Consider the following 64,557-nt stretch of genomic DNA (forward strand, 5'->3'; position numbering starts at 1 on the left):
AAAGAAAGTCTATTTGTGTTAATTATCTGCTGTTTTGAGTGCCTGGTGTATCAAGTCTATCCCTCAGCCTGGACCTGGGAGGCCCTGGGCCTTGCCACACACTTCTACCATGTCTCCTTCCTGAGCCCCCACCTGATCCTTGGAGGGCATGTGACTAGAGTTGGTACCATCTAAAGGTGCTTCAGAGACATGAGCACTGGTAATTAGATCTTTTGTCTTCAGGGTCCCAGAAGCTTCTGTGACAACTTCCAGCCTAATGTGACCCCAAAGCCAGCACAGAACCCAGGGGTGTCCCTGGAAGAAGAACTCCCAGAAGCAGGTAAGCTAACAACACAGCCTGTCCAGATCAGGAAAGGCTCTGTGTCCTCTGGTGTGGCTCAGCCAGTGTCTTCCTGGCTTCATCTTATTCCTCCTGTGAGTCTTGGGACCTTAACATAATCTCACAGAAATCAATAGGGCATCTGCTTTGGCAAGGCCAAACTAGTTAACAATGTGATAAAACAAACATGAAATGTAGCCCACATTTCTCCCCCTATTTCCAATGCATGCATGTCAGCCTCAGGAGGGAACATTGCCAGCCTTCATCCAGGTGGACAGGTGCTGTCCTTGTGTCATACACACAGATCACAGAGGCAGTGTACCCATCCCACTGAAGCTCAGAGACGATTGAGGGAATGCTGAGTTATCACTTACCCAAGTGATTAGGGGGACCAGGACACAAACATGAGGCCCAAATGCAGAACTCCTATGGGTAGTGGTTCCTGGAGGCTGTATTACTAGGTGAAGCTAGCACAATCCACAATCTCTTAGGTTTTGTTTTTTAGGCCATAACCAGGACTCAAACTCATTGTTGTCTGACATGTTCATTCATCCGCTAATGCTCTACCACCTCAGCCGTACCTACAACTCCTTAGGTTTTATTTTGTGCTTGGTATTGGGTCTTGAACTTAGGACCTGGGTACTATCCCTTAGCTTTTTCACTCAACGTTAGCACTGTACCACTTGAGCCACAGTTCTACTTGTGGCTTTTTTCCCCCTCCATGGTACTGTGGTTTGAACTCAAGGTTTTACCTTGCTAGACAAATTCTCTGCCACTTGAGTCACACTCCTAGCCCTTATTCTGATTTTCTTGGTGGTTAATTGGTGATTTTTTAGTTATTAATCAGAGATAAGAGTCTCCCAGATTTTCCTATGCAGGCTGCCTTTGAACCAGTGTCCTTAGATCTCAGCCTCCTGAGAGACTGAGGCCTGAGGATTACAAGCATGAGCCACCAGTGCCTGGTTGACTTTCTTTGTTTTTGTTTTTTGTTTTTGTTGGTTTGTTTGTCTCGGTCTTGGGGCTTGAACTCTGAGTCTGGGCACTGTCCCTTAGCTCTTCAGCTCAAGGTGAGTGCTCTATCACTTGAGCCACAGTGCCACTTCTGGTTTTCTGAGTGGTTAATTGGAGATAAGCATCTCATGGACTTCCCTGCCCAGGCTGGCTTTGAACTGTGATCTTCAGATCTCAGCCTCCTGAGTAGCTAGGATTACAGGTGTGAGCCACTGACACAGCTAGCTCTTTGTTTTTTTGATTCCAGAAATTTAACCCCATCTGGCCCCCTAAAGGCTATAGGATTATGGCTGTTTTACACTAACCAAATTGACAGTATACCAATGGATAAACCCAGAAAGCCATTATTTACATCCTATGAAAATATTGGTAGAATGAGGTGCAGGTACTGAATTCGAGTTCTGGTCTCAGACCTAAATAAAGAGAAAATATTGGCCCCTTTCGCTGGAGTCTTACACCTGTCCTTTCAAGTAAGTCTGATGCCAAGGCTAGTCATTATCCTAAGAAGAGGTTGCCGGTGGTCATGGAGCAAATATGAAGACAGTTGACTATAGAAGATGAACACTGCTGGGCGCCGGTGGCTCACACCTATAATCCTAGCTACTCAGGAGGCTGAAGACCGTGGTTCAAAGCCAGCCTGGGCAGACTGATGTCACATCTCCACCATATGGGTAGAGCTGCTGAGCATGCAACCACTAGAAGTGCTAGAGAGGTTGGAGACATGAAATGAAGTCTTGCTCCATTTCTCAGTTTCTCGTGCACCCTCGCTTCTCATTCTTCTCTATTTCCCATGGTGCTACTCTAACCATTATAGGACAACTATAAAAAGTCGTGTAGGACTATAAAAGACGTGGAGGACAACATCTCTTGCTGTAAGCACATTTCAGCACCTCCCCCTTGAGTCCAGTGCTGGTCACCTTAATTAAACTTGGAATGTTCTCCAAACTAACTTCTTTCCTTCCTTCCAGCAGCAGTATATTTATTATAGTGCTTTTTTTCAGCACTAGACTTTCCCTAGGGCCTTCTGACCCCATCCAGAAAGTGGACTTCTCATGTTTTTTTTTTTGCCGGTCGTGGGGCCTGAACCCTTGGCCTGGGCACTGTCCCTCAGCTCTTCAGCTCAAGGCTAGCGCTCTACCACTTAAGCCACAGTGCCACTTCTGGCTTTTTCTGCTTATGTGGTGCTGAGGAATCGAACCCAGGGCCTCATGCATGCAAGGCAAGCACTCTACCACTGAGCCACCTTCCCAGCCCCTAGAAAGTGCACTTTTCTAGTTGGCAGCAGTGAGTCTAGTGTCAGATGGTCTAAGGGCAAGGTTATTTTACTTACTTGACCCCTGTTCTCGGTAAAGTGAAATTTATCACTGAAACCACAATAAACTGCCCTGAGAAGGGTTGGTGAGCACAGAGCAAGCATTCAATGACTATTAGCTGTTATTGTTTACCAAAGAATATCAACAGGGATTCCCAAAGTCAGTTCTGTTCCCAGGCTCTCAGGCATAAGCACTGCATCAGAGACTACAGTCAGAAATGGCTCCTCGCACTCCTCACGTCCTGGGGAAGGGGATGATGCTGTGTGCAACTGTCCTCTGAGAAACAAGAGTATTGAACCATGTGGTTCCGAAAGTGATGACTTATACATCTTTCTCCCACTCAGGGAGCAGAATGCAGTAGGGACCTCAGAAGTCTCTTCCTATTTAGTACTGTGCCTCTGGATGATAGGAGAGGAACTAGTGGGGCTCAAGAGTGGGGCTTGCACTCAAGGCCTGGGCACTGTCCCTGAGCAGTTTCGCTCAAGTACTTTACCACATTGAGCCACAGCACCACTTCTGGCTTTCTGGTGATTAATTGGATATAAGAGTCTCACAGCTGGGCACTGGTGGCTCACACCTGTAATCCTAGCTACTCAGGAGGCTGAGATCTGAGGATTGCGGTTCAAAGCAAGCCCAGGCAGGAAAGTCTGTGAGATTCTTATGTCCAGAAAACTGGAAGTGGTGCTGTGGCTCAAGTGGTAGAGCATTAGCCTTGAGCTAAAGAGCTGAAGGACAGCACCAAGGCCCAGGGTTCAAGTCCCACGACAGACCAAAAGAAAAAAAAAGTAAAAAAAAAAAAAGAAAAAGAAAAAAAGAAAAAAAAAAACTCACAGACTTTCCTCTTTCCTGCCCTGGCTGGCTTTTAACCGAGATTCTCAGATCTCAGCCTCCTGAGTTAGCTAGGATTACAGATGTGAACCACTGGTGCCCAGCTCCCATTTTTCTTTTGTTTGTATTTTTTTGTGGTGCTAGGGATTGAACCCAGGTCCTGTGCGTGCTAGGCAAATGCTCTACCACTTAGCTACATCCCCAGCCCTTTGTTTGTTTGCTTGCTTATTTGAGGCAGAGTCTTTATGTAGCCCATGCTGACTTAGAACTTGACTTCACAGGCTTCCTGTCTCAGCCTCCTAAGTGGTAGGATTATAGATCTGCACCATTATGCCAGCTATACTCTGCTGCATGCATGTGTATGGTGGGGTGGCGGGGGGGAGAGGGGGGGTGTTGAGGAGCAGAGGGAAAAGTGAGGCTAGCCTCATCCCACTAACAAGTCACTACTGCCCAGGGGGATCTACTTCTTCATCTGTACAGACAGCCCAGGTCCTCGTAACGGGTAGCTTTAGACTGTGGTCACATAGAAGCTTAATGTGGTCACTGAAGCTATCCCACCTTGATTCCCTCTGCAGATGACCTGGATGGACTCCTGAGTGAACTCCCTGAGGACTTCTTCAATGTGCCCAGCAGTTGGGACTGCCCCAAAGCAGGGCATCCACCATGAGCAGGCAGTGTCTCCTCTCCCAGGCAAAGATCTGGGTGTATAGGTCATGTCTGAAGTAGAGAGGGCCGCCAAGGGTTTCTGTGGGGCCCCTCCCTGGATGCTTTCCTGGAAAACTCCTTAATTGGCTTGTACGCTGCTGTGGTGTAGGGACTTCCTTTGGCACTGGCATTCCAGAACTGAACAGAATACTGGCTCTCCTGCCTTCCTGTCCTCCAAGTCCTCTTGTCCATTGTTTCTTCTCCTGCCAACAGGAAAGGTATTTCAGACTCCTGCCTCAGCTTTACTTTAGAGGATATTGGGCCTGGTGACCCTTGTCCCTGGTCAGCTGAGGAGCAATATCATATCAATGGTGACTTGAGGCCCAAGGGTGCTGAGGTCAGGGTATGGGATGTGGGACGTGGTTCTGAAATAAAGCAGCCCTGCTTTACCTGCTTCCTCCTCTTTCTCACCCCTGCCCTTCCTTGCCCCGTGCTCAGCCACCAGCACAAACCAGGGCAAAGCCAAGCAACTTGACTTTATTTTTTGTCTTTTCACTCTTTTTTTTTGTCAGTCCTAGGGCTTGAACTCTGGGCCTGCGCGCTGTCCCTGGATTCTTCAGCTCAAGGCGAGCTCTCTACCCTCTACTGCTTGCGCCACAGTGCCACTTCCCGTTTTCTAGTGGTTTATTGTAAATAAGAGTCTCACAGACTTTCCTGCCCGGGCTGGCTTTGAACCGAGATCCTCAGATCTCAGCCTCCTGAGTAGGTAGGATTACAGGTGTGAGCCACCGGTGCCCGGCTAAAATGTTTGTTTTTTTTTATGTTGTTTTAGGACAGAATCTCACTGCAGTGCTGGTGAGCCTAGAACTTGCTAGGTAACCCAAGTGGGAGGGAAGGGCCTCCTGCCTCAGCCTCCAGAGTGCCGGGATTGCAGGTATACACACATCTGGCTCAGTTTATCACAGTTAATGAACCAAGGATCACTGACTCTAGACTTCTTTCAGGTTTTTTTGGTTTTTCCTCACATCTTTCTATTTCTGAGTCCCATTCAAGATCCCATGTTACGTCTTTTTAGGTCCCGTTGTCCCATCCTATTGGATGTCTCTCTGTTAGGGTGTTTTTCTCATGATGAGACTGGGACAACCCCAACAGGTTGGTTTTTTCTTTTTCCTTTTTCTTTTGGCTGGTCGTGGGGCCTGAACTCTGGGCCTGGGCGCTTTCCCTCATCTCTTCAGCTCAAGGCTAGCACTCTACCACTTGAGCCACAGCGCCACTTTTGGCTTTTTCTGCTTATGTGGTGCTGAGGAATTGAACCCAGGGCCTCATGCATTCAAGGCAAGCACTCTTACCACTGAGCCACCTTCCTAGCCCCCAACAGGTTTTGAGGTGAGGGGAAGACCTGCAGTAGAGTGCTATTCTCTTCACATTCTCTCAAGGTTCATGCTGAACTTGAGCACTTGACTGAGGTCAGGTCCATCAGGTTTCTCCGCTGTTAAGTTAATCATTTCTCCCTTTCTGAACTGTGTTCTGGGAAGGAAGTCTGTGCAGCCAGAACTTCAGAAGTAGGGAGTTCTATCTCTTCCTTTAAGACAGGAGCTCTTCATAAGTTAATATGAATTCTAAAGGGGAGATTTCTCTTGTCATCTGCATTTATTTTATGCAGGAAAGGGCTAAATTCCCAGCCCCTCCCTCCATTTTTGTTGGTGGTGGTGGTGGTTGTCGTGGGGCTTGAACTCTAGGCTGGGCACTGTCGCTCAGCTCTTCAGCTCAAGGTGAATGAACACTCTACCTCTTGAGTCACAGTGCCACTTCTGGTTTTCTAGTGGTTTATTGGAGATCAGAGTCTCATGGACTTTTCTGCCTGGGCTGGCTTTGAACCATGATCCTCTGATCTCAGCCTCCTGGGTAGCTAGGATTATAGATGTGAGCCACCAGTGCCTGGCCCCTCCCTCCATTTTTTTGCTTCACCCCTTTGCTTTTGTACCTCAGCCTACCAGGTTCTTTTGCTTTTTCTTTCCTTTTTTTTTTTTTTTTGGCCGGTCGTGGGGCCTGAACTCTGGGCCTGGGCACTGTCCCTCAGCTCTTCAGCTCAAGGCAAATACTCTACCACTTGAGCCACAGCACCACTTCTGGCTTTTTCCAGTGGTGCAGAGGAATCGAACCCAGGGCCTCATGCATGCAAGGCAAGCACTCTACCACTGAGCCACCTTCACAGCCCCAGGTTCTTTTTCTAACTACCTTTAATGCCCAGCTCTCCCTCTGTAGCTTAGGTCTGGGCCAGGGCCCATTAATTAGTGTGGTAGGCCTGTGTCCCAGGCACAAAGTTTTCTTCCCCATTTCTGGACACCCCTGAGTCCTGGCCTTCACTGCGTTGTCTTGACCAATCCTGAACTGCTTCATATCCTGTTTTCTCATGTGCTTCATTGCCCCACAGGCTTTGAGCTCCCAGAAGGCAGGCTGGGCATTACCTCCCCTGACTCTATTCTCTCCAGTACAACTTGTGCACTCAAGTAAAGGTTGCCCTCCTTGCCCTCAGGGAGCTAATGTGAAAAACAAGGAAACCTACATGCCTGTCTTTGGGAGACAGAGCTGTAGTCAGCATCTTCAGGCTTGTATGGCAAGAAGGCAGGGAGAGGTTAGGTTGTAACTATTGGGTGCCTAAGGGAGAAGGGGGACACCCACCACCTTGGCCCCTCTTGGCCACACCCAGCCTCACCAGACTCCCAGCCCTGGGAACCCAGCTGTGGGTGTTCAGCCAGGCCGTTGGCGGGGCAATTAAAAACAGTGGGTTCCAGTATGGTTAATCACAACAGCATCCACAGAAGCATCTTTCTCTGAGGATCTCCAAACCCTGGCCGAACATGATCTCATTCCTCCTCTGGGGTCTCCCCACCCCTGGAATGCCACCAAGAAACTGGGGCCAGATGGAGAGTAAGGGCAGTGCCAGAAAAGCCCAGGCTACTGCCGCCCACTTGGGCAAGCAGATGAGTGTTCATTCTGGCAAAGAATAGGGACCTTCATTCAATGCACTACACAGGCCAGACTGCAGTGAGTCAAGCTGCACACTCGGTCAGTGAAGGGGCGAGGGCCTGGGCCTGGGCTCTGGCTCCCTCACCCAGCACGACAGGTCCACAAGTATAACCCAGCTGATAGCCTTTAGCATCCTGGATGGGGAAATATCTGGAACTGTAAGGTGGGGGACCTGAGCTTGCTGTGGAGATGTCTCCCTAGAGCAGGTGCCTTTGAGGTGGACTTGGAAGAGTGAGAAGGAAATCCTAAGCCCTTGGAACAGCATGAAAGGAGATGCCAGGAAAAGTTGAGGAGCATGCTCCCAGATGTAGGGCCTTCATTGGTGAGGGCAGTTTTCAGTTTAGAAGACCAGTCTGGCAGGGGAGCAGAGGGGGTGGAGCCAGAAGGAACACTATATCAGAGCCTGCACAGACCCAGGTTGAAGGCACTGAAGTCTTAAGACAGAAGAAAGGAAAATTCAGCCGGGCGCCCGTGGCTCATGCCTGTAATCCTAGCTACTCAGGAGGCTGAGATCTGAGGATCTCAGTTCAAAGCCAGCCCTAGCAGTAAAGTTCGTGAGACTCTTATCTCCAATAAACGGCTAGAAAACCGGAAGTGGCGCTGTGGCTCAAGCGGTAGAGCGCTCGCCTTGAGCTTAAGAGCACAAGGACAGCGCCCAAGCCCAGATTTCAAGCCCCACGACAAAAAAAAGAAAAGAAAGGAAAATTCAAGAATGGGAATAAAAGACCTGAGAGGGAGTGAGGAGGCGCAGGAGTCCACAGTGCACTGCAGGGGAGACACTAGCCATGGCCTGTAGCCTGCCTGCTCTAGAGGTAGGAGTGAAGCTGGTGTCCCATTTCCCTCCCCTTCCCAGCGTGGCGGTCACACATTTCACGGCCTCATTCCTCCCCCTAGAGGCTCCTGAAAGCAGAGCAGTTTCTTCCTAAGTGGCTGAATCATCTCTTGGTCCAGCCCCCAGTTTCAAGACCAAACTGGGCCCATCTCTGACAGCCAGGGAGAAATAGCCATCTCCAGAAGGTGGAGACCATGTTTTGCTTGAGTGCGTGGGGAATCTCACAACTACCTATACTCATGTAGCCAGGGCAGCGGGAATCAAAGTGCACCCTCCATAGTCAGGCCTGCCTGGGTCCTGTTCCCTTCTGGAGTTGTGATCCTGAGCTAGTTTACATTGATAAGCTTCAAGTTCATCTGTAAAATAAAGCAAGGCATCTCAGGCATTCAATCAGTCATGTCATTTGCTATCCAAATCTATTTTGTCTGTGTTGTTTACCTAGTCACACAAGTGAAGATCAACATAAAAGTGATTTAACTACCGTATAGTTCCATACCTATGTGCAATGATTCTATTTCTGTAAATGCTAGGAAACCATTCACCTTCTCAGTATCTCACGTGACCTCCTTTACTTCGGGTACTGAGGAATTCTCTGCTCTACGAGGACCAACCTAGGTTCCCACCCAGGTCACAAAGGGTAGAGGTCCCTCCTTCCTCCTGGCTCTTCATCCCATGGCTGGCTTGCCTCCAGCCTTGCCAACCCAGGGGGCTCAGTCAGGAGGACTGGGAAATATGGACTCTGGGGTCCAGCTGAGGGCGTCCTGTGCAGATAAAGGGTACCAGCAGGAGAAGCTGGCCTGGCACCATCTCTGCACCAGGATCATGACTCTGGGAAAACTGTTTACCAGAGCAGTAGAAGACTTATTTATTTATAGCCTCAGCTGCTCCTTTCCTGCTCAGAAGAGGGGGCAGGGCGGCTCCTAGAGCAAGGGTGCTAGTCAGGTGGAGAAACAAGGTTCTGCCCAGGTGCCACTTGTCCAGACCCCTGGGCCCCTCCTCATGGCAGGGGAGACCTTCCCCTTCACCTCCTCCACACTGCGTGCCCTCCGCCTGCAGCGTGAGTGGCTGGAGTGGGAGGACCGGCGCAGGGCTGCTGCCCAGCAGTGCCGGAGCCACCGGAGCCTCTCCAGTCCCAGGACTCGACTCATGAGGCCTCGCCAGTCCTGCCGAGACCCTGCAGTCCACAATGCCCTGTTCTCGGGTGACCTGCAGCAGGTCCAAGCCCTGTTCCAAGATGAAGAGGCTGCCAACATGATTGTGGAGACTGTGAACAACCAGCTGGCCTGGTCAGCGGAACAGGGTAGGGAGCACCACTGTGGGCAAGGAGTGGAAGGGGGGAGAGTCCAAGCCCCATCCCCTCCCTAAAGACCCTAGACTAAGGCTATCCCTTGCTGCCTCCATCCTAGCTCTCTTGTAAACAGAAGAGAAGGCAGAGTTAGTGGTTTGTATGTCTTCAAAATTACCATTATATTCTTTCAACATGCATACATAACTTGTAAATTTTAATTGACAATTATATACATATATTAATTTCATAGAAAGTTATAGTCTGATATGAATTTTGCTTTTGCTGTATACATTTCTACATGAGCGGGCTGGGAAGGTGGCTCAGTGGTAGAGCGCTTGCCTTGCCTGCATGAGGCCCTGGGTTTGATTCCTCAGCACCACATAAGCAAAAAGAAAAAAGCCAGAAGTGGTGCTGTGGCTCAAGTGGTAGAGCACCAGCCTTGAGCTGAAGAGCTGAGGGGCAGCGCCCAGGCCCAGAGTTCAGGCCCCATGACCGGACCCAAAAAAATAAAACATATCCACATGAGCTTTTCTTTTCCTGAAATTAAATTCTACTAACTCCACATGCAATTTTTAATTTATTTGGTGCTAGGGACTGATCAGTACACCTTCTTCCACTGGACTCCACCCCCAGTGCATAGTTTTTCTCCTTTCATTTTTGTTTTGAGACAGGGTCTTGCTATATAGCCCAGGGTGGTCTTGAACTCAAGGTCTTCCTGCCTTAGTCTCCTGAGTGCTGGGATTTCAGATGTGTACATCAGCCACATGCAATTGTAATAACTTGATTTTTTCCCCCGTATCTTGCATCCTCTGTTTTCCCAGTTTCTAATGGCACCATGTTGCCCCAGGACTGTCCTAGGACTTAGTTCTGTTCTTCAGTTCCAGGCCCACCCATGCAGGACTACCTTCCCACATCCAAGGCCAAGAAGAGCAGAAACCATGTTGGATTCACTCAAAGACCCTGAGTATTCCTTAACTGGATGCACTGCCTTTATTTAGTGGGTCCTTGTGGTTTTATAGAGCCATTTTTATTTTCTTCTATGACACATACTATAGATGGTTTTGTTTTACGCAGTTCTGGGGAACATGCCTTGTTTTATTACAGGTTGATGAACTGTTCTAAAAGGCTGTTTCACTTCACGCTCCCAATTTGGGGCTCGAGTGAACTCTCTCCACAGGTACAGCCTGGCAGTATTTGTGCTTACCAAGCCATGCATGCAGTGGAAAGGCCAGTGGCAGTTGGCAGCTGTAAAACCAGCTGCCACCCCTGCCCTGCCTGCCCTCCAGTCCCACACATCATCCCCAGTGTTGCCTGTTCTCCTCAGGGTTCTGGGTGCTGACACCCAAGACCAAGCAGACGGTACCCCTCACCATCGCTGCAGCCAGAGGCTACAAAGACTGCGCCCGCCACCTGATCATGCAGGGAGCTCAGCTGGACTCCAGGGTTGGGGGCCGCACTGCCTTGCACGAGGCCTGCGCCCAAGCCCAACTTGACTGTGTGAGGCTGCTGCTCACCTTCGGTGCCAAGGCTAATGTGCTGTCAGAGGAGGGCATGACACCCCTGCATCTCTGTACAACTCCGGAGTCCCTGCAGTAGGTGCTCATGGTCTGGGATGCTTTGAGGAGAGCATGCACATGTGTGTGTGTCTGTGTGTGTTTGTGTGTGTTCGTCCAGCTCACACACTCAGAAGGGAGAACTTCATACATTTTTGTGGTTCCTGAAGCACTGTGTTTTTATATGGAGACAAAATTCACTCCATAGATGAGGCTCAGAAAAGTTTGATGAGTCAGAAGTCCTGTGTTATTTGTGTTTGTGGTACTGGGGATGGAACCCAGGTCTTCATACTTGCTAAGCAAGGGCTCTACCACTGAGCTTCTGTGTATCTAATTGCTGTCTCAGATTCCCTGTGAAATCTCTTAGCCAAATTCGTTTGCTTTGAGGTGGATGGGCATCAGAAAGATCTGCCCATGAGTTTTCCAGCCTCAGCATGAGCCTCTATTGTGTCTTCTCTCCCTCCCCCCACTTTTTTATGTTTTTAGTTTTTGTTGTTGGTCTGTGGTGTGTTCCCACTAGTCTGGGAGCTTAAACCCTGTGCATTGTCTGTAAGCTTTTTTGCTCAAAGTTAACACTCTTATCACTTGAGCCACAAATCTACTTCCAACTTTTTTTGTGTGTAGTTAATTGGAGATTAGACATGTGGACTTTCCAGACTGGGCTGGCTTTGAACTGCAATCCTCTCAGCCCCCTGAGTAGCTAGGATTGTATGAGTGAGCCACCCAAACCCAGCTTATTTTATTTTTTTAAGATATTGGGGGGCTGGGAAGGTGGCTCAGTGGTAGAGCGCTAGCCTTGAGCTGAAGAGCTGAGGGACAGCGCCCAGGCCCAGAGTTCAGGCCCCATGACGGGACACCCCCTTAAAAAAAAAAAAAAAAAGATATTGGGTTAGGGCTTGGCACCAGTGGCTCACACCTGTAATCCTAGCTACTCAGGAGGCTGAGATTTGTGATAAAAGTCTATGAGACTCTTATCTCCAATTAACCACCCGAAGATCAGCAGTGGCACTGTGGCTCAAGTGGTAGAGTGCTAGCCTTGATCAGAAGAGCTGAGGGACGTGCCAAGGCCCAGCGGTCAAGCCCTATCAACAAAAAGATTTTGAGCTAGGGTCTCATTATGTAGCCAGGATGACCTAGAACTCACTATCTTCATGTTTCAGCTCCTAAATGCTGAAGTGGCCTGGCGCTCTTGCCTTTTTTTGTGTGTGTGTGTGTGTGTGTGTTGGGGTCTGAACTCTGGGCCTGAGCACTGTCCTTCAGCTCAAGGCTAGCCATCTACCACTTGAGTCGCAGCACCACTTCCCATTTTCTGAGTGGTTTATTGGAGATAAGAATCTCACAGACTTTCCTGCCTAGGCTGGCTTTGATCTTCAATCCTCACATCTCAGCCTCTTGAGTAGCTAAGATTACAGGTGAGTGCCACCAATACCCAGCTGTCATTTTTTTAAAAAAATCATCAATAGTTTCTTGGACTCAGCATAACAGGGTTTCATTTTGGCAAGTGAATAGACGTGGCTGGAAGGTAATGATTCAAGATACTCCATAGCCTATATGCTGGAGACCCCCCCCCCCCAAACCCCCACTAGATCTAGTTTACTGATGGACCCCAAAGTGATCCTTATTTTCCCCTTTCCTCTCCCACTCTGGAGTGATCCAAACTATCAGCTATTTCATGGCGGAGCTCTACTATTTTAATCAGGCATCCAGACCAATTTCTTAAGACTTTTCTGCCAAGATCAGGTCTTGGCCTCATGGATTGCTAGGATTATAGGTGAGCCACCAGCACCCACCCTGCTCATGTTGTTTTTAATTAAGAAGGTCAGTTTCATCATCATTAATCTGGTTCACTGAATGTTTTCTTTACCCCCCCCCCATCCCCCAAGGCAATGCTGCATATTTGCAGCACTAGTATATGCCCTATAATTCTTCCAGGATCTCTGAGACTGAAACATGATCTCTAAAACACTTTTTGGTTTGCTTGGTTTGTGTTCTCACAGGAAAAGTGGAGAAGTCTCTTCCTTTCCCTGAATGATCATGGCTATTCTAAAAGAATGGTCTTCAGGTTTGGGGACAGGAAGACAATAATAGAACTTTTGTTTCTTCTTAGCTCATCGGTTTTAATTTCCTGTGCCTCAGAAGGTACATTCTGTAATTCATAGGGCACAGTGGAGACCACAGACTAAGGAGGGTTTGGAGTGTAGCTCAGAGAAGTGCTCCACCCCCAGCATCATCAAAATAAACCACATTAAATTTATTAAAAACAACAACAAGGGGCTGGGAAGGTGGCTCAGTGGTAGAAGCGCTTGCCTTGCATGCATGAGGCCCTGGGTTCGATTCCTCAGCACCACATAAGCAAAAAAGAAGCCGGAAAGTGGCGCTGTGGCTCAAGTGGTAGAGTGCTAGCCTTGAGCTGAAGAGCTGAGGGACAGCGCCCAGACCCAGAGTTCAGGCCCCATGACTGGACCCCCCCCCCCCCAAAAAAAAAAAATCAATGAGGATTCAGGGCTGACCCTTGGAAGGAGTGAGTCTGATGCAGCTATTTGAACAGCTGTATTTCTGATTGTTGCCTGAGATGTTTCTGGGCGAAGAATGTTTTTCTATCTGCAAATTGAAGCTTTGGGTAGCCCTCCAACTCTGGTGTCTTTGTGATCTGCACAACACCAGGCTGGACCTCAAGGGAGGCAGAGGGGTGGGAAGGAAAGAGGTGGTGGCCACAGGCTGAGGGCCTCTCAGCCCCAGTCTTGGGCCCTCAGGCTCTCCCTGGGGTCTTGCGCCTGTCCCCAGGTGTGCCAAGCTGCTCTTGGAGGCTGGAGTGATGGTGAACTTGGCCGCGAAGGAGAGTGACGTAACGCCCCTGCACGTGGCGGCAGCGCGCGGCCTGGAGCACCACGTGGCCCTCTACCTGGAGCACGGTGCCAACGTGGCCCTGCGCACCAGCCAGGGCGAGACGGCGCTGAACGCGGCGTGTGCGGGGGCTGAGGGCCCGGGTCCCGGCCGGCAGCACGAGGCCACAGCTCGCCGGCTTTTGGAGGCTGGGGCTGATCCTAGGGCAGCCGGGCGCAAGCAGCACACGCCGCTGCACAACGCGTGTGCCAATGGCTGCGGGGGCCTGGCCACGCTGCTGCTGAGCCACGGGGCCCACGCTGGAGCCCGCAACGGGGCAGGCCACACACCCATGGACTGCGCGCTGCAGGCAGTCCAGGACGCCCCAAACTGGGAGCCCGAAGTCCTCTTCGCTGCTCTGCTGGACTATGGGGCCCAGCCTGTGCGCCCTGAGGTACGTCGGAAAGGCCTAAGAAAGGAGATACCTATTGGGTGGGAGAGCCTGGGGAAGGGAAAGGACCAAGGGAACCGAGAGCCCACCATCAGTGGCTAGAGGTGTATCAAGGCCTTGGGGAGAAGGGTACCCAAGGGGGAAGAGCTCCCACATAAACTCTGGAGCCAAGAGGCTTGGGGCGCTCTGGAGATGGGGCCCAACAGTTTGAGACAGAATGACTCAGACTTTTCTTAGTCCCCAGAATGGATGGAGTGAGGGGGCTGAGCTGATTGGGATTGCGGCGCCCCTTAGTTGGCGCTCCTGAGACGCTCTTGATTCTCAGATGCTGAAACACTGTGCCAACTTCCCTCGGGCCCTGGAAGTCCTGCTTAATGCTTATCCTTGCGTCCCATCCTGTGACTCGTGGGTGGAGGCAGTGCTCCCTGAGCTGTGGCAGGTATGTGCACCCTGGGACAGAGAGTTTCCTAAGGGGGAATGAGGAGGAAGGTGGATTAACAGACTTCTCCCTCCAGAGGAGCTTCAGGGAGGAGGCAGAGGAGGCTGGGCGTGGGAGCGGAGGGAACAGGTAGCTTGAAACCCCTGGGGTCCTGGCCTCCGCTCCCAGCAGCACAGGGTGACCTGTAATCCCATACCTGTCCAGTCTCCCTCACCTGCTGCAGCCCATTTAGCAGGCAGCTCTGACTTGGTAGGCACTGTACCAGTACACCTGCTGTGTGAACATAGCTGAGGCCCTTCCCTGAGGTTTGCCTGAGGTTTAGGCCCAATCCAATTACCATGGCAGGGCCTCTAGCTTCGAAGTGGAGTCCCTTCAGAAGGACCAAATACCAGGTGGCTGCATCTTATAAAACCTAAGGATCCCAGCATTGGGTTTGCCCCCAGATGTGGAAGGCAGAGTCAACGGTTTGGGGCTTGACTGACCCTCTTTCCCTCTTGCCCCAGGAACACGAGGCCTTCTACAGCTCAGCTCTGAGCATGATGAACCAGCCTAGACGACTACAGCACCTGGCCCGCCTAGCTGTGCGTGCTCAGTTGGGTAGCCGCTGCCGGCAGGTGGTCACTTGCCTCCCACTGCCCTCAGTCCTCAAGGAGTACCTGCTGCTGCGCGTGGAGGGGCGCATCCAGTGAGCCTTGTGGCAGGCCAGGACAAGTTTTCTCCATTTTCCCCACCACCCCTCTCATGCTAGATTGGATGGCCTTCCTATCCACCCAAGCCACTGGCTTGATGACCTTTGTTGCCTCTCTCCTCTGCTGCCCGTGTAACTTGTTCCACCCATCTACCTGTAGTGGTGCATACCTGCAATACCAGCAACTGTGAGGCAGAGGCAAGAGAATCTTGGGTTCAAGGCCAGCTTGGGCTACATTAAAACAACAAAACAAGCTTCTAGACACTGCCTTCTCCCTTCCAAGGTGCTGTAATCGGCTTTAGCAGGCTGGCCACCAGCTGCTGCCTGTGATGACCTGCTCTCCTTTGCTTCCGTGTTCAAAGGCATAGTTCCCTTGTTGGGTAAGCCCACCTTTTCTTGATCGGGTCAAGTGTGATTTGAACTCAAGACTCAGCACAATCTCTTCCTTTGACAACCATCCTGCAATAGCCTGCCTTTGGCATGGTGCTAATTGAAGTGCCTGTGTCTGCCTGTATGAGGCTAGAGACTGGGGCTGTATTCCTTCAACAAACATCTCTGTAAATCCATGAGTGCTGGGACATTTAGGATGAGTTCTGCTCACCCCTGGGTGCCCATGGTGTCTCAAGTAGAATACTGTACAGTGGTCTTTGAGAACCCATGGCTGTAGGACCAGAACCAACTGCCTCCCCGCATCTTACTTCTTGTTTCCGTCCCAGAGTCTGAAGTACCACCATTCATCTTTAGGAGAAAGCATTTCAGGGCAAGCAAGCTTTATGAATGCAAATAAAGGACTTGTGCACAGAATGGAAGTGTGGCTCATGTTCAGTTTCCCTTTGTGCTCTTCTATAGCTTCCAACTTTTTTTTTTTTTTTTTTTGTTCAGTGGGGCTCAAACTCTGGACCTGGGCACTGCTCATGAGCATTTCAGCTCAAGGCTAGTGCTGTACCACTTTGAGCTACAGCACCACTTCTGGTGGTTTATTGGAGATAAGAGTCTCATGGACTTTCCTGCCAGGGCTGGCTTTGAACTGTGATCCTCAGATCTCAGCCTCCTGAGTAGCTAGGACTACAGGCCTGAGTCACCAGTGCCTGGCTAGCTTCCAACTTTTATGCCCTCAGCAAGTGTTTCTATTACAGGAAAGAAAGTTACAGAATACAAGCCTCCCTGCCCAGCCCCCAGAAACTACTGTAGCAACTGCAGGAGGGAAGAGAAGGGACCAGGCAGCCTGCTGGCCTGTTCTTTTGCTAGGGAATCCTGGACTCTCTACTGTTACCAGCTGGAGTCACCCAGCAGACACAGCAGAGACAGAGATCTGAAGCCTGCTTTACAGCTTCTACACCAGTCTCTCCTCTAGGGACTCCTGTTGGCACAGATCCCCTTTCACCAGCACAAGACAGTCTTTGACCTGGTTCAGCAGAATACCAGCCTCTCCTCACTGAATAAAGTTTGGCTTTAGTTTCACAGAACCAACAGCCTGAGAGAAAAGGAAATCCTCCCTAGTCCCCGGCCAGGTAGGAGCCTCACTCCAGGGGAAAACACAGGACACTTCTACCCCTTCACAGGCAAACTCCAGTCAACCAGCCTTTCTGTTTCAAGATACCTATTTAAATACACAAAAAAAGATACACATGATTAGAATGATTATTTTATGATAGAAACCAATTTTCCAAGGGAGGAAAGTAGGGACAGTGGCTCACGCTGTAATCATAGTGACTTTTGAGGCTGAGATTTGAGAATTGTAATTCTAAGCTCTGGGCAGGAAAGTCCATGAGACTCTTTATCTTCAATTTAAGCACTAAAAAAGCCAGAAGTGCTAGTATTGGGGCTTGAATTCAGGGCCTTGTACTCACTACTTTTTTACTCATAAGCAGGCGCTCCACTGCTTGAACCACAGCTCCACTTCCAGCTCTTTTCTGGTTAATTGGAGATAAAGAGTGAGGATTTTTCTGCTTGGGCTGGCTTCAAACTGTGATCCTCACATCTTACCCTCCTAAGAGCTAAAATTACAGACATGAACTACTGGCACCTGTCTATACAGATTTAGTTAAGGTAGTATCTAGGATTTAGATAATCACCATTATACAGCCATCATATTGCACATAATCATATAAAAATACAAGTTCAATAACTTACAGAAAAGCAAACATTGTATAAACATCATAAAAATAAGTAAGGGAAGACCCATTAAAATACTATGTTGCAGTGGTAGAGTGCTTACCTTGCATGCATGAAGCCCTGGGTTTGATTCCTCAGCACCACATAAGCAGAAAAAGCCAGAAGTGGCACTGTGGCTCAAGTGGTAGAGCACTAGCCTTGAGATGAAGAGCAGAGGGACAGCACTCAGGCCCAGAGTTCAAGCCCCATGAATGACAAAAAAAACAAACAATGTTGCACTGGGTGCCAATGGCTCATGCCTATATCCTAGCTACTCAGAAGGCTGAGATCTGAGGATCATAGTTCAAAGCCAGCCCAGGAAGGAAACTCTTAACTCAGTGAGACTTTTTGTTGTTGTTGTTGTTGGTGGTGGTGGTGGTGGTTGTGGGGCTTGAACTCAGGGCCTGGGCGCTGTCGCTGAGTTCTTTCCCTAGGCTAGCATTCTACCACTTTGAGCCACAGCTCCACTTCTGATTTGCTGGGGGTTAATTGGAGATAAAGCTTTCTGCCTGGGCTGGCTTTGAACTATGATCCTCAGATCTCAGCCTCCTCTGGAGCAGTTAAGATTACAGATGTGAGCCACCAGTGCCTGGTCATTGAAATTCTTATCTATATTTAACCAGAGTCAGAGCTGTGGCTCAAGTGGTAGAGTGTTAGCTTTGAGCAACAAAACAAAAAACAACTTAGTGATAGTGCCTGGGCACTAAATTCAAGCCCCAGGAATGGCACAAAAAAAATACTGTGTTGTACAGCTTAGTGGTATACACTATACCAGAAGCTGAGATGGGAAGATCATTTGAGCTTAGAAGTTAGAAACCAACCTGGGTAATGAAGAAAGATCATCTAAAACCAAATAAAATCATGCTGGGATGCAGCTTAGTGCTAGAGTGTTTCTTGGGCATGTAGACACCATAAACATTTTTTTTTTAAGTACAAAAACAGGTTAAATTAATCTATATTAATTACTCAAATAAATCAGCTGCTCTGGAGGTCACTAGCTAGAAAAGAAGTTGAAGGGAAGAGGCCATAGGATAATTTACTATTTCTTGATCTCAGTGCTAAATACTGTTCACTTGGTGCTAATTACTCCCAAGGTCTTTGCTTCTGTTTTTCCCTTCTGCATCACTTATACTTTAATCAGTAGTTCAACGAAACTCCAAACTCCTACATGTTGTTTTAGAAAAATAATTGCAAAAATATGGATAAGTTCTTGTAGGTTTTTTTTTTCTTTTTTGGTGTTTGTTTGTATCCTAAAACTGCACTGCTTGCTAGGTGTAGCAGAGCACACCTGTAATCCTAGTTGCTCAAGAAGAGGATAGCAGGGCTGGGAAGGTAGCTCAGTGGTAGAGCACTAGCCTTGAATGCTTGAGGCCCTGGGTTTGATTCCTCAGCACCACATAAGCAAAAAGAAAAAAGCCGGAAGTGGTGCTCTAGCTCACGTGGTAGAGTGCTAGCCTTGAGCTGAAGAGCTGAGGGACAGCGCCCAGACCCAGAGTTCAGGCCCCATGACCGGTCCCCCCCCCCCCCCCCCCCCCCCCCCCCCCCCGCCCAAAAAAAAGCCGGAAGTGGCGCAGTGGCTCAAGTGATAGAGGGCTAGCCTTGAGCTGAAAAGCCGAGGGACAGCACCCAGGCCCAGAGTTCAGGCCCCACGACAGGACCCCCTCCCACCCCCCCCCCCAAAAAAAAAAAAAAAAAAAAAAGAAGAGGATAGCGAGTGTGAAGATAGCCCAGGCATTTAGGGAGATCTTGTTTCAAAATAATTTTCTTAGCCAGGCGCCGGTGGCTCACGCCTGTAAGTAAGTAATCCTAGATACTCAGGAGGCTGAGATCTGAGGATTGTGGTTCAAAGCCAGCCGAGGCAGGAAAGTCCGTGAGATTCTTATCTCCAATAAACCACTCAAAAAACGGGAGGTGGCACTGTGGCTCTAGTGGTAGGGCGCTAGCCTTGAGTTGAAGAGCTGAGGGACAGCGCCCAAGTCCAGAGTTCTTGCCCCACGACTGATAACAACAACAACAAAAAGGACTGGGGATGAAGCTCACTGGTAGAGCGCCCTGTGCACCTGACAGAAGTCTCAGGTTCAGTCTCAGTATCAAAGAAAAAGCGCTGAATCTTGAAATGCTTACCCATCCTAATTACCAAGCTTCCACACTACCAGAGCACTGATCTCTGAGCACTGAATAACTTGACTCATCCTTTCTCCCTAACTCATAACCCCTGACTTTTTAGAAGTTAAAAAAAAAAAAAAGCCGGTGGCTCACGCCTGTAATCCTAGCTACTCAGGAGGCTGAGATCTGAGGATCAAAGCCAGGTTCAAAGCCACCTGGGGCAGGAAAGTCCGTGAGACTCATATCTCCAATAAACCACTAGAAAACCAGAAGTGGCGCCGTGGCTCAAGTGGTAGAGTGCTAGCCTTGAGCTGAAGAACTGAGGGACAGTGCCCAGGCCCAGAGTTCAAGCCCCATGACCGACAAAAAAACAAACAAACCAGACTTTACTGATAACACTAACCTGGAGGTCAATCAGTATGCATTGCAGTGCAGCAAGGAATCCCTCAAGCCTAGGAGAAGGGGAGCAAGACGAGAAGACCCAGACTGGAAAATATAAGCTTTACCCTGCACAGTTTGGGCGTCTACAGCCCGGAAAGCCTTCCCTACACCACGCCACGCCCTTCTTCCAAGTAACTCCTCCTCTCTGGATCCTCCTCTAGCCTCCAGTTGCCCAATGGCCACGCCTTCAGCACCAGGAAAGCCAGGATCCCGCCAACAAAACCCGGCCCTTCCTCCTGCTGAGAAACCTGTCCCTTTTATTTAAAGACTACGTTGACGTCATTCCGCTTTACGTAGCTTTGCGTAATCAGTGTACGGCGCTGAGGCGGGACTTCCTGTCTCTGGTTCAACAGCTTCCGGGAGAAGCCGGAAGAGACCGGACCCTGGATAGAATCGGGGACTGCCATCCCCTTTCCCGGACCCTACAGAAAGACGAATCTAGGAGCCGCCCTGGCGACGTCAAAACATTTATCCTGGCCTTGTCAGGTGAGGAATTCCTTCCCTATCCAGGCACAGTACCAGTTTAATCTCCCTTGAATTTCCCATGAGTCCCCGCGTCCTCAGGCCCCGCCCCCAGACCACCAGCCCCGCCCCAAAGTTTGAGGGGTGTAAATGGTTTGTGACCACCCTCTCTCGCCTCTACCCATCCTGGGCGTGGGGAGCTGGGCTTTGGGGGCACGGCAGCTGGGGCTCAGCAGCCCTTCAGCTCGCTGTGTGTGTGGGGTCTCCGTTTCTATTACCGGGGGTATAAGGACCGCCTAGACGTGGAGCCTCCGCGTCATCAAAAGCGGGGCTAGGGACCCCCTCCTTACCGCAGTCAGGGTCCCTCACTGCCTGAGTGGGAAGAAAGCCAGGGCCTCGGGAGACCGGAGCCCTTAGGCCCTGTCCTCCTCTCCCCATGCACAATTCCCAGTGTCTGAACCAGTGGTTTTCGTCTCTTTCCCACAGTTTCCTTTTCTTGTAAATCACGGTTCATGACATTAACCTTACCATCGAGGTTAATTGTGGAGCGATACATAATTGCTCCCATTGTTTATCCAACAATTGCTATGTGCCCAGGCACTGTGCTAATATTTTTGCTCCGATGATTTCACGTCATCTTCAAAACAACCTTTGAGGTAGGTACTATTTTTAATCCCACTTTACTGAAGAGAGCTGAGGCTCTAAGAAAGTCATTGGAGTTGAAGTCACTACTAAGAAGTAAGCCGGGATTATAACATTTTCCTCACTTCAAGGCCAGTCTGTTAAGTAAGGAGGTGGAAACTTCAGTTGTTGATGATACATTCCACAAATCCTCTTTGAGCAACTATTATGGCATTTACTGGGCACCTCAGTACAAAGAGAAATACATGAGTCTTGTGTTCCAGGCTTCTAGTAGAGAGATGGGGACAGGTAGATAAGTATAATGACCATTTTATAGTGCCATGAGAATAGTTTGATGACTATAATCATAGATGGATTTGCCCAGGGACATCTGGGAAAGAAGTAGACTCTCCAAGGGAAAAAGTAAGGTACTATACAAGCAGTAAGCAGTGATCCTTTCTGTCTAATACAGCAAGAGGGGCTGGGAATGTGGCTTAGTGGTAGAGTACTTGCCTAGCATGCGTGACGCCCTGGATTCAATTCCTCAGTACCACATAAACAGAAAAGGCCAGAAGTGACTCTGTGGCTCGAGTGGTAGAACACTAGCCTTGAGCACAGAGTGGCTTAGGGACAGAGCCCAGGCCCTGAGTTCAAGCCCCAAGACTGGGGGGATGGGAGGAGAAAATACAGTGGGGAAAACCATACAGTACCAGGAAAGAAATTGGGTTGAGGACTGGGAGAGCCGATGTAGAATTGTTTCCAAATAGGCTTTACTTGGACAGTGGTTTCTGGCAGTTGTAAGACCTGGGGAACCCAAGAGGGTAAAATGTTTCTAATGTTTGTCTCATGTGGCTCCCCAGGACTTGCCAGAAGGGTTTCAAAGCAGGCAGATATAGTGTCTGCTGGTGACCTGTGTAGAGAGTTGTATGTTTGGGTGATCTGACTCTGCTGTGAATGATAGTTTTGTTTGATTCTTGACACCTAAATTTAGATGTCCCATGAAAGAAAATGAAATGACTCAATCTGGCAGAGGTGGCTGCACAGTGACTCCAAAGGAGGCTTAAGCCAGGTGTGGTTGCTCACCCCTGTAATCCCAGCTAGGAAGGAAGGTTCACGGGACTCATCTCCAGTTAATCACAACACTCTGGAAATGGAGCTGTGCCTCAAGTTGTAGAACATTAGCTTTGAGCACTAAAGCTCAGAGAGAGCACCCAGACCTCCTTCACATTTTTTTTTTTTAAATCGGTCATGGATCTTGAACTCTGGGCCTGGGCACTGTCCCTCAGCTCGTCAGCTCAAGGCTAGCGCTCTACCACTTGAGCCATAACACCACTTCCGGTTTCTGGTGGTTAATTGCAGATGAGTCTCATAGACTTTCTTGCCCTGGCTGGCTTTGAACCGTGATCCTCAGATTTCAGCCTCCTGAGTAGCTAGAATTACAGGCATGAGCCACTGGCACCCAGCTTTTGAGTTATTTTTGAAGCTTTTTTTTTTTTTTCTTTCCATGGCTGAGGACTAAACCCAGGGCCTTGCAAGCGCCAGGTGGGCGCCCTTCCGCTGAGCTAAACCCCCAGCCCCATGACAGTTATTTTTGAAATTAAGAATGCATGTGTCAGTGGGTACCAGTGACTCACACCTGTAATCCTAGCTACTCAGGAGACTGCGATTTGAGGATTGCAGTTGAAGCGAACCCACACAGAAAACTATGAGACTCTCCAAATAACCACCAAAAAGCCAGAAGTGGAGCTGTTGCTTAAGTGGTAGAATGCTAGCCTTGAGCAAAAAAGTCAGGGACAGTTCCCAGGCACTGAATTCAAACCCTAGAACACACACACACAGACACCCCTAAAATAACTATTCAGCCTTTTTGGTCTTTCTGAAACTGCTGTGGAGGCGATTCAAGGGTCATATATGCTTGACCAGGATCAGAAATCCCAAAGAAAGTCTGGAGACAAAGTAGCGTATGTTTTCCTTATCAGCCAAAACACAGCAGTTCCAAGACTATGAGACTTTCCTAATCATCTGTGCTCCTCTATGCACATTTTAGACATGGAACTGGAAAGGTTTGCTGTCCCTTCCCCCAATCAGAGTTTGAACTCAGGGACTCGCACTTGCTCTGTTGCCATTCTACCACTTGAGCCAGGCTTCCAGCCCAGCTTTTTTTCTGGTAATTTTAGATAGGGTCTCAGCATTTTTCTGCCTAGACTGGCCCCTCTGTATCTATCTCCACCTCCTGAGTAGTTACAATTACAGGTGTGAGTCCCTGCTGTCTGCCAAACTTCAGTTTTAAGACAGATGGTAAGGGCAAGTCCTTACCTTAAGGTTGGGGTCTTTAGTTAGGGACATTGATGTCCCTGCAGTAGGACTTGGAACTCCATTTTTTTTTTTTTTTCTAAGCAGGCTCAATTAGAATCTTAAGTAATCTAGAAACCGGTTGTAGCCCCTCAGGTCTGCTGATGCTTGTCCCCTTTGTTCCTGCAGTGTGGACCCAGTCAGCAGCCAGGCTATGGAGCTCTCTGATGTCACCCTCATTGAAGGTGTGGGTAATGAGGTGATGGTGGTTGTAGGCGTGGTCGTGCTGATTCTATCCTTGGTCCTTGCGTGGCTCTCTACCTACGTAGCAGACAGCAATAGCAGCCAGTTCCTGGGCACTATTGTGTCAGCAGGTGACACATCTGTCCTCCACTTGGGGCACGTGGACCAGCTGGTGACAGGCCAAGGCACCCCAGAGCCAAGTGAACTCCCCCATGCATCAGAGGGTAATGATGAGAAGGCTGAAGAGTCTGGAGAAGGCGGGGGAGACTCCACTGCGGAACCAGGAGCTGGAGATGGTATGGAGCCCAGCCTTGAGCATTTCCTTGACATCCAAGGCCTGCCCAAACGACAAGGAATCCTGGAGTGCAGCAGTCCAGATGCCCCACTAAGAGCAGAGGATAGCACCTGCCTCCCCCCCAGCTCCAGCCTCATTAACGTGAGACTCAAATTCCTCAATGACACTGAGGAGGTTGCTGTGGCCAGGCCAGAGGATACTGTGGGCACCCTGAAGAGGTAAGTGGGTTGCAGAGTAGAACACTTGTGCCCTAAGCCTGTAGGCCTTAGTTCTGCAGGCTGGTGCAGGCTTGGGGATTGTAAAGGCAGCCCTGACCAAGGGGAGGTGGGAGACTTCTTTAATAATTCCATCCATCACTTTGTGCCCTCTGTCTTGCCTTCTTGGTCCAGGCCTGTTGTCCCTCATTCTTTTTTTTTTTTTTTTTCCCATTTTTGATCTTGCAGCAAATACTTTCCTGGACAAGAGAGCCAGATGAAACTGATCTACCAGGGCCGCCTGCTCCAGGACCCAGCACGCACATTGCGGTCCCTGAACATTACTGACAACTGTGTTATTCACTGTCACCGCTCACCCTCAGGAGCAGCTGTTCCAGGCCCCTCAGCCTCCTTGGCCCCCTCGGCCACTGAGCCATCCAGCCTTGGTGTCAACGTGGGCAGCCTTATGATGCGTGTGTTTGTGGTGCTCCTGGGTGTGGTCTGGTACTTCCGTATCAATTATCGCCAGTTCTTCACAGCACCTGCCACCGTCTCCCTGGTGGGAGTCACCGTCTTCTTCAGCTTCCTAGTATTTAGGATGTATGGACGATAAGGACATAAGGAGAAAATGAAAGGCATGGTCTTCCTCCTTTATGGCCTCTCCCTTTTCCTGGCCAGAGCTGGGCCCAAAGGCCTGGGAGGGAGATGAAAAGGATGTGGTAGATACCCCATCCATAGGACACAGGAGGCAGGTGGGCCTCCTTTAATGTTCACAGGGGTACAGACATCCCCTCTGTGCAAGCACAACTCAGGTAGACACAAGGATGTCATCTTTTAGAGTCCATTTCAGAGCCAATGGCTAAACTCTGGGAAGTCCGGTCTCTGAGGAATCCCTTTCCCAGCATCCTGCATGTCTGCCCCTTAGCACCCAGGGCCACCTGCCGGGGCAGCCAGCATGACCCCAGCATATTTCTGTAATGTCTCTACTCCCCTTAGCCAAATGCCCATCTTTTGAGGCTGAAATCACATAGGCAGGGATGAAGACTGCCAGTTTTTCTTACACCCAGCCATTGCCATTTCCCTTTACCCTGTAGCAGGAATAGGGTGTTCTCTCAAAGCACTTTGCTTTTTTTTTTTTTTTTTTTTTTAAATAGTCCTTTATAGTGCTCAGTCAAGAAAGGGGTTGGGGCACAAGGCCAACCTCCTAGCATGGGGAGAGGCCAGGCCACAGCTGCTACCCTAGGCCTAAGGCTGCAAGAGTGCTGGCCCTCAGCCAGCATCCTGCCCTGCCCAGCTCCAAGGACGAGCTCTGGGTATGGATCACTCAGCTCTAGGCCCTTGCCTCTAGGGCTCATGGATGGTGGGTCAGCATCTGTGACTGAATAAAGTTCCATTTTGTGGCTGTGAAGCCTCCTGTGACATTACAAGAATGGCTTTGCTCTGCCCCCAGCAACATGGCAAGGAGGGTGGGTAGGCCAGGCTACCAACGGGAGATGCAGTTTATTTACACCAGCAGCCATGGGGGCAGAGGGAATACACAGCGTTTACAAAGTTAGCTACCTGTACAGGATGGATTACATATGCAAAAATAAAAATCTCAAGACCACAGGACAGCGTGAGCCCCACCCCCCTCCCCCAATGACCCCAGCATGCGGTAATGCCAGGCGGGTGGCCCCTGGGCATGCGGGGGGGAGTGATGCATGGAAGGAAAAGCCACCGGCCATGGAAATTAGTACAGACCCCCCCACACACACTCAGACACATGATAGGATACAGGGTGGACGACACCTAGCTGGGGTGGGGAGGATGGGAATTGAAACCCACACAGCCTGCTGTTAGAGGGAGTGGGGAGCTCCCAGCCCCTGTTCAACTACACGGTAGGGAGGGGGCACTCTCCCCAGAAGGAAAGGGTCCCTCAGGGTCCCTGCTGGACCAAGCCCATCTCTTACCCAGCCTGGGCAGGGGGCTCTGCCCTGAGGGTGGGTCAAGGGACAATGGGGGAAGTTTATGACAAACCAGTTCCCAAACTACTCCTCTTTTCTCCCTCCACCATACAGAAGGTCAAAAGGGAGAGGCCAGAGAAAGGGTGAGTTAGGGCCTGAGCTGCAGCTGCCTCTCAGAAGGGAGAGTGGCCCCTGGCCTCCCTCCCCTCCCCTTCAGTAGACTCCAAGCATGTGCAGAAGCCCACTGGAGGCTCGCTGATATCCTCCTCTCCCTCTGGCTTCCCCTTTGAGGGAGAAGGCTGTGGAGGGCCAAGAACTGAGGAGCCCAAGCCCCAGGATTTATTCTAACTCTTGCCAAAACTGGTTTGGCTTTTTGAAAAATAATCACAATGCTTGGGTTAAAAACCAATTTGTAACCAGGCATCAACCACAATCCGAATGACCCCAAGGGGAGACTGGGGTTCCAGACAGGGTACTGCGAGCCCTATCTCTGTTGTTCCCTTAACCCTTTAGGGTCCCTAACCCAAATCAGTCCAACCAGTCCTGGGTACTAGCTACCCAAATGTGGGAGTGGCTCCTCCTGAGTGGAGGACAGGGGACATGGCCAGCAAGTGCCAGAGAACTCAGCTCAAGGTCAACTTCAACCCCTGTCAGCTCTGTTTCCAGCCCTGACTGCAACTGCATTCAGCCCTCCAGCTTGGCTGGGGGTGGGGTGCAGTGGGTGGGTGTGGCCTTGCCTGTGTGGAGGTGGCCAGTACATCTCTTCAGGATGTACGCCAGGCAGGTGGGTACCCTGGCATGACAGCCCCTCAGGGCACTGGAACCCCTTCCCCCTCCACTGACAACCCAGGGCACAGAACCCACCCTCTCTTCCCATCCTGGCAAAGGGGGAGAGGCACAAGATTAGGATTTTCCTCAGAGCCCCAAACCACAAGTACAGGAATAAATAACTTAAGAGCGGCGAAGGAGAAGGAAACAGGGCAGGATTTGGAGGTGGGAGCATTGAGAGGAACTGAAGCTGGTCAAGGTGAAGGGGTGGCAAGCAGCAGCTGGGAACTCGGGCTGCCCCAGCAGGGCAGGGCGGTGGGGCAGGGCAGGCAGGAGGAATATGGGGCCACCCCAGGAGGGTGAGGCTGGGCCCCTTCCTGGGGCAGGGAATGAGGTAAGAAAACATTTCAAATAAAGCAGCACCGTTCCCTCTCACCTTGGGGCCCCACTCCTCGCCAGCCCTGGTTCAGGGAGGGGGGAGTCATTTTGATCTGCAGCTCCCTCTTCCTACCCTCCCCATTCCTTGAAGCTGTAGAGGCTGGAGGCCCTTTCCTGGCACCCAACAACAAAAGGACAGCTCCTGCTGCCAAGGAGGTCCCTGGGACTGAGGGGAAAGGGCTGCCCCTCTAAGGGGCAGGGAAGGCGGCGGCAGTTCTGGACGCCTACCTCAGCAGACAGCACTCTGTGTCTGCCAACCCCTGGGACTGGGGGCATGAGGACTGCACACAGACAGGACATGCACAGCCCCGCCCCTCAGCTCCAAGCACCGGACCCATTCACATTGCTGAGGGCAGCCAGGGGAGGCCCCCTCCAGGCTCAGCTTCCAACCCACAGCCTCCAGGGTAGCCACAATGCCCCTCGGCAGGGCTTAGTCCAGTTCCTGGGGTGGGAGGCAGGCAGTGCCCTGGCACAGTGCCCAGGTCAGGCCCCTGGCCTAGCTGGACATCCAGTAACTCACAGAATAAATAGGAAAACTGCCTCCCCACCAAACTTATGTCCAAGGCATAATGTCCAGGTCTGAGTCCTGCATGCCGAGGGGTCGTGCTCCATTGCAGAGGACCCTGCGCCCCCCAGGGGCGCATAACTGGATCCTCTGCCTGCCTGGCTCACCAAGCTTCCCAAGCCCAAACCCCCAGTAGCCGTCCATATGCCAGGCTATGCCACCTGGGTGGGGGTTGGGAGAGGGCTCTGCTCAGCCAAAGGCTATCCCTTGCACCCAAGTCAGTTGATGTCATCATAGATGCTGGGCGTTGGAGGAGCCGGTGGCTTTGGCTTCTTTTTCTTGTTGGAGCCCAAGTTGGAGGCAGTCCCTACCAGGCTCAGATGGGATTTCTTTTTCTTGGTTTTCCGTGACTCGGAGCTGTTGGTACCTACAAAGGAAGAGGTACAAGAGATGGGGTAGGGCGTGGCAAGAGAGTAGGGTAGAGCCCCCCATGCCTTTGGACAGAAAGCCCCTGGGATTCAACTGTACACATACCTAGACCCCATCCCTGATTCTCACTCGTCTTGGAAGAGCCTGAATCAGAGGGTGAGAGATCAGAGGAGCCGTCCCACTGAAGTCGGCTGATCAGGGCTTGGCTATCAGTCATGTCAAAGCTGTCGTTATCCAGAGAGCTTTCGACCTCTGGAAGGACTCTGGAAATGAGAGGGGCAAAGAAGAGCTTTAGGGATTCTATACCATCAGCATTCTAAAACATCAAAATCCACCACATATGGGGTTCTTACGCTGAGGGCCCAAGGAAATAAATCCGCACGGTTCGCCTCTGCTCATCTGTGTGCTGAGGGCAGCGCAGGGACCTGGTGGGGGGACACAATTGTTACACCTGGGGTAAGGAAGGGAAGGACCTGAGCAATTAAGGTAGAGGTCTTCCCCTTCAAAGACTGAAAGGAAGGGCAGAGCCTCAGTGCTCAAATCCAGAGGTACTCCCAACCCGTGTGCAGGAAGGTCCCCAGTGCCCTTTTCTTGGTTCTGTGCTCACCTTGTGCACATCTTCTTGGTGTGTTCAGAAATCACCCCACATTGCTGTAAGAGGAATATAAGCTGAAAAGACTGTCAGAGGGGAACCTATTCTAGACACTAGTCTTCCTTCTATACCAAGGCTAGACTGTACAAGCAGAAATATTCCCCCACCACCCACCCACTGGGAAGGGTACAACAGACAGGCCAGCAAACCGATTTCCAGAGACTAGAACTCTATGGGGCCACCTGCTATGCCACCTAGCCTTCTCTAGAGCCTGTGACTCCAGACCACTCCAAGGGACCCCTGCCCTAGTTCCTCACCGTGGTGAGCAGGCTACGTAGCTCCTCTGGCCCCAGGGTCTCATAGCTGATCCCAGATGAGTTGCTATACTGTGAGAGAACCAGAAGTACAGGTCAGAAAGGAAAAAACAGGCAGACAAAAAAGGGGGTGTGAAGGTGGAAGTGGAAAATTAGTCCCTCATCCCTGCTTCCATGAGAGTTGTTTTCCAAGTGAGTCCTTTCAACCCACCTGCACACCAGTGAGAATGTAGGATCCAGAAAGAATATAAATACACGAGACCCAAAGAGCCCAAGTATTGTTTCTAGCTGTCAGCATTCTGACCTTAGGAGTCCAAATCCCAGCCACCTCCCAGTGAGAATGGACATTAAGAGGGGCGGCATCTAACTCACCTTAAAAGGATCCGAATTGCTAAGTTCCCCTGAAGAAGAAAAAAGAAGGGGAAGGGTGTTTGATGCAGAGGTACAGACAGAGAACCCTGAAAATAACCAGAGAGGAAGTGGGGGTGACAGAAGGATCACAGGCCCTCCCTTACATCCCATCCCAGCTCCTGCTCTACTCCCCACACCCCACCCCCACCCTCCCAAGAGCCCCTGAAGACAAGCTAGCAAGCAGCACCCTTGTTGCTCCAGACTCACTTACCATTTTTATGTTTTAAAGACTTGGATCTTCGAGGGGAATTGGGGTTCTGGAATGGGAGATACCATAGCTTTGGGGAAAGGGCAACGATAAGGGGAAGCCGAGAACCCAGGGAAGGAAAAAAGATTTGACAAAGAAACATCCTCAAATTCCTCCTTTTCCTCCCCAGTAAGAGGCCTGTCTGCCTACGTTTCCTCCCCAACATCCCCCCAAGGCCTCTGAAACTCCCCTTCCCACCACACGCTCTCATCCCCAAACCCACAGAACCCCTACTCCATGACCTCAGACTTGAGTCAAGACACCCGAGGACTCCCTGCCCAAAGGGGAGGGCAATCTGTCCTTCACCCAAACTTCCCGAATGCTCATCCCAGCTCTCACCTTGTCTGATTTTCTCTTCTTGGCTATGGGAGATAAAAGGATAAAGAACAGGGTTACTTTTAAGGCCTCAATCTAAGGACACTCAAAGAAAAGTACAAAACTACATTTTTCCTCCCCTTAGTGCCAGCCAAAAATATTTTTTTTTGGTTGGCTGGTTATGAGGCTTCAACTCAGGACCGAGGCACTATCGCCAAGCTTTTTACTCAGGGCTAGTCCTTTACTACTATGAGCCACAGCTCCACTTTCAGTTTTCTGGTGGTTAACTAGAGATAAAAGTGCCTCCCACTTTCCTGCCCAGGCGGCTTTGACCCTTGATCCTCAGATCTCAGCCTCCTGAGTAGGTAGGATCAGACAAGAGCCTCCAAGCACCCAGCTATTGCGAACAATGTGACCAATGCATACCCAGTTCCTGCCTGTCCACCTCAACCCAGTGTCTTTCCCAAAGTTCCCCAGATCCCAAAACACCTTTCTTCTCTGAGCCATAGGACCAGTCGTTGTCATTGATGTCATCATTGTCCTCTTGGTCACTCTCAGACTTGTTCATATTGTTGCTATTGGCAATCCTGCCAATGGATGGAAAGAGAAAGAATCAACACTACCAGCTCTGTCTGCCTCCAACTTCAGAGGCATAGTGGAATATTTGGGGCCCAGTACAACTCCCCCCTCTGTACCCTACAAGTGCCCCCAGTGGACTACTCCATGGTACAGACTGCAAAATGTGTAGGTTTGGTACTGCCAGGGAAGAGTCCCTCACCGGCGGTTGGCGATTCGGCTGCTGTTCCGACCCATTCCCAGGCACTTCTCCAGATGGGGAGCGAAGCGGGAGGCAGCGATGCTGCGGCTACAATTGGGGCAAACACACTCTTTGCTCTTCCACTGGTTGAACACCTGTCCAAAGATGTCTAATCCGGGCTGGTCCACGATCTCTGGGGACAGGAGAGGCTGGTGATCAGGGCAGGCAAGGAACCCTCACCTCTTCTTCCCACATATGGTCTCATAGCCTTGTCAAACCCCCTGCCTAAGCTCACAGGAGCTCCAGGCTCTGCATCTAGGACGGTTTCCAGAGAGGATCTCTATATAAGTGCTCCCCAGGCAGGGCCAACACTGCTTTCCTTCCACCTGAAGCTCACCAAAATCCTTCATGCTTTCAGGGTCCGTATCATCCAGGAAGAAGTAGCCACACTTGACAGCCCGGTGAACCTCAAAGCAGAATCCCAAACAAGAATCCTCCACCAGGTCTGCGTATATCTCCTGAGCGATGGCCTGGGCCCCAGAGGAGAACATCCACGGTCACGAGAGTTACAGCCCTCTGGACTGACAGCAACTCTCACCAACAGACCTCCTGGCCAAACATCATGCTTTCTTTGCCATTTTCCCCATCTTGTCTTGGAATTCTTTCTTCCTGGATCCTTGGACCTTCAGTGGCTATTCCGTTTAAGGAACAAGGCTGACTACCCAAATTCCTCTTTGGCTCAGTTGCCAGATATAGCGACGTAGAGACGTCAAGAGAAAGAACTCGAGGCACACGTGGGGGAGCCCTCACCTCTAGTTTGCTGTTATCCAGGCCAGACAAAGACATTTCCTCCATTTTCATTTGTAAACTCTTGTGGAGACGGCGCTCTGACTGCTCATAGCACAGCGGGCGGCAACACGGCTGCACATATGGGGGCGGGGGTGTTGGTGTGAGTCCAAGGTACCTCTGAAGACTGCCACCTCCCCTCCCCACCTCGCTGCCCAGAGCCTAATCTTGGCATCAAGCTATCTCCCTCCCCAAGGCCCAGGCTCACTAAGTCTGCATAGTCCTAAGGGGCCTGAAACCCAGAGGTGGCCTAGTCCTTTCCAGGCCTGTGCTCAGGACCTGGACTCTATTGCCAATCAGAGTCTGGGTCTCTAGGAGGCAGCAGCTCACCCCAGGTCCCCAAAACTCAAACCCCTCTCTGATACCCATGGTGCAATGCAGCAGGGGGAGGAGAAGGAACTCCAAGGCCTCAAAGCAAACCCACAGGGTGTGGCAAAGAACTGCACAGACTCCTGAAGACACCCCCCCCTTCCCTAAAGGCTCTCCTCAGTCACCTCTGCTTTCCGCCAGGATGTCCACTTGGGGGGGTACTGCTACCAGAAGTAGGAATGGTCCTAGGACCCTACCACCTTCACCCCACTCGCTCTTCCCTTGAAATCAGCCTCCCACTCCAGAGAGGAAGAGAGCCCACAGAAACCTACAGCCCAAGGGGGCATTTCCAATCACCCCTCGCAGGGGCGGGGGTGAGCCCCGTGGGAAGCACGTGGGGAGTGGGCGCTCCCCATACCTGTTCTCTTCCATAACCCTCTCCCTCCCTCAGGACCGGCCCGGAAGTCTCTCCAAGAGCCCCAAAGTCCCCCAAACCCCCAACACGGAATGCAGAAAGAGCGCCCACAGTCCGGGGCTTCCTCTGAACGGTGGGTACGAGTTTAGGGAGCTGCCGGCCTACAGTGGGGTGGGGACTGACAAACGAGCCAGGGGCACTGGGCAGCGAAGGAGGCCGGGCCGCCGCTCTTCCCCCGTCCCTGCGGCACTGCTGCTGCATCATACCGACTGGGGGGAGGAGAGCCGAGCCGCTCGAGGCCGGCGCCGGGCCGGGACAGCCCGACCCTCAGAGAGTGGAAAGAGTGGGACGTGTCCCGGCCCCTCTCGGTCCTCGCCGGCCGACACTCCCGGCCGGCCGGGGAGAGGAGTCCGGGAGGGTGTCTCTATTGTCCCGGGGGCTGGGGCCTGGCTCCCTAACAAAGGCCCTGCGCCCCCTCCCCGGCCGGCCCTGCCCCGCCCAAGGGGGACCCAGCCAGGGGGAAGAGCAGGGGGCCCGGACCGGGCCGGGCAGCCGGGGGAAGCCGGGCGTTTCCGCGTCGGCCCGGGGGGAGGGGAAGGGGCGCTGACCCAGACCTGGGGGGAGGGGGCCCAAGCCCCGCCTCGGGCCCCGCCCCCCGCCCCCCGCAGGCCCCTCCCCCGTCCCCGTCTCCGTTCCATACTCACCCCGCCCGGGGGGCCGCGCCGGGGCCCGGCGGCCTCTCAGGGCCGCGTCCTCCGGCGGCGGCGGCGGCGGCGGCTGCTCCGGAGCCCCATGTCCGTCGGTCCGTCCTCGCCTCTCCCCGGGGCCCAAGGCCCGGGGCCGGGGGGTCGAGCCGCCCCCCCGCCTCGCCGCCTCACCGGGCGGCCATGGCCCCTTCCCCTCCCTTCTCGTCCCGTCGCCGCCTCCTCCTCCTCCTCCTCACCTCACCCCGCCCGCGCGCAGTCCGCGCGCCGTCCGCGCGCCCCTCCCCCCGCCCCCCACTCCAGCCCGCCTCTCCCGGGCGGGGGGTGCGGCGCGAGCCCGGAGCGCGCGCGCGTGCCGCGACCGGAGGATGGATGGATGGAGCGAGCGAGAACGCGAGCGTGCGCGCGCGCGCCCCTCTCCCCCTCCCTCCGCGCGGGCGCGAAGCCAGGCGCGAGCGCGCTCCAACCTCCTCCTCTTCCTCCTCCCGCCCCTCCCCAACACCCCGCCCTCGCCCTCCCTTCCTCTTCCTTCTTTCGCTTTGGCGCGCCCAGCGATTGCTCGCGCCTGCTAGAGGGGCCCGAGCGCGTGCATCTGCCCCGCGGCCGCAGCTCGGCAGCATTTGCTCCAGGGGGCGGGGACCGGGAAGGGAGGAGGGGCGCCACGCCGCCGTCCAAAGTACCGGCGGACGGGAGCGAGGGCGGGGAGATGGGTGGAGCCTTCGTAGACCAGCCCGGCCAATCGCCGTGTCGCCTCGGCACCGGAGGCCCAATAGGAAGGTGGTGGGTGGGGCAGCGTTCAAGGTGAGGTGCGCGGTGCGCTGGGGGCGGAGACGTTGTGCCGTCCCGGCCGGCTCGGGGGCGGGGGCAGCGGGTGGCGTCGAAAGAGAGCGCCGGCTCCCGGCCGAGCCTGGGACGCCTTCCGGCCCAGGCTCCTCCGCCCTTCCCTCGGGGTTCCCCGCTCTTTCTTTTCCTCCCCCCTCCATTCCTCCGCTCCCCACTTTTTACCCCAAGGTGTGTAGCCACTTCTGTGAAGAGGACGGACTTGAAATGGGGCGCAATTAGGAAAAGCCTTGGAGAGGCTCGTCCGCACTCGCTCTCCGGGTTTCTGGGTGGGTCTCAGCCCATTCCACACCGTAGAACGTGGAAGCAAGCGTCCGTGAGGTGCCGGTCCACCGCCGAGGGCGGAGGCCGAGCTGCTCCCTCTGAGCGAAGCGCCCTCCCCTCCTTCAACCTAATTTAGATCCCACACCTGCTCGCCTTTCCTGCTTCCGGATCCCACGCTGGACGCCCCCCGGTTCTCAGGCAGCCCGCGGGGCTCTGGCCAGAACCTTTCCCGACCCAGCGCTGCCCCAGCCCAGGGGGCCCTGAACCGCACCCTGACTTTCAGTCCCCCTTTACCTCAGCCACTGAAAGGTGTCTAGACATCTCAGCGACTGGTGCCCTGGGACGGTTGTCTGTCAAGCCCGATCCCCTCAGGAGATAGGCTTAGTCTGAAGTCACCTCATCGGCTCTAAAGCCTCCAAACTTTCACTGAGATTTGAAGTAGTTTTAAGGCCCGAGTCAGATCTGAATTGGTGGATTTTAGCAAATGAGCTCCCTAAGCCTCGGTTCCTTCCCATTGCCAGTGGGTGTAATGATAAGATTAATAAATCAATGCATATGAGCACATGGGACTCAGCTCAGTGTAAGTAAATCTTAGCTTGTTTTACTCTTTTTGTTCCAGTACTGGGATTTGAACTCAGGGCCTGGACTCTGTCCTTTAGGTGTTTTTTTTTTTCTTTTCTCAAGTCTGGCACTGTACCACTTGAGCCACTCTTCCAGCTTTTTGGTGGTTCATTGGCGATAAGTCTCATGGATTTTTCTGCTGGGGCTCACTTCAAACTGTAATTCTCAGATCTCAACCTCCTGAGTAGCTAAGATAACAGGTGTGAACCACAGGCCCTCCACTTTTTTGCGACAGGATCTGGCTAGCTATCTCAAGCTGACCTCAAACTTTCTTTGGGCGCAAAATCACAATCTAGCTTCAGTCTCCAAACTGCTAGGATTACAGGTGTGCATCACCACACCACTTAGCTGTTTTTCTTATGGTGCTCCAAGTCTTGGGCTATAAAGATTAAAGAAGGCAGTTGTATTTAAGAAGTTCATAGTCTCAGGTGGTAGGAAGATCTGCAGGGAAAAAACTGAAGCTGGGTGCCAATGGCTCATGCCTGTAATCCTAGCTACTCAGGAGGCTGAGATCTGAGGATTGCAGTTCAAAGCTAGCTCAGGCAGAAAAGTCCATGAGCCCTATGACTGAAAGAAAAAAAACTGAAAAACAATATATACAAATTAATGCTATAGCTACTAAAGTCTGCAATCCTAGCTATTCAGTAGTAGACTGAGACCTGTAAGATTGAGGTTCAAAGCTAGCCTGGACAGAAAATCCAGAAAACTTTGTCCACAATTAACTAGTAAAAATGCCAGACAGGAGATGTAGCTAAATGATTTCTTTTTTCGGTCATGGGCTTGAACTCTGGGCCTGGGCACTGTACTGAGCTCTTCAGCTCAAGGCTAGCACTCTACCACTTGAACCACAGCACCACTTCAGGTTTTCTGAGTGGATTATTGGAGATAAGAGTCTTGTGGACTTTCCTGCCCGGGCTGGCTTTGAATCACAATCCTCAGATCTCAGCCTCCTGAGTAGCTAGGATTACAGGCATGAGCCACAGGTGCCTAGCTAAGGTTAAATGATATTGTGCTGAACTGTGAGCAAGCATGCCCAGGAAGAGAGCCTGGCCTCCAAGGTATGGGCACACATTCACACAGAAAACAAAGGAAAATGAGGGTTCAGAAGTAGGCAGGAAGTGGCACTGATGTAAGAAAAAGGCCAGGAAAGGCTTTTTTTTTTTTTTTTACTTCAGTCATGGGGCTTGAACTCTGGGCCTGGGAGCTGTCCCTCAGCTCTTCAGCTCAAGGCTAACACTCTGCCACTTGAGCCTCAGCCCCACTTCCAGCTTTTTCTGCTTATGTGGTGCTGAGGCATCGAAGCCAGGGCCGCATGCATGAAGGCAAGCACTCTACCACTGAGCCACCTTCCCAGCCCAGGAAAGGCTTTTTATAGAGAAAGATGAACTAGAAGACCAGGATGACATTAGACATGTCAACAATAAGCTTCAGAGGGGCTGGAAAGGTGGCTCAGTGGTAGAGCGCTTGCCTTGCATGCCTGAGGCCCTGGGTTCAATGCCTCAGCACCACATAAGCAAAAAACAAAAAAGCTGGAAGTGGCACTGTGGCTCAAGTGGTAGAGCGCTAGCCTTGAGCTGAAGAGCTGAGGGACAGCGCCCAGGCTCAGAGTTCAGGCCCCACGACCGGAACCCAAAAAAAAGAACCCAATAAGCTTCAGAATCTGAGGCAGGGCTGGTAATGTGGTTTAATGTGGTTTAATGGGTTTGATTCCCCAGTACCACATAAACAGAAAAAGCTGGAAGTGGCCCTGTGGCTCAAGTGGTAGAGCAGCAGCCTTAAGCAAAAGAAGCTCAGGGACAGTGCCCAAGCCCTGAGTTCAAGCCCCAGGACTGGTTTAAAACAACAACAACAACAAAAGCTGGGCACTAGTGGCTCACTCCTATAGTCCTGGCTACTTAGGAGGTTGAGATCTAAGGATCATGGTTCAAAGCCAGCCTGGGCAGGAAAGTCAAGGAGACTCTTATCTCCAGTTAACCACTAGAAAACTGGAAATGGTGCTGTGGCTCAAGTGGTAGAGCCCTTGCTTTGAGGTAAACTCAGGGACAGTGCCCAGGCCCACAGCTCAAGCCCCATTACCAGCCAAAAAATAAAAATAAAGTAAATCTGAGGCAGGTCAGATGTGGTGATGCCAGCACTATCATTAGAGCACTGTTTTTTTTTTTTTTTTGTCGGTAGTGGGGCTTGAACTCTGGGCCTGGGCGCTGTCCCTCAGCTCTTCAGCTCAAGGTGAACGCTCTACCACTTGAGCTACAGCGCCACTTCCGGTTTTCTGGTGGTTTATTGGAGATAGGAGTCTCACGGTCTCTCCTGCCCGGGCTGGGTTTGAACCGCGATCCTCAGATCTCAGCCTCCTGAGTAGCTAGGATTATAGGCGTGAGCCACCAGCGCCCGGCTAGAGCACTGGTTTGAATGCCAGCTGAGGCAGGAGGATTTCAAGATTGAGGCCAGCCAAACTATGTAACTAATCATGTTTCAAAACAGGCTGGAGCTGGGTACTGGTGGCTCACGCCTATAATCTTAGCTACTCAGGAGGCTGAGATCTGAGGATCGCACTTCAAAGCCAGCCAGGGTAGGAAGTCTGTAAGTCTTTTATCTCTAATTGACCACCAGAAAAACCAGAAATGGAGCTGTGGCTCAAGTGGTAGAGCACTTGCCTTGAGCTAAAGAGCTCAGGGACAGTGCCCAGGCCCAGAGGTAAAGCCCCATGACCAACCAAAAAACAAGTAAGTCTGGGAAGGTGGCTCAGTGGTAGAATGCTTGCCTTGCATATATGTGGTCCTGGGTTCGATTCCTCAGCACCACATAAGCAGAAAAAGCCAGAAGTGGCACTGTGACTCAAGTGGCAGGGCACTCACCTTGAGCTGAAGAGCTGAGAGACAGTGCCCAGGCCCAGAGTTCAGGCCCCATGACGGACAAAAATAACAGGGGTAGGACTGTGGCTCAAGTGGTAGAGTTCCTTGAGTTTCTTGCTAGCAAGCCCAAGGCCCCAAGTTGAAACAACAACAAAAAAGCAAAATGAAAATGAAAGAAAAAGAATATGGATCTGACTGCAGACTAGCTAAAACAGAAGAATGGGCAAAGAGTGCAGGAGGTAAGTAAGCAGGTGGGATTCTATAGGACTCACCTGTATGATCTGAGGAGTGTTGAAATTGTGAGCTTGATCCTACATGTGGTGGGGAATTCTTTAATGGGAATCATTTGGCCCTATTTGTATTTTTAGTTGACCATTCTGGAGTCTGAAGAGTAAGTGAGGATCAGTAGGTCTCCATTATTGATTGAGCTGTATGGGCAGAAGAAAGAGGGAAGCCCAAATACATCTTTAACCAGGAGGAGCAACTCTGTGGAGCACATGGAAGGATACAGGATGATGACAAGTTCACTTTGAGCTATATTGATGTTGCGGTGGGCTCAGCTGCTTGAGACTCTGAGAAGGTGGTTGAATTTCTTCGATCTAGAGCAAAGAAGCCAATGAGGAACTTTAAGAGCAAAGCCCTGGCCTTTTTTATTTCTCTTACCTTCTTCTCAGGAACCTACAGCATGGTGAGGCTGATTTATTTCTTACCAAAGTCTACCCTTTCCCTAAGGAATTTGCATATGTTCTACAAACTCTCTTTACTCTTCTGTTACCTATACCCTTTCTTATCTCCCCACCTGCAGCCATCCTCATACTAAACTTTACAACTGGACTGTGCTAATTATTCCACATTTGGTCTGGGTTGTGCTGTGGTAGTGACCTTTTTGGGGATGTTCCAAGTCTGTACAGTTAGCACCCATTAATAAATACTAAGGACTTAGCTGGCCCAGGCTCTGGGTGATCCCTACGGTTACAAGTAACAAACAAGGGAGACACACAGACCTTGTCTTGGTGGCATATACAGCTCAGCACCACATAATGTGAAAGGAGCAAGTCTGAGAAAACATCTAGGCTGTTGAAGAAACATATGATACAGGGATCTTTTTTGTTGGGGTCCTCGACCCCATTTCCTCTCCTCCCCCAAGAAAGTGTCCTTCTAAGTAGTGCTGTGAATTAACTATGAAGAGTGGTAAAGAATATTTTAGGCAGAGAGAATAACATATGTACAGGCCCAGGAAGAGAACATGGTATGGTCAAGGCATGGAGGGATAGTGTGGCTGTAGTTGGGGTAGGGAGGCCAGCAGAGACAGCAAATGTCCATCCCAGTTCCCTGGACCTGTGGGCCATACTCCATCACGTATTCATCATATGTTTCTTAGTTGTCAAATATATGCTAGGTGGTTTTGGGTGCTGGGATTGTTGGAATGAGCAAGCAGGTCAAGGGTCTTATGCTTGAGGAGAGCGAAGTAAATACCTAAAGAAATGGGGAAGGGAGGGGCTGGGGAGGTGGCTCAGTGGTAGAGCGCTTGCCTTGCATGCCTGAGGCCCTGGGTTCGATTCCTCAGCACCACATAAGCAAAAAGAAAAAAAGCCGGAAGTGGTGCTGTGGCTCAAGTGGTAGAGCGCTAGCCTTGAGCTGAAGAGCTGAGGGACAGCGCCCAGGCCCAGAGTTCAGGCCCCACGACCGGACCCAAAAAAAAAAAAAAAAGAAATGGGGAAGGGAGACCTCTCTGGAGAGCGTGGTCAGATGAGGCCTCTCTGTGAGGTGACATTTGAGCTGAGGTAAGAAGGTTGAGTAAAGAGTCACAGAGAATGAGAAGTGCAAAGGCCCTGTCATAGGCATGTTTGAAAAATGGAAGAAATATTACTTATATTGTATGTAATTAGAAAGAGTGGAATGAAAGGAGAATGAATTCAGGGACCCGAACTTAAAACATCATGCATGGTAGGAGCTGGGAATGTGCCTTAGTGGTAGAGTGCTTGCCTTGAGTGCATGAATCCCTAGGTTCAATTTCTTTTTTTTTTTTTTCTTTTTTTGTCGGTCATGGGGCTTGAACTCTGGGCCTGGGCACTGTCCTTCAGCTCTTCAGCTCAAGACGAGCGCTCTACCACTTGAGCTACAGCGCCACTTTCGGTTTTCTGGTGGTTTATTGGAGATAGGAGTCTCACTGTCTTTCCTGCCCGGGCTGGCTTTGAACCGTGATCCTCAGATCTCAGCCTCCTGAGTAGCTAGGATTACAGGCGTGAGCCACCAGCGCCTGGCTCCTAGGGTCAATTTCTTAGTACCACATACACAGAAAAAGCTGGAAATGGCACTGTGGCTCAAGTGGTAGGTACCAGCCTTAAGCAAAAGAAGCTCAGGGACAGTGCCCAGGCCCTGAGTTCAAGCCCCAGGGACTGGCAAAACAAATACCTTAAAAAACAAGCAAAAGATCATAGTAGGTTACACATAGTAAATACAGAAGTAATCAGATTTGGATTTTGTTTGTTTTAGACAGGAATTGCTACATAACCCAGTCTGGCCTGAAATTCACTACTGTATATATAGCTCAGTCTGACCTCAAACTTGACATGCTTTTGCCTCAGTGCTGGGATTACAGGTATGTATTAAACTATTCCACCCAGCTTTTTTTTTTTTTTTTTTTTTTTTAGATGGAGACTGGCTTTGTTGCCAAGGCTGACTCAGGGCCTTGTATGACTGATGCCCTACCATTTGAACCATACCTCCACTTCTGGCTTTTTAAAAAAGCTGGTTAATTGGAGAAGAGCATCTTGAGGATCTGTCTGCTGGCTCTGAACTGTGATTCTCAGCTTTAGCCTCCTGAGTAGCTAGGATTATAGGTATGAACCACAAGCATCTGGTTTGAATATCTTTTTAAAGCACAAAGACTGGTTTCAGGAGGTCTTTATAGAAGTTGAGCAATGGTGGTGGTCTTGACTAGGTTGGAAATGAAATCTATGGAGAAGACTAAGAAGCTCAGAGAGAAAACTAGAAATGGACAGATCTAAGTGATAGATTAAACATGGTTTCGGGTTGAATGACTAAAAGCTGAAGTATGACTTCTGGATATCCCAGAGGATACACAGCTGTCTGTCTACACACAGGTCTTAAGAAGAGCCATCTAATGCTGGGCGCTGGTGGCTCCCACCTGTAATCCTAACTACTCAGGAGGCTGAGATCAGAGGATCACAGTTCAAAGCCAGCCCAGGCTGGCTCACGGACTTTACTGCCTGGGCTGGCTTTGAACTGAGCTCCTCAGATCTCAGCCTCCTGAGTAGCTAGGATTACAGGCATGGGCCATGGGCGCTGGGCTTCCATGAGACTCTTATCTCCAATAAACCACTGGAAAACCAGAAGTGGCACTGTGGTTCAAGTGGTAGAGCACTTACCTTGAACTGAAGAGCTTAGGGACAGTGCCCAGGCCCAGAGTTCAAGTCCCATGACCAATCAAAAAAAAAAAAAAAAAGAGCCATCCATGTCTTAGTCCATTTTATCTCTTTTCTATTGGTCCTGGGCCTTGAACTTAGGGCCTGGGCACTGGCCCTGAGCTTTTTTTTTTTTTTTTTTTTTCCTTTTTTTCCTCAAGACTAGTGCTCTGCCACTTGAAACACAGCTCCACTTCTGGCTTTTTGGTGGTAAGGAGATAAAAGGTTCATGGACTTTGCTCCCATGATCCTCAGATCTCAGCCTTCTGAGTAGCTAGGATTAAGGGCATCAGCCACTCAGCTCATTTTCTGTTATTATGACAATACCACAGACTGGGCAAATTAAAAACTATAGAAATTCATTTGACTCATGCTTCTGGAGGCTAGAAGCCCAAGAGTCTGCTGCTAGTATCTGGTGAGGCCTTGTGTGACACTGTAACATGGTGGGAAGACAAGCAAGCCAGAGAGGAATTGTCTGGGACCCTGGACTAGTGAGATTTGCTCCTGTGTAATAGATTAATCTAATCATGAGGACTTAAGCTCCCACCTCTTACTGATGTCCCAGTGGAAATTAAATTTCAACATGAGTTTTGGAGGCATATTCAAGTCAAAGCATCCGGTCTCTGGGGACACTACCTTTTAGAATAGTTGTATGTGGGTAATTAGAGTCATGGACACTCAGGATGGAATGAAGGATAAGTAATGCTGACCCCAGCAGAGTGGACTAAGGAGGTAGGACCCAGATAAGTCTCCTCTGGGAGGCCACCATGTTGGTGATTATAGAAGACTAGTTCCTGGGTAATAGCAGAAACATTTTGTTAGTTTGGCCCAAATAAGAAAGGGCTTGGGGTGGGGTTCTTGCATAGAACCAGGGGCTTCAGCCTTTGGCTATTATAGAAACCTAGTTCAGGCCTGCACAGAAAAGGTAGTCCCTTAATTCAGACAGCAAATCGTCTTGTCCCAGTCACTTTCCATCAGAGGTCAGAAGTAGGAAAATCATGTCCAACCTTGGGTGGAGCTAAAGCTTCAAGTGGGAGGGCTCCCCTAAATCTCCCCGATAAGCTGTACACCAGCCAGGAAGGCCTGCACACCCAGGGTGAACCCTTGACCCTGGTAGCTCCTCACCTTCCATTTCCTAAAACCCAGCCCTCTGGGTAAAAATGTTTTTGTTCTTTAACTCAGCAGTGGTCTCAGTGGCTGTCAAGCCAAGTAAAGAAACTGAAGATGAATTGGCAAAGTACAAGAGTAGTAGCACAGAACAATGTGAAGGTAGGTTGCCTGCTAAACTTTTTTTTTTAAATAAGTTTTTCTATTGTGAAAATACTGTACAGAGGGGTTACAATCATGTGAGCAAGGTAATGAGTACATTTCTTATCAAACATTGTTGCTTCCTCCTTTGTTTTTCTATCTCCACAATTACAATCCCCCCCCCCTAAACTTTTTAAGAAATAGGAAAACAGGAAGATGGTTATAGAAAAGGTTAAACAAGAACCAAGTGTCAGTAGTTCATTCCTGTAACCCTAGCTACTCAGGAGGCTGAGATCTGAGGATCATAATTCAAAGCCAGCTTGCATAGAAAAGTCCAGAAATACCAGAAAACTGGTGCTGTGGCTCAAAGTGGTGTAGCACTAGCCTTGGACAAAAGCCCAGTCCGAGTTCAAGCCCCAAAACTGAACAAAAAAGAAAACAAGCCTGCTTCAAGTTATCCTAGATCAAATTTGTTAGTTATCCCTGCCACTCACTTTCACTTATTCCAATGACCAGGCAGCACACAAACCTTTGTTTTTTTACTTTATTATACAAAAAAAGGGGAAACAAAACTTCCACAGTTGGCCTTAAGCTTAGGCAGACACCTCTAAGCCACTCCCTCCCACCTCCCATGATACAAATTCAAGTGTGGTTGTTGTTGAAACCTACAAAACACTCCTTAAATATTAGAAAAAAGGGGGTGGGGAATGGGGATCTTCCCACCCCAGCCATCCTGTCCCAGTGCCAAAATGCACTCAGAGCAACCTCTTACAGCACCAACGCCCCCACCCCCGTGGCCCTGTTTATACTGTAAGAATTTTTCAGTTTTTAGAACAGGGAGAAAAAAAGCATCCTGTTCATGGTTTTTTTTTTTTTTTTTAATGAAAACACATTCCACTAAAATATAATAGTGCAGGGGCATTCAAATAAGGAAATAGGGTTCTCTGTAGGGGCTCTCAGGAAGAACCAGAACCTGGAACCTCCTGTACCTACTTCCAAGATCAGGATGTGAACAAGAGTGGGGATTGTCCCTCCCTAGGCCTCCCCAGACCAGCACCATAGTCCAAGCCAGGACAAATGTGTGCTTTGAGAGATCCACAGCTGACTGGAGACCCTCATCTTCCTATCCTACCACTCTGGTAAAGGCCCCCCTTCCCCCATTCCTAGCTTTTCTTTAGAGGAAGGTTGAAAAGCACAAAGCCCCAATTAAATATGCTGACATGATTGTAAAAAGAAAAATAATAAGTTTTGACAAGTCTAGTAAAAAATAAAAAAATTTAAAACCCACAGCGCTAAGGTGGCTTGGCTTATTAGGAATCAGGGGATTGGGGTACAAAAAGCTTGGGATGATTGGCAGGGGTCAGAGAACAGTTACAGAATGTACTTTCTGCAGCCCCTCCCCAGCTAGGGAGGGTGGAGGGGATAGGGAAGAGGGGAGCAGACCTGAGAAATCAAAGGAAATGGGAGTGGGTTGAGGATAGAGGGGAAGGTGGTTAAGGACATGTAGGTAAAAAAATCCAAAGATACTTCCTGAAGCCCAGTTCCTGGGCCCAGGGTGGCCAGGTTGCTCCTCTAGTCAACTGGGAGGCCTTTCCCACAAAAGAAAAGCTTTAAGGTTCAAAACATTTACCCCTTCCCACTGGCCAGATGACAGGGACCGTAGCAGCTCAGATGCACATGGTCCTGGCAGAGGCAAACTGGTATAGGAAGCATCAGGTGGCTTTAGTTCCCCTCCCCACAATGGAGCCAGGAACCAGGCAACGCAGAGGATGTGTGGGAAGGGATGGCCTTGGCCTGTTGCTGCCAGGGTCACTATCTCCCTGCCCTCACCAACCCTTTTTCCAGATTCACGAACACTGAGGTGGGCTCCAGGACAGACCCCCTTCTTACTCACACACATACATACACACACACACGTACTCGGATAGACTCACAGATGCACCCATGTTATGTACAAGACATACACACATTCTCTCTCTCTCTCTCACACACACACACACACACCAGGATCATTTTAAAAAAGTCCCAAACCTACCCCCCTAAACCCTCCCTCTCCCAGAAATGACAACAGAGACGGCAGCCGAGATCGGTAGGAAACGTCTCGTTGACAGCTCAGAGCTTAAAAAAAAATATATACACATATATAAAAAACACTCTGCCCCCTTCCCCATGAGCAGGTCCAGGCGGCACCTTCCTGCAGGGCAGGGGAGAGCGCCATCAGGGCAGCGCCCGTTTTTTCAAAGGCACCCACCCTCCTCTCCCTCAGTCCCTGCCTCCAGTTCCAATGTAGAGGTCCAGGCAGCAGGCCCTCTGGGAAGGAAGAATCCTCCCCAATCTTCCATCCCACCTTGGTTTGGACTGCAAGTGTGGAGGGCCTCACTGAACTCTTTGGGAGCCCCCCCCCCTCCAATCCCACTCTGGGTCCATTGTCCATGCCGGAACCGCAAGTGCAGCAGAGGGGGGGGAGGGAGTAGGGTTGGGTGGGTTGGGTCGGTCCAGTGCTGGCTCAGTCTGATGGTTGCTGTCCCTGGAGGATCCCAGGGTTGATGGCTCCAAGGCTGCAGAGTCCTAGCCTGAGTTCCTCCAGTCCCCTACCCCCACCATATTTTGTTTAAAAAAAGAAAAAAAGAAAAAAAAAAAAAAAAAGAAGTGGGGGAGGCCAGGGGCAGGGACAGAACATGGGGGGAGACATAAGTGGTCAGCTGGGGAGGGGGACTCTGGGGCTCTCCCTGGCCACCTGGGGAGCTGAGCCTCAGTTGGAGTCAGAGTCTGAGGAGTCCCCTGAGGAGGAGGAGCTGGAGCTGCTGCCCTCAGACTCGTTGTCTTCATCATCATCCTCGTCCTCATCATCATCCTCATCCTCATCGTCCTCCTCATTCTGGGGGAAGGAAGGGTATGCCGTTATCAGATGGCTCTCTTTGGGGGAGCCCCCCCCAAACATGTTGTGTTTACTCTACCTCATCCCCATCCTCGCTCTCGTCCTCGCTGCTGGACTCTGAAGAGTCCCCACCATCCTCAGAGGAGTCTCCATTCTCATCATCTTCCTCTTCGTCATCATCATCCTCATCATCCTCATCCTCTTCATCATCCTCTTCCGACTCCTGAGAGGTAGAGGTCTATCAGGGATCTGGGGTGCCTGAGGCTCTGCTGTATAGACACCCCAGAGGGGCTTCTTACCGACTTGGATTGCAGGGCAGTCCGGCTAGACTTGGGGTTCGGGCCTCGCAACTTGGTCATGCTCTTTCTTTTCTGCAGTAGAGGATAGGGATAGAGAGAGGGAAAGCTGTGAGTTTCAAACCCTGGAGTTTCAGAACCCCACAGCCTGCTACTGCCCTGTTTCCACACTCACATTGGAGATGTATTCTTTATATGCTGCACGGTCCTGGGGAGATAGACTCTGGAAAAAGAGGAGAGCTGGTGTTAGAATGTTCTCTAGACAGGGCTGGGAAGGTAGCTCAGTGGTAGAGCGCTTGCCTTGCATGCCTGAGGCCCTGGGTTCGATTCCTCAGCACCACATAAGCAAAAAGAAAAAAAGCCAGAAGTGGTGCTGTGGCTCAAGTGATAGGGTGCTAGCCTTGAGCTGAAGAGCTGAGGGACAGCGCCCAGGCCCAGAGTTCAGGCCCCATGACCGGACCCCCCCAAAAAAAGAATGCTTTCTAGACTACTGCTGGCTCTATGTGCTCACTCTCCATAAGCTTGTCACATTTGGGGTCTCAGAATACAGCTCCAATCTCAGCTCCTGCCACAAGAGTTGGTCTCTGAGCCACCCTGTACTAAGATGGTTTTTGTTTCTCCAGTTGCTGGAGGCTCTTCAGTCAGGGGGCCTTCTTCAATTCCCAAGTTCCCCATCATGACTCACTCCTCAACTGGAGCCACTGATGAGGCTGTGGGGGCTAGATAAACTTGTGAACATCTAATCCTCACTGTCTCTCTAGATCTTTGGCCAATCTACTAGGTAGCTGGGGAGGACACTTTATGGATTTGACTACAACTAAGGTACAGAAGGAAGCTCAGAGAAGCCATGACAGAACCTCTGAGAAGTCTCCTGGTACCAACTGGAAGGCAGCTGATTTGAATTCTTTTTTCCTTACTCTGTGACCCAGAGGAAATTTCTTAACCACTCTGAGCCCTGGTGTCTTTTTTCTTTAAAAGTTTGACAGTAACTGTTTCCCATATGACGCTGCAGCACCAAGGAAATTATGCAAGAGTGCTAACCAGCAGGCTTCCCTCTCCCTTCTGGGTCCCTTATCCTCTCACCTTGACCCAGAGGTCCAGGTGCACCTTGTACTGCTTCTGCTGTTCCTCGGCCAACTTTTTGTAGTGCTCCTTCTGGCTCTGGGAGATGCGCTGCCAGCGGCTACCAATCTCCACCATGCGTTCCTTCAGCGGCAGATGGTTCAGTTCTCCATTGGACAGCAGCTCCTGGGAGAACTTCTGATAACCGTTCCTACACAGGGTGACACAGGGAAGGTCAGAAGCTCAGACAATGCGCCCTCAGCCTGGCCCTCCACACCAGGGCAACTCTAGCTCTGGGCTCACATGGGAGGCTTCTTGGGTTCTCCCTGGAACTTCATCTTCTTGGAAGAGTTTGTAGCAGCTGAAGGTGCCCGCATCTCACTCAGCTCTCTCTGTGGGGATACCAGGGAAGATTATATTTACAACTTCTACTGTATTATACCTTATCTGATTTTTTTTTTTTGCCAGTCTTGAGACTTGAACTCAGGGCCTTGAGCATCTGTGCTCAAGATTAGCACTCTACCACTTGAGCCACAGTGCCACTTCCAGCATTTTCTGTTTATGTGGTACTGAGGAATCAAACCCAGGGCTTCATGGATGGTAGGCAAGCACTCTACCACTAAGCTACTTTCCCACCCTTTTTTCTATTCTTGGTCATAGGGTTTGAACTCTGGGCCTGGGCACTGTCCCTCAGCTCTTCAGTTCAAGACAAGCACTCTACTACTTAAGCAACAGGACCACTTCTGGTTTTCCGGTGGTTTATTGGAGATAGTCTCATGAACTTTCCTGCCCAGGCTGGCTTTGAACCGCAATCCTCAGATCTCAGATGCCTGCCCCCCCTTTTTTTTTTGTCGGTTGTGGGGCTTGAACTCTGGGCTTGGGCGCTGTCCCTGCGCTTTTCAGCTCAAGGCAAGCACTCTACCACTTGAGCCACAGCACCTCTTCCAGTTTTCTAGTGGTTTATTGGAGATCAGAGTCTCACGGACTTTCCTGCCTGGGCTGGCTTTGAACTGTGATCCTCAGATCTCAGCTTCCTGAGTAGCTAGGATTACAGGTGTGAGCCATTAGTGCCTGGCTTTTTTTTTTCTTTTTTTTTAAGTGCTGGGGAATTGAACCTATGGTCCAACCATGCCAGGCAAACTATCACTGAGTCACACCTGCAGTAGTTCTTCCTTTTATGTGCCAGAAAGGAAATTTAGATGCACAGCCAAGGAGCAACTACCTAACTTGCAATTGTGTCAAGCAATATCTTTTCAAAGTGTTTCCAGCATTGAACTCACAATCCTCAATAATAACCCTGGAGGCTAGTACAGTCATCCCATTTTAGTAATGACAGACTGAGAATCTGGGCAGGAAGTTAAAAGACTGGATCAGGGTCAGGCTGAGATTTCTGGCTCTGAGCCTAGTTGCTAGTAGGGCAGTTGGCCCAGCCCCTTCCCACCTCATATCGCTTTTGGTCTTCAGCTGCCTTCTTAATCCACATAAGTTTTTCTTTCTTTTCCATATTGTTCCAGGTCATCTCCATGGCTTTCAAGGCTTTCACCCGGTCATTCTGAGGACAGACAAGGTATCAATTATAGGAGGAGTCATTTTGGGCTAGAAGCTACAAAGAATCACTTTCCCATACGCTGCCACCTTAAAGCGCGCCAGGTAGTCGCCAATGACACTCTGTTGCCAAATCTCCTCGGCTCTCTTGGGCGACTCCGGTAGCTTGCCCCGCTCTTCACGCTCACTGCCAGGCTTCCTTTCCGACTGTGCCTTCAGTGCAGCTTCGCGAGCCTTGTACTTGGCCTGCAGAGATGTCACGGGCGTTATGCCTGCAGACCAGCCCTAGGGGGCGCGCCAAGCTCACCCAGCCCAGCAGCTGCTTGCAGGGCTCCGGCTGGGAGGGTGGGGCCAGCAGGGGCGTGGGCGGCGCAGATGTCCCTGTCAGCTCTGCTCTGCCCCGCCCACGGGCTCCCCGGGGAGCCAACAGCCCTAGCTGACAGCTTCCCGCCTTCCGGCTCGCTGGGCTCTGGCCCAGCATCTGTGCCCAGTCACACGTGTGGGGCACACGGGGCAGGGGAGGCCACGCAGCTGCCGGCAGAAAGGAAGGGGCCCCAGTGGCCCCTTGAGGGACACTGGTGCCTGGGGTTGGAGGGAAGAGGGTGGCAAGCCTGACCTTCTTTTTCTCAGATAAGTCGTTCCACATGCGGGCCAGCAGGCGGGTCAGCTCGCTTTCAGAGAGTTCAGGCCGCTCCTCCTGCAGCTGCCTTCGCTTCTCCTCTGAGAAGATGAACATGGCCGACACAGGCCGCTTTGGCTTCTCTGAGCCGCCCTGGGGAGGTGCAGAAAGGTCAGGATTCCTTGCCAAAGCCCTAGGCCCATCCTGCCTGGCTGCTCTGACTCACTCACCTTGCCACCTTCCTGGGAGGGCTTCTTGGAGGCTGGGCTGGTGGTCTGCTTCTTATTGATGTTTAACATCTTCTCCTCCCCTAGGACCCGCTGCTGCTCCTCCTCAGGCAGGCTCTGTTTGGAAAGTGGGTATCATTCTGCACCCTGCTGCTCTCCAGTTTCTCACCTAGTTGGGCTTTGCAGCCAAACCCATCTACTACCCGGCCTGAGCAACACCCACCTCAAGGAAACGGAGGAGTTCCACTTCATAATCCTTCTTTTTCTGGGAAAGTAGGAGAGTCAGGGTCAGTTGTGCACAGCCTCACCAAGGGCTCAGTACTCAGGGACAGTAACCCCAGGGCCTTGGTGTGGACTGCTCTTCCCCAAAGATGGTAGGCAGGAGGCTGGACTGTCTTGACAGGCCAGGATGGTAAACCTAACATGCCACCATGTCAGAAGCAGTTGACAAAGGAACATACAACCTGTGATCAACTGGGGGTCAGACTTCAGGCATTTAACTCTCAAGGCAGGACCCAAAGATGTCTGTAGTACTCCCTGCCATACATACCTGATCACACTTCTTGTGATAGGCGTCCTTCTCCTTCTGGGAGAGCAGCTTCCACTGCTGGCTGCATAGCACCATGCGCTCTGTGCTCGGCACATCCTTCATGTTGGCCATGAGCTCTGCACAGTACAGTGAGTAGCTATTCCTATCAGAATTGGCAGAGGCATACTTGTTAGCAAAAGGGCCTCTTTGCTGTATTCTGCGCCTTGTCCTTTACTAGCCCCACTCCCTAGCTGTCCACTTGCCCACCCACCCACTCGGGGCAGTGCTCACGGAGGTGGCTTGGTGGGTCGCCCATCAAACTTGTCCTTGAGCTGGCGTTCAGCCTTGGTGAGGGTGGACTTGGTGATGCCCTCCTCACTGATGTTCAGCTCAGGGTGCTTCTGGATATAATCACGCATAATCTCCTGCAGTGGGGTGGGGGGGTGGAGGGTAATGGGGTGTGGGGTTAGCTGGGGCAGGGGAAGGGGGAGAGCCGCTGGGGAGGGGAGGCAGGGAGCAAAGCTGGGGGATGGCTGTGTGTCTGCTGTCACATGTGACACGGTGCCCTGCCCTGCCCTGCCCTAGCCTGAGATCTCATGGGGTGGGGGTGGGGGAACAAGGAGAAAGTAGGGGCAGAGGTGAGGGGCCCAGAAGGCCCCCTCCCTCAATGGAGGGCCAGGAGTGACTGCCATCCACAGAGTGCGGTGGCACCGAGTCAGAGGGCAGAGGCTCTTGAAGAGCCGGATGGGGAGGAGCGCAGCGGAAGCCTAACCTCGTACTCCTTCCGCTGCTCCAGGGCCTTATGAATCCATTTCAGCCTCTTTTTGTCCGAGAGCTGAGACCACTGCTTCCCCAGGGAGTCCTTCACCTCCTTCGTAGTGGCCTGCAAACCAAAAGCCGTCAGACACACACAGGCAGCCAGGGGCAGGGAAGGAGTGGGGGGGCACAGAGGCCCCACCCCCTCGGGCCACAGGGGGTCACATGAGTGTCCCCCACAGGCCAGGAGGGGAAGGCAGAGGCAGGGATCCCACCTGGGTGCAAGGGAGAGGCTCACACACGCACACGCACTCACGCCAGCTGGCCCAGGCCCTGTCCATGCAGTCCCCCCCCCTGGGGAGGGGCCTCCTCTCCTGCTCCCCTGGACCATGCCCGGCCACCTGGCGCGGCTCCCCCCTTGCCACCACCATATGCCGCCACCCCTGCCCCTTGGCCAGACACTCACATCTGGCCGTACTTTGAGATACACTTTCTTCTCATGAGTGTACCACAGCTGCTGGGGGGTTTTGGGCTTCTCAGGGATATCCGACTTCTTGGCATTCTGGATAAGGTCAGGGTGATCCTCCCTAGCCAGGGCACAGGAGCAAGGGTCAGCAGGGGACACTGCTGGGGCAGACCCAAGCTGGCCACCCCACCCACCAAACTTTCCTCACTGGGGCTAGTAGATTAGGGAGTGGCTAGCTGCCTGCTCTCCCCTAAGCAAGATACATTATAGTTTACAAAGGACCCATCCATCTTCCGTGCCTCATCAAGGCCAGCTTCAGTCTGCAGCCAGTTGTCAAGCCTTTTCTGCTGTACCCAGCGCCCGGTGCCCTCTGCTGGGCTCCACTGCCTTACCTGAATCGAGCCAGGTTTCTCTCGAACTCCTGTTTCTCCCTCTGGAAGTCCTGAATATACTTCATCTGGGGGGAGGAGGGGATGGGGTCATCCAGGACCCAAGGCCTACCTCACCTAAAGCTACAAAAGCTACCTTCCTGTTTTGTGGACATGTGCCTACCAGTGTTGGTTGGACATACACTAGACCTGGTGGCTGAGAAGTATTACAAGGGCCTCTCAGACACAGAATACTATATTCTATTCTCTCCTAAGAAAGAGTCCAGAGGGGGATAGTGTGTTACATGGCAGTGGCAGGACTGAGACCTCCAAGCCTTTCTGATACCACAGAGCTCTGTTCATGAGGAGTCTGGTGGAGACCTTGCTCATGCTTTCTCTGTAGTGTAGCAACTGATATTGGTCACCCATAAGTGGTGGCTGAGTCCTGCTTTCAAGGAACTGTATTGACAGGACACAACGAATTCACAATGCAAACCCCATCCCATTAGATCTCTCTGGAATTTGGGGTCTCTTCCCCATCCACTGGCTGAGTCTCCAAGTGGCCTAGGTATTCCTTCCCAATTCTATCTCCACCTCTTCCTGTCTCAGCTTCCTCCAGGCTCCTTGAGTACATCACTTGCCTCCCCCCAACACCTCCTGCCTACCACTTGACTCCTACACAACTTGCTCCCCATTTACCTCCTCCCACTTGTACCTCCTTTTCCACTCTTTTCCTTCAAGTAACTTCCTGTCCTGGCTCCCACTTAAAAAATGTGCATTTTCACCTTCCCTCTTTTTTCCAGGGTCACAAGAGTATCACTCTAAGGGGCCAGAGGCTCATAGTAATCAAGCCCAACTCTTGCTTCTAACAACGGCAGCAGGTGCAGAGGCAGAACACTTTCTCCTGTGATGCCCACAGAAAAACACCAAAGCACAGCCTAGCCTCCTCTGCCTCATAACAGCAGTGTTTAGAGCTAGAAGGTACTTTAGATGTGGCTCACTCTGGACAACCCAGAGACCAGGCACAGAGAAGTGATTTACCAAAGTCCCCTCCCTTTCCCCCCAACACACAGGAATTTGGTGACAGCCTGTATGCCCCAGGTTATCCCATCCAGTCTACCAGTTTCTGTCTTCCCGATTCTCAGATCCTTTGCCTTTAGTATCTCCCTCCCATCCTATGAGTGTTTGGTGGATACAGCCACTATCCCGTGTTCTCATTCACTAATGGGGTCACCTGCAGCTATAGCAGTTAATGATCCTGTCTGACTTGAGCCCCAGCCACAGATGGCTGCTTTTACCAAGCTGAGCTGGCTCCATTCTGTGTTTAGCACCAAAGGCTTTTGAGTCCCCAGTCAGAGTGCATGAACCAGGATAAAGGGCAACTTGGTGTGGTGGTTGGTCCCACTTTTTGAGCATTATGTACAACTTTGCCTCCACTCCTAGCCAACGGGTCTTTTGGTCTTTCCTACTGTCCTTTACCAACTTCTCTCCCTGGCTCCATCTCACCACCCAGCAATTCTGTCATGTCCATCTCTTTTCTCAACCGATCTCATGCTCCATCTGCAGGACTGCTCCAGTGTTTTGGTACCTGTCTCCTTAACCTGTGTCCACCTCTGCCTGGGAGGCTTAGAGCAATTTCTCCCCAAGGTTAATCACCTCTGACAATCTGGACGGTATTTTGCTTCTGTAGGGAACTGATACTGAAAAGAACACAGTGTGTCCTTGTGCATGACAAAGCCCACTTAAAATAGGACCCAGCAGTGAGCACTCAACAGAAGAGTCTGGGGTACCAAGGCCTAACTGCTATTCTAGCATCATTAGTTATATGACCATCTCAACCATCTATGCCTCAGTCCCCTCCCCACTAACATTAAAATAACCCTCTTTTGTGGGGCTGCATGTATGAGACTATCATAAGCATTACATGAGAGCATGAGGGGAATGTTGCAGCAGGCACAGAACTGCAGCACAGGCTCACAATGCAGATGCATGTATGGAGAAGAGCGGCTTTGAGTCATGGCAATGGCTGTGTAGTATGTAAAGTTGGTGTGATCACTTGGTTGGGCTGTGCCTTCATGTGTGATGGTACCTTAGTGACCATGTGTAGACCTGGCAGAGTGCTACTGGGGGTGGCTCCCAACATCCTACTCTGCTATGCTGACTTACTAACATCCCTAATACCAAGTCCTTTTGTCTAAGGCTTATCCTCCATACCCATCCAAACCAGTGACTCTCAGCCAAGAGCAGCAGCATCCCTCCTCCCCCCCTATGCCCCCCTCCCCCCACCTTCTTCTTCTCTGGAAGCTCCTTGTATTTCTTGGACAGAATCTTGGTCAAGTCCAGGTTGCTCATCTCAGGGTGGAGTTTCGCATACTTGGCCCGCTTCTCCATGAAGAAACGGAAATAAGGGGTCAGGGGCTTCTTTGGGAAGTCTGGGTGTTTCTGGAAGGTTAGAATAAGGACACGACAGAGGTCAGACATCATCTATTCTTTGGTTTATTCCTCCTCTCGCCCTCTGTGCTCCTCTTCCTGGTAACTCACCTTGAGTTTTTTGCCTTTGTAAGGATTTTTAACATGTTCCTGAGCATCGAGGATCAATTCTGTCAATGTACGGAACTTCCTTACCTGGAAGAAGGGAAGTGAGGGAAAAGCAAAGTTAGGAAATACTATTCTACCAGGCTTCACTATTCACCATGCCTAAACTTACCGAAGCCAACAGCCCACAATGCAGTAAGCCACTGACACGCAGGCATTGACTCAGAGGCCCAGGCAGTCAGGACACACCAAAGGACAGCCATAAGAGATTTCCTGACTTCAGTGTGGTTCCCCTAGTAGCAACTCCACTCAAGTCCCAGAAGAACTTAGACAACAGAAGCCCCCAGATATGAATATTCTAAGGTACCTAGATAGGATGTGACAGAATTTGAGACCCCTGGGCCAGTGCTATCACCTGTGCCATATCCTCACATAAGGCCTATGTTATGAACACCCCTCCCAGGTTCTTTACATCTTGTTCACAGAACTGTCTCATCTCCCCCAGGAAGGCTGAGATAGGGGTATGGGTAGATGTGTATTCATGTGTGTCAAAAGGGAAATGAGGTAGGTGGGGATCATTTACCTCATTAGAAATCTCCACCCATTTCAGCTTGCACATGTCTCCAGAAAAATCCTTAAATGCTACTTTTTCCCAGTCCATATGTGATTCGGTGGTTTTGAACTTGGAGCTGTCATTGGATGGAAGGTTGTTCTTCATGCATTCCAACAGTGTTAGCATGTCTTCCTGGGACCAGCGGTCTGGTGAGGGGTGAGAGTCCATCACACCTACTGCACGTCATCCTCCTCATCTGCTCCCAGTACCTGAATGTTCAAGCTTTCTTTCCCAGAGCCCCTGGCTGCTTCCCATTTGAACCAGGGTTTCTTTCCTTAGGCATGGCTCAGCTCTAAAAAAATCTAGATTAGGGTAGGGACTCTAGACCAGACAGCATCATACCTAGAAAGCCAGGTTCTTAACCCAGGTCTGACTTATTTCAAAGCTATTGTCATTTGAAACATGGCAGTATGCCATGGATCCCTATTTACTGAAGAGGGTAAGGGTAGCAGAGGGGGAAATGAAACTACAGGGATTAGGGGTTCTATAGGAGTTTGGCTTAGAGTAGACGGAGAAAGAAGATAACACATGTAAATGCGTTGCCAAGCTCAAGTCCATGTTCCAGGTAGAAACCCTAAACATGCAAGGACTGAGGATAGGTAGTAAGGAAACTCCACTGTCCACATAAGAACAGGTTGTTTTTTTGTTTTGTTTTTTTTTTTAAATCAGATTCAGAGGAAGAACCACACAGGGTAGCTTTGAGGAGAGGTCCAGCTGGTTAAAGGATCTCAGGAGCCTACTCCAAGAAGACCCCTCCCCCCCAACTCCAAGTTGCTTTCACAGCTCAGTTCTTCAGGGAGGTAAACAGGGGATCTGGACCAGTTATTTTCAGCCACGAATAAGCAGCCCCAAAGAGCTCTGTGCTTGGAGGGTAGCTGCCCTGGAAGGTGAGCTGGAAGAACAGCCATCCACTGCCCAAGTCACTTTCATATGCATCTGATAACCTGGACCAGGGTTTCTGCAGAGTGGATCACATTGACCCATAATCCTCTCTCCTCAATGCTCCCCATGCTTTACCAGATGCTCAGCTTCACTCTGCCTCCACCCCCATATACAGTGGAATTTTGCTGTATGAGGCACGGGTCAAACTACCTATGTAACTCCCACCTTAAACCACCCAAACACTCCTCCTTTTCCACCTGCCTCTCCTAAAACCCTTTCATTAACAACAAAAACATGAAAAGCCCTTCCAGGCCCTCTCCTCACCTTCCTCTCTACTCATCACCCTCGTACACGAGACACAAAATGTACTCAGGCTGCCTGGGAACCCCAGCAGAAAAGCTACCATAGTGTTTGTTCTCTGACCTCAGACACAGAAGAATGTGAAAACAATATATAGACTCGGGGTCAAATCATTTGGATTTGGCCAAAACACGCGTTGAGGGATTTTTGATTTTTGTAATACTCCAGACACCTTCTCCAGTTTCAGAGAAGGCAGACTGGAGGAGCCCTTAAGAAGGTGAGCCTTGCACATAGCCATGTGGGAAGGACTTTAAAGTTATAGAGGGCTGGGCCTGGGGGTGGGGAGCCCTGGGCGGGAGGCCCTACCTTGGCCTTTGGGGGCGGCCATTTCCAGGTCTGTGGGGCAGTCGGCTTCTCCGTTCATCCTCCAGCAGTCCAGCCACCTCCTCGGTCGCGCTGGCCGGGCAACCCGGGGTCAAATGCCACCTCACCCTTTAAAAGAGATACCAGTCTCTACTCAGGCAGGCTGAGAGAGGAACTATCTTGCCCCTCTCCCAAAAGGAGGGGGCGCAGGCCCACGTTCTCAGCAGAGCCAGCCTCAGACTTAAAGGGTCGGAGGTTGGAGGAGTGAGCCCCCCTCTTTCTGCCCATCCCACTTTTTGCAGCTGGGCTCGGCGGCGTGCGCCCTCCCCTGCCCACGCGAGAGACTGCTCCCAGCTCCCGCGTGCAGCTAGCGCCCGCCCTCCTTCCCCCACCCAGGCCAAAAAAAAAAAAAAAAAAAGAACTCCTCCTCCTCGGTGCGCCCGCCCCGGGGAGGCCCCAGGCTGGAGGGCGGGGGAGGAGGAAGGGCGGGTAAAGGGCGCGCGCGGCCATGGAAGCGGGCACGCGCCCCAGTCTCCTCCTCCCGCCTCCCCCCGGCCGGTTCCCCCCGCCTCCGCAACCCGGCGGGGACCCGGACGCAACGCAGCCGCCGCCAGCCCCGGAGCGCTGTGGCCGCACCGCCCCCGGGGACCAGATCCGGATTCCTGCCGCTACCCCCTCCCAAGCTCCCAGCGCCGTCTCCGCCCGCCCCGGCGAGCGAGCAACCGGAGAGAAGCGGCCTAGCCTGCCCCCCCGCCCCCGAGCTACCCACCCGGGCCAGCGGCGCTGCCACCGCCCAGCCACCCGGACGCGCACGGAGAAGCCCGGCGCAGAAGCGCGACCGCGGCGGGAACCGCCGCCTCCTCCCCCGAGCCTGCGGCCCAGCCCCGCCGGCGCCCCCGCCCCGGCCTCCGGGGAGCCGAGCCAAGGAGAGGGCGGGGAGGACGGCGGCCGGGAGGCGGGGGCGCAGCGCTCGCCGGCCCCGCCGCCCCCTCCGGCGGCCGGCGAGAACTGCGCCTGCCGGCTTGGGGAAGCGCGGGCTCCTCAGCCCGCGGCCGGGCCCGGCTCGGGCCTCGCTTCCTGCCCTTCCCTCCCCTCCCCCGGCTCTCGGCGCTCTCCGCAGTGCCCTGGTCAGCTTGCGCCCAGTCCCCTGTCGGGGATCGCCTCGGGTCCCCCGCCAGGCCTCCACAGCACCCACGGCTCTCCCCCTGTCGCCGGGCCCCAGCCCCCTGCCCCGACCCCAGCGCGCGTCCTCAGCCGCCTCGGTTACCCGGCGCAGCGCGGCCTCCGGGCTTCCCGCTCCGGCGGCTCCCTCTCCGGCTCTGAGCCGCGGCGCCCTCCCCCGCTTGGCCGGGCACAGCCGCAGCTCCCTCCCGCGGCGGCAGCGACTCCTCCTCCGGGCGCGGCGGTGGCGGCGCTGGGGCGGCGGCTGCTGCTGTTGCTGCTGTGGCGGCGGCGGCTGTGGCTGCTGCCTGCTGCTCCTCGCGGCGAAAAGCACAAAGCACAGCGCCCTCCGCCTGCAGGCAGCCCGCCCGCCGCCCGCCCGCCGGCCCCGGCCTCAGCTCGCACACCCCCCGCCGCCGCCGCAGCCTCCGCCGCCGGAGCGGGGAGGAGGAGGGAAAAGGGAGGAGGAGGAGCGGGAGGGGGGGCGGGAGAAGCGGGGCAGCGAGCGCGTCCTTCCCCGTAGAGCGCACACCGACCCCCGGGGAGCGAGCGCCAGCCCGCCCGCCTCGCCGGCTCCGCTCCCTCCCACAGCCTGCCCGGGCGGGCTCCGCGGGGGGCAGCTGGGAGGAGGGGCGGGAGCTGGGGGGACCCGGGCGGCCGAGGCGGAGGGAAGGAAGGAGGGGAGGGGGGTGGTGGTGGTGGTGGTGGTAGCGGTGGTGGTGGCGGTGGTGGCGGCTGCTTCTGCCGCCGCCGCCGGGGAAGGGAGGGGGGAGCCCGAGGCAGGGAGACACGCAGCCGCCCGGATGGCGGCGGGGCTCCGAGCCGAGGCGGGCGGGAGCCGAGAGCGACCTCGCCAGACCCGCGGGGGAACTAGCAGGCTTGGCCCGCCCGGGAGGGAGGGCCCCCAGGCGGCCGGGGAGGCTCGGGGGCTGCCGGCAGCCCCGCTCCAGAGCGCCCTTCCAGTCCCTCCCAAAGCTTACGTTGAGGCTTCCAGGCCAGTTCTCACCCACTCCCCACTTCCTGCCTCCTGGAGAGGCAGACCGGTCAGCGTCCACCCTTATCCCGGGAGCGTGGCCACCAGCCTGGGGTGCACGCACGCCGATCGCGGCGCCAGACTTAGGCGCCTACCTCGCGGTTCGTTAGCTGCCAAAAGACACCCAAGAAACTAAAAAAAAAAAAATTAGGCCCCCAAAACAAAAATCCCCTTTACTCCCTCCATCCTGGAAACGGCGCACCGCGCTCAGGGAGCTGGTTCAATCTAGCCCGGCATGGCTCCTCAGGCCTGCCCCGGCGCATGGAGATCGCGCCGCCGCCGCCGCTGCCGCTAGCGACCCCTCTCCCCCGAAATCCGCGGCACTGAAACTCTCTTACCGAGCGTACGGACAGAAGCGCGGGTCAGGGGTGTCTAGGGGTGCGGCGGGCCGAAGAGCCGAGCCGCAGCTCCGCCGCAGCTGACGCCGGGGCAGCAAGTCGCCAGACAAAGCCCGAGATGGCGAAGCGGAGCGACGGCTAATGGCGAGCCCCACGCGCCGCGCTCCGCCCGCCCCGCTCCGCCCGCCCGCCCGCCCGCCTGCCTCGGCGCTGCGCAGCGCCGCTCCGAGCGCTCGCCCGTCAGAGCCGCCTCGGCGCCGCCGCCTCCCGGGCCACCCGGGCCTCGCCTGGCCCCTCCGCCTCCTCGGGGTGGCTCAGCCTCACCCCTTCCCTCCCACAGCTCTGGGGGCTGCACGAAAAAAAATTTAAAAAGAGAAATGCTTTCCTTTTTTTTTTCCCCCCCTCCGAACGACATGTTGATTTTTTTTTTTTTTTTGCCCTCAGGTCGAACTCACCTGCGGAGCCACGGGTAGGGCTGGGGGTGGGGGCGCGCGGGGCTGTAGCCGGCGAGCGCGGGTTGAAAGCTAGCCAAGCTCTGCAGCGCCCGACCCGGGCGTGTACGCCGCCGCCAGTCCCCGCAGAGAAATCGTCCTCCTACCCCCGCCTCCATCGCTCTGCGTTTCTCTTCCAATCAGCCGGTCGCTTGGCGGCTCCTCCATTCTCCGGCCAAGCCCGCTTCCTAGAGCGAGCTCCACTCCTCCATCTGCTTGCCTGGCTCCTCGCTCCCCTGCCGGTGCGGGCGAGGCGGCTTGAGCCGGAGGGGGATTTGCGAGGGAACCTGCCTGCTCCCCGTCCCCATTGCTCCATCCCCGCTGCCTCCTGTCTCCTGCGGCTTTCCAACTCTCCCCTGTCGCCACTGGTGTGTGTCTGTGTGTGTGTGTGCGCGGGTTTTTTTTTTTTTTTCTTTTTTATTGCTCTTTGCTTTTGCAACCCTGAAGCCAGAGCGGGGAGGGGAGAACCAAAGGGAGGGTATTATAAAAAGGGAAAGAAAAAAAAAAAAGGCAAGAAAAAGCGTCTGGATTTGCAACATCGGAAGAACGGGGGAGCACCCCGCCTCGTCCGATCTCTGTGCCCCGCCAGGGCCTTCCGGGTTTTAGGCGAGCCTTTCCGCCGTTGTTCTCTGCCCTCCCACCTTCGTTGGATTTAGGATCCGAGGACTCCGAGCAAAAAGTTCCTCCCCAGCATCGTAGTGAAAGGTGTCAGTGTGGAAGTTGGGATCCCCCCCCCCCCCAAAGAAGCAGCAGCCATCCTACACCGGCTTCCATAACCGTAACTGGGCCGGGGTTGGAGTAAAGAGCCAAATCCCGATGGGTTTGTCTAAAGAAGCTTGGGGACGGAGAGGGGGGTGCGGGGGGGGGGGGAGCGCCACCCGGAGACGGAGCTTGGCGCATCTCCCCCTCGGTCTCTGCCTCCAGTGCCTTGCCAGCTCCCCCTTTTATTTTTACCCCCCTCTCTTTTAATCTAATTTCCTCCAACTCCACCTTTGTTGTTACCGGCGTCACGCCTGGATCAGCCAATCCCCGCCACGCAATTAGCTTGTCAAAAAGGCACGGCCAGCCTAGAGAAAGCAGGCCGCCGGCTCTGCCCCCCGGCGGCGGCGGGGATTCTCGAGGGGAGCCTGGCATCCCGGCCTGACCGCCGGAGCTGCGTTCCCGCAGCCTCCGTGTGGGTCTCCCGTAGTCCAACACCGTTCAGGCGAGAGAAGGAAAGGCCTAGACAGGAACCATCCTCCAGCTTCCCACTGTCATCAGCTGTAGATTGTCTTGGCTTTGCCTGCCCTTCTCAGAGGAAGGCTTTCAGGACAGGATCCGGGAGCCAGAAGTCAATGTGAAGGCCATTTGCTTCCAACAAGCCTAGGCAGCGCCATTGCTTCTGGCTCCCAGGTGCCAGTCTCCCACACCAACACTGTTACATGTTGCTGTCACCATCTTAGCCAGCTGGGTCACACAGACTCTTCGGACTGTCCCCTGGCACAGTGCCCTCTTCATCTTCAACACCACTTCACTGCTGGTGTAATTTCCTCCTATCTCTTGGGAGAAATGAGATTCCTTTCCTAGGAATCTCAACCCAATTCTGCCTCTTTGCACAAACTGGAGGGAAAAGCTGTCAAGATCTGGCGTTTCCTGTTGTTGGGTTTTTGTTTCCGGTTGTAGCAGATTTACCATTGTGCTCATGAAGCTTAAGATTTGAGGCCCTTTACTTGCAGGACCTACCTAAGGCTCTTTTTCTTTTTTTCTTTTTTGGTTGGTCGTGGAGGTTAAATTCTAGGCCTGGGCGCTGTCCCTCAGCTCTTCAGCTCAAGGCTGGCGCTCTACCACTTGAGCCACAGCGCCACTTCCTTCTTTTTCTGTATATGTGGTGCTGAGGAATTAAAGCCAGGGCCTCATGCATGTGAGGCAAGCACTCTACCACTGAGCCACCTTCCCAGCCCTACCTAGGCTCTTAATGTTTTGTTTTTGTTTAGAAGATCTCCTTCTTCCAAATAGTACATATTTTGGGCCCAACAAACCCATATCTGCTCTGGACTCTACCCTGAGTGCTTTGTGTAGGATCCAGTCATAGTACACTGAATGCAAGGCCTGGGATCAACTTTATTTTTGCCTGGGAAATTAGGGTTTGTAATTTTAAAAAAATTCCAACTTCCTCAGCTTAATGTGTGAGCTTGGGCAAGTCTTCTCTGATACATGTTCATATCTGTATAATTAGAATAGTCTATTTACTTCTCACCAGAAACTGAAGGGTCAAATGAGCAGATATGTGTAGAACTAAAATTCTCCACCTAGGTCACTTGCCGTAATTATAGCTAGAGAAACTTGGACCCCAAGAAAATTCCAAATGTTTCATCCACAGATCCTGGAGTTCAGGTGTTTTGGCTTCCGGCCCTAAACAACTTGGCTAGGCCAAGGGGCTTTTTGGTAAAGTACTTTGGAATAAAACTGGATGAAAATAAATCATAAGAATTATTATTGTTGTTGATTCTTTGGGCAGCAAAAAAAAAATCATGGCTGGCACTTTTCCCACTTGGAAACCATTTGGCTCATTTTACATCTATCGCAATTCTGGTGAGTTCAAGAGTACTACTTGAGCTATAGACCAGACTATGAGAGGATCTGTCCTTAGCCCTTTTCCTCTATCCCCTATCGCAGTTCTCTCCCCCCACCCCCTTCAACTTTATGGCATGTGTCTTGAAGCATTCCATAACCCCACCCTAGGCTTGTCATGAGCATAATCTCAGCTATGCAATCTTCACTTTGCAGTTCTTCCCTGGGTGGCCAGCTCCAAGCACTAGCCATATTTGAAACAACAAAAGGCCAGGCGCCAGTGGCTCACTTGTAATCCTAGCTACTCAGGAGACTGAGATCTGAGGCTCATGGTTCAAAGCCAGCCCGGCAGGAAGGTCCATGGGACTCTCATCTCCAATAAACTACCAAAAAACCAGAAGTGGCACTGTGGCTCAATGGTAGAGCACTAGCCTTGAGCTGAACTGCTGAGGGACAGCATCCAGGCCCAGAGTTCAAGCCCAATGACTGACAAGAAAAACAAACACCAGAGTATCTAGAATGTGCTAACTAGGGCTGGGAAGGTGGTTCAGTGGTGGAGCGCTTGCCTTGCATGCCTGAGGCCCTGGGTTCGATTCCTCAGTACCACATAAGCAAAAAGAAAAAAGCCGGATGTGGCGCTGTGGCTCAAGTGGAAGAGCCCTAGTCTTGAGCTGAAGAGCTGAGGGACAGCGCCAAGGCCCACAGTTCAGGCCCCATGACCAGACCCAAAAAAAAAAAAAATAGAATGTGCTAACTAATAGTTCTTGACTTTCTGACGTACAAGGAGGATTCTGTTCATCTTATTTTTATTTCTTGTACGCAGGGTATTTTAGATTACATATAGATATTATTTTTGTATGCCAGTACTAGGGCTTGAACTCAGGACATGGGCACTATCACTTACACTGGCTTTCTACCACTTGAGATACAGCTCCATTCTGGCTTTTTCCTGGCTAATTGGAAATGAGAGTCGCATGGATTTTCCTGCCCAGGCTAGCTTTGAGCTGCAATCCTTAGCCTCTTAAGTAATTTAGATATTATTTTTAGAGTTCCATATTTTAATGTGTTTTAGGAATTGTCTGTTTGTAATGTTTATTTAATGATATTAAGGTTCATTTTGGAGGGGGAGGAGCTAATTTCCCTTTTAATGAAAGTACCTATATATATGTGTTGATTTTTGTTACAGTATAACATGCAGATAGTAAAGTGTACACATTTTAGTATATATATATCTTGATGAGTTTTACATAATACATAGTATACATGTTACATCTGTATATTAAATGTAACCATTACTCAAATCAAAATGTTGAACATTTTCAGCATCTAGCAAGCTGGAGCAGCTAATAATCTCCTCTAAATATCATGAGTATTTTGAGCTCTATCACTATAAATACCTTCTGCCTAATTTTGTAGTATTCCATTGCACAAATATGCCACATTTTATCCGTTCCAATGCTAGTAGACCTTTAAGGTGTACTCATTTTTTCATTCCTTTTTTCCCCCTCCCCCTCTTTCCCTCCCTCGTTCCCTTTCTTCCCTTTCTTTTCTTCCTTTCTCCCTCCTTTTCTCTTCCCTCTCTTCCCTTCCTCCCCCTCTCCCTTCCTCCCTCCCTCCCTCCCTCCCTCCCTCCCTCCCTCCCTTCCTCCCTCCTTCCCTCCCTCCCTTCCTTCCTCCCTTCCTTCCTTCTTACCTTTTATAGTCCAGGGAGATTCACACTGGAAATCTTGGATTATAAGTGTAGGGCACTGTATCAAGTTTAGTTTTTTAGAATTGTGTATTAAGCTGCCTTGAATGTGCATAATCTCACAGACTTTCCTGCCTGGTCTCTCTTTGAGCCACAATCCTCAAAACTCAGACTCCTAAGTAGCTAGGATTTTTTTTTTTTTTTTTTGGGTCCAGTCGTGGGGCCTGAACTCTGGGCCTGGGCACTGTCCCTCAGCTCTTCAGCTCAAGGCTAGTGCTCTACCACTTGAGCCACAGTGCTACTTCTGGCTTTTTTCTTTTTGCTTATGTGGTGCTGGGGAATTGAACCCAGGGCCTCAGGCATGCAAGGCAAGCGCTCTACCACTGAGCCACCTTCCCAGCCCAGTAGCTAGGATTATAGGCATTAGCCACTGGTGCCTGGCAATGGTTATTTTTGAGATAGGGTCTTGTTTCTTTTTTTTCTTTTTTTGAGTCCAGTCGTGGGGCCTGAACTATGGGCCTGGGCGCTGTCCCTCACTCTTCAGCTCAAAGCTAGTGCTCTACCACTTGAGCCACAGCGCCACTTCTGGCTTTTTTCTTTTTGCTTATGTGGTACTGAGGAATCGAACCCAGGGCCTCATGCATGCAAGGCAAGCGCTGTACCACTGAGCCACCTTCCCAGCTCCAGGGTCTTTTTTTCTTGCTTGTTGCAGTGCTTGAACCTCTATTCACCCATTTTAGGCTTCCTATCTTATCTGGTATGACAGCCACTGTATCTACCTTCCTTCCATAGAGATGGATCTTGTGAACTTTTATGCCTATGTGGGCCTAGAACCTCACAATCTCAATTTCCTGTACAGTTTATGCCAGATGTGCCTAGTTAAGTCTAAATGAAGACAACCAAAATAAAATTGCAAATCCCATTCTCTACATTTTAAGTACTCCATTGCTATATGTGCCTAATGGCTTCCTTATTAGATAGTAGAGATATAAATGTTACTAGCATCACAGGCAGTTCTATCACACTGATGCTATAGAGAATATTTAAAGTTGATGACATTTATTTATTTATGCGAGTACTGGAACTTGAACTCAGGACCTCTCACTTTTTTTGGGGTTCTTAAACTCAGGGACTAGGTACAGTCCTTGAGCTTTTTCCCTCAAGGCTGCCACTCCACCACTTTGAGTCACAGCTCCACTTCTGGTTTCTGGTGATTAATTGGAGATAAGAGTCTCTCAGACTAACCTGCCCAGGCTGGCCTCAAACCCTGATCCTCAGATCTCAGCCTTCTAGGATTACAAACACCAGCCACCAACACCACTTACTCTTTTTTTTTTTTTTTCTTTCAGGTAAGGGGTAGGTTTATTCAGTAGACCTGCTGGGACCAGGCAAGGTTGGCACTCCACGTGGCTGGGAAAGGCCTGGGAATGAGAGAGAAAAGAGCTAGAAAAGAGCAGAGAGCAGAGAGGGCTAGAAAAGAGCAGCGAGAGATCTTTTTTTTTGGGGGGGGGCTCAGTTATGGGTCTTGAACTCTGGGCTTGGGCACTGTCCTTGAGCTCTTCAGCTTAAGGCAAGTGCTCTACC

The 64,557-nt window shown here is 51.7% G+C and overlaps 5 protein-coding genes across 12 annotated transcripts in view; 3 read left to right on the forward strand and 2 right to left on the reverse strand.

The window, feature by feature from the left end:
* The window catches only part of Hrob (homologous recombination factor with OB-fold), a 16,680-nt gene extending 12,162 nt beyond the window's left edge, over positions 1-4,518 (forward strand). Inside the window, exons 9-10 of the mRNA XM_042673999.1 lie at positions 223-319; positions 4,047-4,518. Of these exons, the coding sequence (XP_042529933.1) occupies positions 223-319; positions 4,047-4,138 (189 nt within the window). The 3' untranslated portion in view covers positions 4,139-4,518. The remainder of the gene's footprint in view (positions 1-222; positions 320-4,046) is intronic.
* Positions 4,519-8,977: 4,459 nt separating this feature from the next.
* Positions 8,978-15,230, forward strand: Asb16 (ankyrin repeat and SOCS box containing 16). The gene is made up of 5 exons (XM_042674032.1): positions 8,978-9,278; positions 10,591-10,858; positions 13,604-14,096; positions 14,419-14,532; positions 15,036-15,230. Exons 1-5 carry the CDS (start codon positions 8,978-8,980, stop codon positions 15,219-15,221), a joined length of 1,362 nt encoding a protein of 453 aa, XP_042529966.1. The 3' UTR covers positions 15,222-15,230.
* A 5,060-nt stretch (positions 15,231-20,290) lies between these two features.
* On the forward strand, positions 20,291-25,436 carry Tmub2 (transmembrane and ubiquitin like domain containing 2). 3 transcript variants are annotated; one of them, XM_042671492.1, is made up of 4 exons: positions 20,291-20,407; positions 20,870-21,039; positions 23,486-24,052; positions 24,278-25,436. In XM_042671492.1, exons 3-4 carry the CDS (start codon positions 23,511-23,513, stop codon positions 24,639-24,641), a joined length of 906 nt encoding a protein of 301 aa, XP_042527426.1. In that variant the 5' UTR covers positions 20,291-20,407; positions 20,870-21,039; positions 23,486-23,510; the 3' UTR covers positions 24,642-25,436. The 3 variants fall into 3 exon arrangements, with proteins under 3 accessions (XP_042527426.1, XP_042527433.1, XP_042527425.1); XM_042671499.1 differs by lacking the exon at positions 20,870-21,039 and having other exon boundaries at positions 23,486-23,541; positions 23,671-24,052; XM_042671491.1 differs by lacking the exon at positions 20,870-21,039.
* Positions 25,437-25,509: 73 nt separating this feature from the next.
* Positions 25,510-33,046, reverse strand: Atxn7l3 (ataxin 7 like 3). 4 transcript variants are annotated; one of them, XM_042671488.1, is made up of 13 exons: positions 33,022-33,046; positions 31,558-31,668; positions 31,145-31,277; positions 30,769-30,940; positions 30,480-30,577; positions 30,015-30,037; positions 29,640-29,706; positions 29,390-29,475; positions 29,021-29,089; positions 28,719-28,762; positions 28,465-28,536; positions 28,217-28,374; positions 25,510-28,109 (listed from the first exon to the last, which is right to left on the reverse strand). In XM_042671488.1, the coding sequence occupies exons 2-13, from the start codon at positions 31,606-31,608 to the stop codon at positions 27,961-27,963; spliced, it is 1,122 nt and encodes a 373-aa protein (XP_042527422.1). In that variant the 5' UTR covers positions 31,609-31,668; positions 33,022-33,046; the 3' UTR covers positions 25,510-27,960. The 4 variants fall into 4 exon arrangements, with proteins under 4 accessions (XP_042527422.1, XP_042527415.1, XP_042527399.1 ...); XM_042671481.1 differs by lacking the exon at positions 33,022-33,046 and having other exon boundaries at positions 29,390-29,418; positions 29,640-29,685; XM_042671465.1 differs by lacking the exon at positions 33,022-33,046 and having other exon boundaries at positions 29,640-29,685.
* Positions 33,047-44,360: 11,314 nt separating this feature from the next.
* On the reverse strand, positions 44,361-59,086 carry Ubtf (upstream binding transcription factor). 3 transcript variants are annotated; one of them, XM_042673830.1, is made up of 21 exons: positions 56,981-57,145; positions 55,717-55,842; positions 54,139-54,314; positions 53,562-53,645; positions 53,307-53,462; positions 51,045-51,109; positions 50,653-50,773; positions 50,203-50,313; positions 49,722-49,855; positions 49,452-49,593; positions 49,125-49,166; positions 48,905-49,018; positions 48,672-48,827; positions 48,146-48,301; positions 47,952-48,062; positions 46,814-46,902; positions 46,532-46,721; positions 45,624-45,671; positions 45,452-45,523; positions 45,232-45,375; positions 44,937-45,152 (listed from the first exon to the last, which is right to left on the reverse strand). In XM_042673830.1, exons 2-21 carry the CDS (start codon positions 55,772-55,774, stop codon positions 45,027-45,029), a joined length of 2,295 nt encoding a protein of 764 aa, XP_042529764.1. In that variant the 5' UTR covers positions 55,775-55,842; positions 56,981-57,145; the 3' UTR covers positions 44,937-45,026. The 3 variants fall into 3 exon arrangements, with proteins under 3 accessions (XP_042529766.1, XP_042529764.1, XP_042529765.1); XM_042673832.1 differs by lacking the exons at positions 50,203-50,313; positions 56,981-57,145 and adding an exon at positions 58,701-59,086 and having other exon boundaries at positions 44,361-45,152; positions 45,456-45,523; XM_042673831.1 differs by lacking the exon at positions 50,203-50,313 and having other exon boundaries at positions 56,981-57,144.
* Positions 59,087-64,557: the final 5,471 nt, after the last annotated feature.

This window comes from Dipodomys spectabilis, unplaced genomic scaffold (genome assembly GCF_019054845.1).
Source record: "Dipodomys spectabilis isolate Male_0828 unplaced genomic scaffold, ASM1905484v1 ptg000018l, whole genome shotgun sequence".
NCBI classification, from domain to species: Eukaryota; Metazoa; Chordata; class Mammalia; order Rodentia; family Heteromyidae; genus Dipodomys; species Dipodomys spectabilis.

What these genes read in the sequence shown, in the direction of transcription:
- Asb16 (XM_042674032.1), top strand. Translation starts at nt 8,978, where the DNA reads ATGGCAGGGGAGACCTTCCCCTTCACCTCCTCCACACTGCGTGCCCTC. An exon ending in GGCCTGGTCAGCGGAACAGG is followed by an intron (nt 9,279 to 10,590) that starts GTAGGGAGCACC and finishes TGTTCTCCTCAG; the next exon opens with GGTTCTGGGTGCTGACACCC. An exon ending in ACAACTCCGGAGTCCCTGCA is followed by an intron (nt 10,859 to 13,603) that starts GTAGGTGCTCAT and finishes GCCTGTCCCCAG; the next exon opens with GTGTGCCAAGCTGCTCTTGG.
- Tmub2 (XM_042671492.1), top strand. Translation starts at nt 23,511, where the DNA reads ATGGAGCTCTCTGATGTCACCCTCATTGAAGGTGTGGGTAATGAGGTG. An exon ending in ACTGTGGGCACCCTGAAGAG is followed by an intron (nt 24,053 to 24,277) that starts GTAAGTGGGTTG and finishes TTGATCTTGCAG; the next exon opens with CAAATACTTTCCTGGACAAG.
- Atxn7l3 (XM_042671488.1), bottom strand. Translation starts at nt 31,608, where the DNA reads ATGAAAATGGAGGAAATGTCTTTGTCTGGCCTGGATAACAGCAAACTA. An exon ending in TGAAAGCATGAAGGATTTTG is followed by an intron (nt 30,941 to 31,144) that starts GTGAGCTTCAGG and finishes TCCTGTCCCCAG; the next exon opens with AGATCGTGGACCAGCCCGGA. An exon ending in TACGTAGCCTGCTCACCACG is followed by an intron (nt 28,763 to 29,020) that starts GTGAGGAACTAG and finishes TTCCTCTTACAG; the next exon opens with CAATGTGGGGTGATTTCTGA.
- Ubtf (XM_042673832.1), bottom strand. Translation starts at nt 55,774, where the DNA reads ATGAACGGAGAAGCCGACTGCCCCACAGACCTGGAAATGGCCGCCCCC. An exon ending in ACAAAGGCAAAAAACTCAAG is followed by an intron (nt 53,463 to 53,561) that starts GTGAGTTACCAG and finishes CTAACCTTCCAG; the next exon opens with AAACACCCAGACTTCCCAAA. An exon ending in ATCACAAGAAGTGTGATCAG is followed by an intron (nt 49,167 to 49,451) that starts GTATGTATGGCA and finishes CTACTTTCCCAG; the next exon opens with AAAAAGAAGGATTATGAAGT.